We start from the raw sequence: 68,571 nt of genomic DNA, 5'->3' as shown, positions 1-68,571 counted from the left end.
GCCCAGGGCGCGTGCGCGGAGCGGAATCGCCGGCAGGGTCCAGGGCGCGTGCGCGGAGCCGGCGCGCCGCCGGCCCCGAGGGCGCGTGCGCAGAACTGGCGCCGACGCCAGCCGAGGCCCCGACGACCGTCACCGGTGCAGACTACAGTCCCTGCGGGTGCATCACAACATTTGCCAGCTACATAGTCGGCGGGCATTCACCAATTTTCTGAGCCTCTTCTCCTCAGCTGTGGCGTGAAAGGCCCTGGTCCCCGCCACCCCATACAGCCACTGAGAGACCTCGGTGATGGTGCACAGACCACAAAGTGCGCATCCACGACACTTCCGTGTCACTAACAGGCGCTTTGCAGGAGCCTGCCTGTCATGTTACAGTCATTCCAAACTCAGGCAAGCCAGAGCAAGTGCTGAAGACTCAGGGTCTGCAATCAGCCCGATTCACATCCCAGCCCGACTCATCTCTTCACGGTGACCTTGAACTAGTGGCCTAAAGCCGCAGAACCTCAGTTTTCTCATTTAAGGGACTCGGACTGTAAAACAGACCTGAGGACCGGTGAACAGTACCCGGCCTGTGCACGCACTCCACCAGCGTGTCTGCTGCTCATATTATCAATGGGATCGCTAGTACAGGACATCAGGGCCCAGGGAGTAGGAGAGACGGGAACCTCGAAAGTCCTCTGCGCCCTGACACTTCACAAACGGGAAACTGAGTCATGGGGAGCAAGCGCGGCCGGACAGAATCAGAACCCAAAACACCTGGCTCCCAACCACTGTGTAGGCATCCTTATACACTGGTTTGTGAGCTTTTAAAAGCAAATATACTTAACTGTGCCTTTTCTTCCCAAAGCCCATGAGAGTTAAGGAAGGTTGGAAGAACCCAATCTGACTTAACGCAGAAGGCGCAATTTTGTACTCAGCCATCACACTGCTGGGCCTCTTAAGACACGGTAGCTCTGAGCTGTGGCACATGCCTCTAATCACAGTACTTGGAAGGCACGGGAGAATCACAGCTTCAAGACCAGCCTCAGAAACTTAGCGACACTCTGTTTTGTAATAAAATACGGCTAGTAGTCTAGCTCAGAGGTAGAATGTCCCTACCCCAGTACAAAACAAACAAAAAATAGTGGTTTCTGACTCTGACCCCAGGAGATAGATACAGGCAAAAGGCCTCCACACCCACAAGCTCTCTCAAATTTGGCCCTCTGAGATACAGATTTCTGTGGCTTTACAGTGGGCATCCAGCTCAATAGTACTCAAATAGCCTTGGCCTGAGGAGAAGCCCAGTGACAGAGGGTTTACCTAGCTTATACAAAGCCCTGGTTCCGTCTCTAGCACCCCTAACCCTTCTCCCCAAAAACATCAGCTATCCTTGCAGGGAGAGGTCCTAGAGCAGTAGCTCGTAATTCTTGGCCAGCACTTACCCCACGGACTGGGTTGGGTTTATGACGGTCCCATGTGGTCTGCAGAGGCCTCCTGTCTCCGCGGTTTGACTCCACCTTCACTCTGTGCCCTGCCCCACAGGACTCGTAATGTAAGGGCAATGCTGGACAATACATTTGCCGCGAGCCAGTTGCAGATACTCACTTAATTAAAGTTAAATACGATTTTAAGTTCAGTCCCTGAACTACTGGGTAAAGTTCATTCCCTCAGTCTCAGTAGCCAGCCTACATTTCAAGTGCTCAGACGCCACATGTAGCCAGAGGCTTCTGTATTGTCCAGCACCGTTCAAGAAAATTCCATTATTATAAAACATTCCGTAGGAACTTTCTGTTAGAGAAGAATCTAAAGCCAGCTGTGGCAGCACATGCCTGTAATCCCAGTGGGTCTGGAGGCTGAGGCAGGAGGACTTGAAGTTTGAGGCAAGCCTAGAGAACTTAGAAAGACCCCGTGTCAGAGTAAAATAAACTGGGCTCCGATTTAGCTCAGTGGTAGAGCACTCCCTGAGTTCAATCCTAGTACCAAAAGTAAAAAATAAAGAATAACCCAAATTAATTTCGCCCACTTGGCTGGTGTCCCTTTCATCGCTCTCATTCCTTATTGTTTATTTGTTTTTGTTTTATTGTCTGGAATGCTGGGGATTGGATCCAGGGTCTGGTGCGTGCGAGCCCAGCTCTCTACCACTACGCTGCATGCCGTTCCTACCTTCATTTCAGGTCTAGAGGTTTCCTGTTTGTGAAGTTCCTCATCTCCAATTCAGGTCTCGAACACGACTCTCTCCCCAGAGGAAGCATCCTGGGGCTTCCTCAGTCCCCTGGGCCACGGCAGTACTGGTCACGTCGACCCACTGCGTACTTTGTCTTCTGTCACAGGCCTTACCCGCTGGGCATTCTACCTCCACGCTACACTCCCAGCCCCTTTGGTTCATTCTGAAATAGGGTCTTGCTAAGTTGCTGAGGCCAGCCTCGAACCTGCAGTCCTCCCGCCTCAGCCTCTCAAGTACTCAGATTACAGGCTTCTACGACACGCCTGACAGAGATTTCAAAGGGAGAAGAGGCCAGAGACGAGGCTGAGGAATTCCCTTGTTTTGTTTTGTTTTACTTTATTCCTTGGAATGCTTCTCTAACCAGCTTGTATGCCAAGCTCTGCACTGCTGGAGCCTTCTGCTAATTCCTCAGAAGGAAAACTGCAGTAGCCAGGCTCCACCATGGCCAATGATGACCTGGGCTCTCCGGATGCTGTCTCTGTAGAATGAGCTCCTCCCATGCTGAATCAAACAACGTCCAATGGGAACGGTGGAGGGGATGGATAACTACACCTCCGCGGCTCTGGGAGTCCTGCCTTGGACTTCAAGGTTGCTTGATAGTGTCTTGATGGAGAAACAAGCCACCACATCCTAAGCAGAAATGACAGCCCTATGGGGAGGCCCCGATGCCCTGGAAGTGGGTCCTCCACTCAGGACCGCCTTCCAACGACTACAGCCCCAAGTGACCCCAGGGTCATCGTCTCAAGAGAGAGAGATACAAAGCTGAGACAGACCACGAGGCACTTCCCAATTCCTGATCCAAAGAAGCCATGAAAGAGGACAGATGTTCACAATGGTCCAAAGCCTCTAAATTTTAGGATAATTTTCTATACAGCAATAGAAAAACTAAAGCAGCAAGTAAAAAAAAAAATCAAATAGTCCCAACTAATATAGAATAAGTTATTTCTATGTGTCTGGAACTATTCTAAGCATTTTACAAAAATTTATCACTTAATCCTCGCGCAGGGCATGGTGGCACACATCTGTAATCCCTATAATCACTTAATCCTCATGTGGGGCATCTGTAATCCCTAAAGAGATTGAAGCAGGAGGATCCCAGGTTCAAGGCCAACCTCAGCAACTTTGAAATGCCTGCAGCAACTTAGTAATGCCCACAGCAACTTAGAGACTATTTCAAAATAAAAACTAAAATAGGACTGGGGGCATAGCCTGAAGGTAGAATGTCTCTGGGTTCAATCCTTAGTACCCCTCAAAAAATAAAGAGATGGAATAATTTGCCCAAGGTCATAACTGCATAGGTGAGTGACTGACTTATGATTCAAACCCAGGGTGGCTTGTGAGACCCCAAACACTTTGTCATCCTCACGAAGCTAGTAAAATGCCAGGAGAGACAAGATGGACCTGCAGCCTCTGACGCAAGGCAGGAGGAAGAGTGATCGGGTGTGCGGAAGCCGGCAAAGTCTCTCCGAGGCAGGAGTGGAGGCTGCTTTCTATTTTTCTTTCTCTTTTGCTGATTTATTTTTGAGACAGCATCTCTCTGTGTTTCTCAGGCTGGGCTCTAACTCTTGATCCTCTGGCCTCAGCTTCCCCAGTGGCTGGGGTGACAGGCACACACCACTGCACCAGGATGCACAGTGCTTTTTAGAAAGGGCTTCACTTACAGACTGCAAGAGATAGACGTCCATGGAGAAGAGCCCTGCAAGCAAAGGAATGGTGCTGGCAAGGTAAGCAAGCAGTCTGTGTGAGGCTCCTGGGTGCTAGGGAGAAGACAGTGGAGCTCCTGGCCTGGTGGAGGGAACCCAACTTTGTTTTGAGCGTGCAGGAAGACTGGGAAACTGCAGACCCCTCGCTCTGGGTGTGCACCACAGGAAAAGGTCTGAACTTCAAGAAGAGACTGCGTAGGTGGCAGGAGATGGAGACAGAAAGAAATGGAAGAGAGGAAGCCGCCAGGACTATGTCAGGGAACATGGGGGAGGATCTTTTTATAATCCCAGGGAAAATTACCGGAGTTCCGCCAGCCTTCTGAGATGGGGCTGTGGAAAGGGACAAGAGATGGAGGAGAAATCTACATAAAACAGCATCCAGTGGGAGAGCGGAGGGCAGGCTGGATGAAAATAACACTATTTCTGCTCAGCAAAGACACGACCTACTAAATGAGACATCCTATTTGCAAACTATACTCTCATAAGGGTTAATATTCAGAGTTTATAAGGAACTCAAAAAATTGAATAGCAAAGAAACAACCCAATTTTTTTCTTTTCTTTTTTTTTTTTTTTTTTTTTTTTTTTTGGCTACACTCCCAGGAAAACAGCGTCTCTTAAGCCAGCGAGGCTGGCTTTGAATCTGCGCAATCCTCCTGTCTCCACCTCCCAAGCCTGGGGATTACAAGCCTGCGCCACCACGCCTGGCAAAACAACCCAATTTTAAAATGGGTGATATACCTGAATAGATATTTCTTTTCCTCTTTTCTTTTTTTTTTTTTTTTTTTTTTTGTGCTGGAGATTAAATGCAAGGGCATTCTGCCTCTGATCTACACCCCCTATCCTATTTTATCATTTTTCTTACCTGTGCTCCTCCTGCCCCAGCCTCTCAAGTACTGAGATTACAAGTGTGCATTACCACATCCGGCTTAAATAGACATTTCTTTAAAAAGATATACGAATGGCCAAGGAGTATATGAAAAATTGCTCAACATCAGTAACCATCAGTGAAATGCGATTCAAAACCACCATGAGATATGACCTCATTCCAGTCAGAATGGCATTTATCAAAAAGATGCATAACATAGCCACATATGCTTGTAAATCCTAGTATGTGAGAGGCTGAGACAGGAAGATGGCAGATTTGAAGACAGCCTCATCAACCTAGTGAGACCATTTGTTTTTTATTATTATTTTGTTGTTGTTGTTGTTTTGTTTTTGTGGTACTGGGGATAGAACCCAGGGACATTTTACCTCCAAGCTGCAACCCCAGCCTAACTTTTATTTTTATTTTATTTTTTATCATTATTATTATTATTTTATTTATTTATTTGGTGGTACTGGGGTTCCTGGAAACCGGCCAAGAAAGGAAAACAATCTAAGTTTCCATCACTCAATGAATGGATAAAGAACATAGCGTGCGGCTGGGCGTGGTGGCGCATGCTTGTAATCCCCAAGCTTGGGAGGCGGAGACAGGAGGATCGCGCTGGTTCCAGCCTCAGCCTCGCTGGCTTAAGAGAGCCTGTTTCCAAATAAAAAAATATAAAATAGGTCTGGGAGTGTAGCCTGGAGGTAGAAGGGTTTCCAGGAACCCCAGTACCACCAAAAAAAAAAAAAAAAAAAAAAAAGGAAGAACACGCGGTTCACATACACAATGGAATGCTATTCAGCCATTAAGACAAACAATTCTGCTACTTGTGACTACATGGATGAAATTGGATATTGTTATGTTAATGCCCATTAGTTTAATTTTATTTCTGAGGGCCCCGCCAAGTTGCTGAGGCTGGCCTTAAAAACTGAGATCTTGTCTCAGCCTCCCCAGTAGTAGGATTACTGGTGTGTGCCACCACGCCTGGCTCAACTACCAAGTTTTGAACATTTAATATACCATAGCTAGTAGCAATCCTTTTATTTCTACTTTAATCCTATGTGCTTGCAACCATCTCTAATAGCAATAATTTAGGTGAAGAATTCAGTTCCTAATAAGACATTTAGATTTGCTTTGTCACTTGACCCAAAGAAGAAATTCTAAAAAAAAAAAAAAAAAGGAAAAAGTCATAGCTTTGAAAAAAATCCCTTAATGCTCAGTAAGGCGTTCCCAGGAGTTTCATTACTCATGTCACATATATGACATACGCCCTATACGAGTTTATAAAATGCATTCTAAATTTTTTTGTTTTTGTCTTTGTGGTGCTGAGGATTAAATCCAGGGGCACTGTACCTTTGAGCTACACCTCTAGCCCTATTTTATTTTTTTTATTAGAAACAGGGCCTTGCTAAGTTGCTGAGGCTGGCTTCAAACCTGCAATCCTCCTGTCTCAGCCTCTCAAGTACTGGAATTATAAGTGGGACTAACACATTTTGTTTGTTTGTTTTTAGTAGTGGTACCAGGAATTTAACCCAGGGGCATTCTATCTGAAATACACTCACAGTCCTATTTTTTATTATTTATTTACTTACTTACTTACTTATTTGGGTGGTACTAGGGTTCCTGGAAACCCTTCTACCTCTGGGCTACACTCCCAGACCTATTTTTATACTTGTTTTTATTTGGTAACAGGGTCTCTTAAGCCAGCACAGCTGGCTTCAAACCTGCGCAATCCTCCTGTCTCTGCCTCTCAAGAGCGGGGATTACAAGCGTGCGCCACCACGCCCGGCCCTATTTTATTTTTATTTTGAAACAAGGTCTCATTAAGTTGCAGAGGACCTCACTAAGTCGCTTACGCTGCCTGCCTCTAACCTGTGATCCTCCTATTTCAGCCTTCCAAGTATTGAGATTACAAATATGCCACCACCCTTGGCTTTACGTTCTTGATTTTGACTATCATTTCTGGTGAGGGCTTTATTCTCAACGAGAAGGAAAAGATATCTTTTAGCTGTTTTAAAACAAACACCAGGTTGACAGTTTTCTTGGAGACCCAAGTTGGCAATACCACTTTTCACCTGGACATGAAGACAATGTATTTCGCCAAAGATGGAATGATTCTATCGAGATGACATAAAAATTTTATGGCTGGAATCCTAGAAGGATGGGTGGTTTCCAATAAAATATTCAAGAAAAAAAGCATTGTTCAAATGATACATTTCCTTTCCTTTGGCATCATTTGAGCCTTTGGATCCAGAGCTGTTCGGGGACTTTGCACTTCTGGGCGCCAATGCCTTCCCTGTCTTTCTTTTTGCCTGTACTAATTGAGCTGTGTTTGCTGTCACTTACAATCTGAAGCGTTTTAACTACTACAGAAATTGGTACCAGAAGTAGGGTGGCTTCCAGGCAGCCCAAATTCCACAGACATCTACCACAGAGCCATAAAAAAACCGATTATAGAAAGAGGGCAGTTAAGCCAAAAGGAACTTAATCGTCACCTGAATCAACCATGGATAAGTAAATAAATCTCCAAAAAGTTAAGCATCTCAATTTCCTTCCTTCCTTTCTTTGTGTTCTCTCTCTCTCTCCCCCTCTCTTTCTCTTCCCCTCCCTCCCTCTCTAGAATCTTACTAAGTTGCCCAGGCTGGCCTCAAACTTGTGATCCTCCTGCCTCATCAGCCTCTCAAGAACTGAAATTACAGGACTATATCACTATGCTGGGCTACACTATAATTTCTCTAAAATGAGACCTCAGAGGATGGATTATCATAGCTAGCAACATTACAGGAAAGTAGTTTTGAAGATACTCAAACTCAGAATATGTTGAAAACAGTAACTCTGTTAAATATATCATTTATTTATTCATTCAATATTTTGAATATCAAAATACCATTTATATATTCATTCAAAATATTATTTATTTATTCATTCAAAAATTTTTAAGCTTGAGGAATGTGATAAGTCATTGACACATAAAGCAAAGAACAAGTGGGCAAGAACTGTTTCCTTAAGGCACTAAGGGTATGTTGGAAAAGGCAGTCAAGAAACTCAAGGCAGCCGGGCGCAGTGGCGCACGCTTGTAATCCCAGCGCTTGGGAGGCTGCGACAGGAGGATCACTGTAATCCCAGCGCTTGGGAGGCTGCGACAGGAGGATCACGCAGTCTCGGGGCCAGCCTCAGCTACTGAGTGAGGCTCTCAGCAACTTAGACCCTGTTTCCAAATTAAAAAAAAAAAAAAAAAAAAAAAAAAAATATATATATATATATATATATATATATATATATATATATATATATGTAATAGGTCTGGGAATGTAGCCCAGAGTTAGAAAGCCCCTGGGTTCCAATCCCCAGTACCACACACAAAAAAAGAAAGAAACTCACAAGTTCACAAAAATATAGAGCTACTGTTTCAACAAACTTTGCAAAGAGAAAGTACAGGGTGATGGCTACAAGTGAATCCAAGAAAAGGACCTGAAGTGACGTTAACATTTAAACTTGAAGGATAACAAACATTTCTGGGGCAAAAGAAAGTAGGAAGCAAGGTAGAAGAATCCACACATGTGAAAAGCCCCAGCAGTAGGAAAGAGCGTGTGTGTGTGTGTGTGTGTGTGTGTGTGTGTGTGTGTGTGTTAGTTACTGGGAATCGAACCCAAGAACTTTACCACTAAGCTACACCCCCAGCCCTGTTTATTATTTTTTAACTTGTGACAGAGTTTTGCTGAGCTACCTAGGCTGGCTGCGAGCTTACGATTAACCCGTGCACCTCAGGCTGCAGAGGAGCCGGACCACAGGGGTGCAGCGCCGTACCCAGAAGAGTGTGGCTTCCAGACAGAGCAGAAAAGCCACATCGGCATAAATAGAAATTGGTGGAGTGGAAGCGAGAGCAACACGAGATGAGACCAGGGAGATGAGACTGCACAGACTGCTCCGAGACACTCGGAATGCAGCTTGGACACTGCTCTAAGAGGAAAGGGAACCACGGGGAAGTGGGTGTGGTTTGGGTAAGTGGGAACAAATTCAGCGATGAGGGACGGGTGCAGTCCAGAGCTGACCGGGATGGAAGGAGTAATGTTTTCAGTGGCGGCTGCAGGCAAAGCCAACAGAGGACGCTGAGGCCTTTGGTGTTCAGGAGGCAGGGGCAATCTGTTCTCTTTCTACACTAGTTTGAACTGTATTTGTTCCCACTTGCCATTCAAAGGCTTTAATGACAACAAAAATTGGTACCAGGAGTGGGTGGGCCAGGGGTGATGGTTAGTGAGGAAGAGGATAAAAATCAGGGACAAGGAAGAAAGACAGTGCTCAGGCCTGGGGCCAGGGCAGGGTGCACCTGTTGGAGACACTTCCGGAGTTAAGGATGACAAGAAGGAGAAGGACAGGAGCAGAATGAGCCCGTGATGAAGAGGGAGTGGAGTGGCTGTGCTGCTAAAAGACTTGGTAAGGCAGCAAACAGAAACAGGACTGCACTGGGCATGGGCAAACTATGGAGGCCAGAGGTTCTGAAGCTTTCCCATGTCCGCTCCTCTAAAAAGAGGAGCCAGGCGTGGTGGCGCACGCTTGTAATCCCAGGAGTTGGGAGGCTGAGACAGGAGGCTCTCAGGTTCATGGCCAGCCTCAGCTACTTAGTGAGACCCTGTTTCAAAAGAAAGAATAAAAAAATAGGGTGGGGATGTAGCTCAGAGGTAGAATGCCCCTGGGTTCTATCCCCAGTACAACAATGACAACAAAGACAAGACAAAACTTTTACATGTAGACTCCTTGGCAAGAAAATACCTGAAACCATGGTACACTAGGAAGGCTGCCACTCCTTCATTCTGAGATATACACACGCGCGCGCGCGCGCGCGCGCGCGCGCGTGTGTGTGTGTGTGTGTGTGTGTGTGTATTTAAAATATACATATATATTTCTTAATAGAACTGGGGATCCAGCCCAGGGACACTTTACCTCTGAGCTATACTCACAGCCCCTATTTTTTTTTTTTACTTAGGGCCTCACTAAGTTGCTGAGGCTGGCCCCAAATCTGCAATCCTCCTTTCTCAGCTCCTAAGTACTAGGAACACTGGCATCTGCCACCACACCTAGGTCAATCTGATATTCTTTAAAACTCCATTAGGAATTTGTTTATTGGAAACAGGCCATATGAATAAGGAATCTTATTTTTGGTGGTACTGGGGTTCCTGGAAACCCGTCTACCTCCAGGCTACACTCCCAGACCTATTTTATATTTTTATTTGGAAACAGGGTCTCTTAAGCCAGCAAGACTGGCCCCGAACCTGAGCGATCCTCCTGTCTCCGCCTCCCAAGCACGGAGATTACAAGCGTGCGCCACCACGCCCGGCGAATAAGGAATTTTTAAACATTCGGAATTTCACGTTTTACTTAAATTTACCCAGATCCTTACTATTTCTACAACAATATAAACAAAGAAAAAACCTTTTTTTTTTTTTTAAAGGGAATCTCACTATGTTGCCCAGGCTGGACTCAATCTCATGATCCTCCTGCCTCAGCCTCCAGGGTAGCTGGGATTACAGGCTCATGTCTCCGCACCTGGCTGAAGAAAGTAAAATAAAGATTTTTTTAAAAAGTAGACTGGGCTATGTACTAAATACTTCTGTACTAGTTGGACAGGTATTACCATTTAACAGTATACATTTCTCAGCTTGAAATTTTACAAAGGAAAAGATACGCAGTTTCAAAATAATACCAAAAGACATATATTTAAAGCTTTTAATTACAAAAAAGGTAAAAATAGGAGATGGCACTTAAAAAGATAAGACAGTAATTATATCATAATACTTGTATTCCTTTTTATTTGCTGTAATCATTCCTTTTCTTTGGAGTATTCTTTTTTATGTTCATTTCTTCACAAACAAAAATCACCCACACGAGGAGTTTCCGACATAAGAAATGCACTCCGGATCTCCCTGGGAGCCGTAAGCCACAGGCACACGCGTGCTTGCAGAGATGACGCCGACATGTAAACTCTCGGGGCAGAAATCGCACCTGGCTCTTGCTTGTTCGTGCACACGGCCAAACAAACACAGGCGCTCCATCCTGAAGACTCAGGATAATACTTCCAGTTTTAATCTGCGAAAAACAAAAACTAGAAACAAGTTCTCTGTCTCTTGGCCAGAGAAATCTCCTCAGTTACAAATACCAGCAATACAATCATGAAATGACTGGACCTAAGGTTTAACTATAATTCTTCAATTCACAGGCATGATAGGCATGGCTCCTCCGTTAAAAGGCATAGGGTATGTGTGGGCTGTGCTGCGTTTGTTTGTTTGTTTGTTTGTTTGTTTGTTTGTTTGTTGCTGGAGATTAAATCCAGAGGCATTCTACCTCTAAGCTATCCTCCCAGCCTCATTTTTTATTTATTTTGAAACAGGGTCTCACTAAGTCACAAGGGGGATCACTAAGCTGCCAAAGTTGGCCTCAAACCTATGATCCTCCTGTCTTCAGCCTCCCAAGTACCAAGACATGCACCAACACAGCTGGCTTATGGCTCCCATATTTTAAAGTGTTGTCTTTTCTTTGTGTTTTCCTTCTGTCTGGGGATCGAACCCAGGGGCATTCTACTTCCAAGTTGCCCCCACCAGCCCTATTTTTTTTTTTATTATTTTGAAATAGAATCTCACTAAGTTGTGGAAGGCCTCAAAGAAGTTGTTGAGGCTGACTGTGAATCTGCGATCCTCCAGTCTTAGCCTTCTAAGTGCTGGGATTACAAGCATGTGCCGCCACACCCAGCTAAAAGTGTTATCTCTCAAAGGCGTTTCCTGGAATTACCAAAGGGAGAGGAAATGCTCCTAATGGTACTACCCTAGCTATAGAACATATTTAGTTCTTGAAGGCAGAGGGAATTGGAAGTGCAAATTGTCCCCACATTCTCCACTGAACTTACCTAAATTTTCAGGATATGGCACACGAATCCATGATGGACAATCACACCAGGTTCTAAGGTGTCAACTGTTTGTAATTAATCATTCTAGAATTTCTAGAGTTCTATCATTGACCTTTGCTGACTGCGACGTTTGTGTATTCAGTAGTCACCAACAGTTGAGAGTTATGCATAAACCTGGCTTTAATAAAAGAAAAGGCTTTGCTGTAGTCAAAGTCCTCACAGAAGATTCAGAGTTTCTGGACTGGCCAAGGGAGGGACCTACCTTTGAGGTCTCGGAGCCACCTAGACCTCACCTCAAATCCGAATAACTTTTGTGGGTTTACTGGCCATTCTGAACAGACAGAAGGAAAACTGAAAAGGAAATTAGAGATTTATGTTCACATGCTGGCTCTTTCACTAAAATCCGATTTGGGGATCTGTAAAATATATTTTCCTGCCAGATCCGTGGTGGTGCATGCCTGTAATCCCAGCACTTGGGAAGCTGATACAGGAGAATAGCAGCTCTGAGGCTCTTAGAACCTTAGTGAGGTCCTCTTTTAAAAATAAAATAGGGCTGTGGGTGCAGCTCAGAGATAGAACACCCCTGTGTTCAATCCCCAGTAACAACACACACACACACACACACACACACACACACACACACACACACACACACACTTTCCTTCAACCAAAGACAAGTCAAAAATTGTTGCATATTTTATGATTTTATGTGCTCATACCACAGGTGGAAGGTCTAACAGAAAAGAGATAATATCACTTCTGACGTGACTCATGTCACTTCTGGTGGTGAAATGAGGAAGCGAAACATGACAGCAACTATTAAGAGTTTCAAGCCGGGCATGGTGGCGCACGCCTGTCACCCCAGGACATGGGAGGCTGAGACATGAGGATTGCCAGTTCACCGCCAGCCTCAACGATCCAGCAAGACTCTCTGCAACCTAGTGAGACTGCGTTTCTAAATAAAAAATAAAATAGGGATGGGGGTGTGGCTCAGAGGTACAGTGCCCCTGTGTTCAACCCGCAGTACTACAAAAAATAAGAGTTTTCACATCATAATGGTAGTTTCCTTAACAAAAACAACAAACCACAGGGCACCCAACTGATCAAAAGAAGAGCTGGGGTCATTACCCTGACACTTTAGATTTAAGTTTGTGACTGCCATAAGTAGACCACAAACCAATACTGATTGATATCTATACTTTTCTTTGTAGTGCTGAGATTTTCATATTTTTTCAGGGTAAGATTTCTGATAAAATAGCACCTGTGATATCCTACTGGATTCTGATGCCATATTTGCATTAACAAAATAATATTTTTTACATTTTTATGATTTCAGATTCCTTTCTATATATGAAGAAAAGTATTCAATATTTTTATTTCTGAAACTTTTTTTGGTAAACTATAATGTACCTTTCACAGACCAGTGTGCTAAAGAAAAGCGATTCTATTGAGTATGTTCATTTCTTTCTGTTACAATTTCCTTATTTACCTCATAGAGATGATATAGGCCCCTTCTAAGTTCACCAGGGTGTTAGAAACATCAAAGGGGTCATTTATGCAAAAAGCCATTTGTGATAAATACAGTAATATGCAAAATACTCCGGTACTAATACTAACAGTATGAGCAACTAGGAATTAAGTCAAATCCCTTTGGGGAATAGAATATAGAACTTTTTCTACTGTGACAAGGTGATAAGACTTGCAAATTTTCTTGGCTGATAGCTGGGTCACCCTAGAGGGGAAACACACACACACACACACACACAAACACACACACACACACACACACACACACACACACTTACACATTTTAAATAGGCTGGTAGGGAGTTAAATTTTCTTGCCAACAGAATTAACTGAAATTTTCACTTTGAGCATTTTAAACGTGAAGCCGGCCTTTGGTTGTCGCTCTCTGCCAAGAGTTCAGAGATGGCCGTACCTGCCAGGATGGCTGAAGAGATCAAATGTGAGTAAACAAACACAAAGGGCTTTTTTTTTTGCTAAGGACACAATTACTGAATTTCCTTCTAGAAAATTCTATTGCATAGAAATTTCTTATGATTTAGTCTTCTACAAATCTAAACAATTTTCTTCAGAAATACCCTCCGATAAATGCTTCATCTTTTAATACTGCCAAGTTAGCTGAAATCTAATGTTTCACCTATTTACTTACTGTAAGTAAAGTGCTGTAAACATAGACATCTTGTCTAACTTCTTAGTCTCCTACATAAAAACCTCAGCACAGGGTCCCACCATTATTACCAGGGCTGTTTTAAATGTGTGATAGCCAGGCAGTGGTGGTACTATAACCCCAGTACTTGGGAGGCTGAAATAGTAGAACTGCAAGTTTGAGGCCAGCCTCAGCAACTTAGCAAGACCCTCCGCGATTTAGCGAAAACCTACTGGGAAAAAATAAAATAAAAAAGGCTGGGCGTAGAATGCTCAGAGGTAGAATGCCCTTGGGTTCACTCTCTAGTACAACACCCCAAACACAATAATATCAACAAAACACATACACACACACTTTTATGATGGAAAATGCTGAAGTAGGACACAAGAAAAAAAAAAAAGGCTGGAAGAAAATATATTAAAATGGTAAGAATTTTTTCTGTTTGATAGAATTATGACTAATCTAATCTTGATTTTGGCCAATTGATCTAAATTCTCTACAAGTCTGTTTGCCTCACAACAAGTATGCATTACACTTTTTCTGTGATACAGGGAATTGAACCCAGGGCGTTCTACCTTTGCGCCTCCCCCCAGGCCCATCTTATTTTTTTGTTTTGAAACCAGGTCTTGCTAGATTGCTGAGTGTCCCTACACTTGAACCTGCAGTTCTCCTGTCTCAGATTTTCCAAGTACTAGGATTGCAAGCATGTGCCACCACAGCTGGCTTATGTGTTACTTTTATAATATAGGTACGAAGAGCCGGGCCTGATGGCACACGCTTGTAATCCCAGCATTTGGGAGGCTGAGACAGGAGCCTACAAGGACAGTTTTGGACAGTCAAGGACAGTCTCAGCCTACATAGCGAGGCCCTTTGCAACTCAGTGAGACCCTGTTTCAAAATAAAGAAAAAGAAATAGGACTGGGGGTACAGCTTGGAGGTAGAATGCCCCTGAGTTCCAACCCCAGTACTGCCAAAAAGAAAAAAAAAAAAAAAAAATAATAATAATAATAATAATAATAATAATAATATAGGTACGAAGAAGCTGATTTCAGAGAGTCTCTAGATTTTTAGATAAATATAACCCCCAAATGCCACCTAAATGGTCTTAAACAACACAAGTGGGAAAGCTGCAAGAGTTCATTTTCACATCTAGTTCAACTTGCTGAAACAATTTAAAATTAATAATACAGCTTGGTTTTGTTTTTTAAACAAAGATAAACAGGATATCAGAAGAAAGCAAGAAAACCATATTCCCTTTTAGGGGCAACTAATTTAGCAAAATGTGACGAGGCTTTTTAAACTCCACAGTCATGGAGCACGATTAAATATTCACATAAAAAAGAAAAGCCCAGGCATTCTGGGCTTGATGGCACACACTCGTAATCCCAGTACATGGGAGGCGGAGACAGGAGGATCGCAGGTATGCGGCCAGCCTCAGCTACTTAGTGAGGCCCTCCGCAACTTAATGAGACCGTTTCAAAATGAAGATTAAAATAAAGGGCTAGGGGTGTAGCAAAAGAGCCAGGCAGCGTTGAGAGCCCTATGTCTTTGGTCACACGCACTCGAGCCCCTTGCCAGAGGAGGTGTTCAGTGCACGAGGTTGGGGCCACACGCACTCGAGCCCCTTGCCAGAGGAGGTGTTCAGTGCACGAGGTTGGGGCCCACGTGGATGATGACGTGCTTCTCATAAGCCCTCCGCATCGTCTTCTCAATCTGCTTCAGGAAAACCTGTGGGATTCGTCCACATAATGTGTGCACAGTCTCCAAGAACTTCAGCTGGAGCGGGTAGTACATGGATTGAAAGAGATTGTCTTGAAAGGGAAACTAAAGGATGAGTAAAAGAGAAACAGAGACAAAGCTTATTTTAGTTACTGAGATGCCATCTAAAATGCACGTCGCTTTTACTAAGAATGGACCTATAAACACACAGGCAAGGGTTTGCAAATTCATGGAGAAAGGATTTCCAGGAATCTAAATTTCAATCTGGCCCTAGCTCTGCAACCTCAGCACGTGGTACAGCGAGACCTTGTATCATAATACAAATAAAATAGGGTTCGGAGGGCAGGGAGAATGCCCCTCCCAGCGTTTGTTTATTTAGTTATTTTTAATTTTTTGTGTGTGTGGTACAAGGAGTGGAACCCAGAGGCTTTCTACCTCCAGGCTATACTCCCAGACCCATTTTATATTTTATTTGGAAACAGGATCTCACTAAGTTTCTGAGAGCCTCACTAAGTAGCTGAGGCTGGCTTTGAAGCTGTGCAATCCTCCTGTCTCAGCCTCCCAAGCGCGGGAATTACAAGGGTGCGCCACCACGCCCGGCCCCTCCCTGGGTTTAACTCCCAGTGGTGCAAAAACAAAAAACAACACAATCCCCAACTTCTATTAATGTTTTAGCACAACTGCTGTTGGGTTGTCCCCTAGAGGTTTAAAGACCATCATCCGCTGAGCGTGGGGGCACATGCTTAAAATCCCAGGACTTAGGAGGCTGAGACAGGAGAACCACAGGTTTGAAGCCAGCCTCAGCTACTTAGTGAGGTCCTCCTTGACTTAGTGAGTGAGACCCCAATTCAACATAAAGAATAAAAAATAGGGCTGGGGGTGTAGCTTGGAGGTGAAATGTCCCTGGGTTCCATCGTCAGCTCTGGGAAAAAAAAAAAATAGTAGAAGACCATCATCTTGAATCACTGGAGTCCTCTCAACCTTTTATGAAGTAGATTACATAATTATCCTCATTTTACAGAAAAGGAAACTAAGGCCCAGTAAGGTGAGAAGACAATATCAGCTGGGTATGGCAGCGCATGCCTGTAATAATAGTCCTTGGGAGGCTGAAACAGGAGAATTACAGGTTCAAGGCCAGCCTCAGCATTTAGTGAGACCCTGTTTCAAAATAAGAAATAAAATGGAGCTGTGGGGTACCTTGGAGGTAGAATGACCCTGGGTTCAATCAAAAGAAAAGAAACACACAAATCAGCCGTGCAGGGTGGTGCACATGTGTAATCCCAGTACTCGGGAGGCTGAGATAGGGGATGCCCATGTTCACAGCCAGCCTCGGCTACTTAATGAGGCCCTTAGCAACATAGTGAGACCCTGTTTCAAAACAAAGAATAAAAACTTTGGGCTAGGGGGTGTAGCTCAGAGGTAGAATGCCCCTAAGTTCAATCCCTAGTACAGCAAGAAAAAAAGAAGAAAGGAAGGAAGGAAGGAAGGAGACTAATCACCTGAAATTTGAACCCAGGTCCGTCCAGGCCCAGAGCTAGGCTCTGACCGCACACCCTGGTATGAGTATTCTGAAGGTGAGAGACATCTCTCTTATGATGTAATCTGTCTTTATTCATGCACGTTTCCATTTGGGAGTAATGACTATCCCGGTTGGAACGTCTAAATGAAAACTGTCTTTTGAGGCCCAGCGGAGGAACATCACCAAGTGACAAGGAAGACTCACTCATGAAACCCAGTTTTCCGGCCTCTTTCAGATCATCCAGAAAATAAACAAGATGAGCTGTAACTCAAGAACCACAGTTGCTCAGTTCTAAACCAGAGCTGACAGATGGCCGAAGGAAGCAGAGAAAGGCGCAGACACACACAGAGCTGCGGCACACTTATTAACTCCCCTCTTGCTCCTGGGCGTGCAGGAGCAGCTACGTGTGAAAACAGCACTGCATACAGAACAGATTCTCTTTGTCATTTAATCACCGGGCCTTTGAAAACCAAACAGTAGGAGACACACAGAAGAGACGGAGCTGTCCGCTCAGACACCTGCGCGGGAGCAGCCCAGGGCTTCCAGAGCAACCTCTGAGTCTCTCTCTAGCATATGGTAGTTTACACACATGCAAACGTGTGTTGCGGTGTCACACAGGGCTCCTCTACCTCACTCCCGCCAAGGCCTGCTTGGGAAACCCCGTGGGTTCCTTGATCCCCCTGTTGTCTGGTACTAGGGGCTGAATCCAGGGGTATTCTACGTTCAAGCCATCCCCTAATTCATTTTATTGTTTATTTTAAAATGTTGTATTTTTTATTTCTTGCTAAGTTGCTAAGGGCCGTGATATGTTGCGGAGGCCAGCCCTGAACCTGCAATCCACCTGGCTCAGCCTCCCAAGTACTGGGATTACAACTGTGTGCCACCACATTTGGCTATCGTAATTTTATTGTATTATCTTTACCCTAACCTATTCCCCACTACTACAGCTAATAGCATAGGTGCTCTCTTTCTGATATGAAAGTTCCTCTCAAGGTGGATTTATTTAAATAAAAAATAAGAAAAATGCTGGGCGTGATGGCACACACTTGTAATCCCAGCCCTTAGGAGGCTAAGACGGGAGAATCCCAGGTCCATGGCCAGCCTCAACTACTTCGTGAGGCTCTCCGCAACTTAGTGAGACCCTGTTTTGAAATAAAGAATAAAAAATATGGCTGGAGGTAGAGCTCAAGGGTAGAATGCCCCTGGGTTCAATCCCCAGTACCACAAAAAGAAAAAGAAAAAAGAAAGATGAGAAACTTATGCAGAAATATTAAGTCAAGAGTGGATGTGGCACACGCCTATAATCCTAATACTTGGGAGACCGAGACAGGAGGATCACAGGCTCGAAGCCAGCCTCAGCAACTACTTATCAAGACCCTCACCAACCTAGCCAGGCCCTGTTTCAAAGCAAAAGTTTTTTAAAAAAAGTGCTGGGGTGTAGCTCAGAGGTAGAATGCCCCTGGGTTAATACCCTGCCCCCATCCATGCACACACCAAGAGTAGATAGCGCTGTGGTATCAGGGGCCAGGTGGGCACGTGGCGTGGCGTGGCTGAGGCTGAGGAGCCTGGTGTAACTGGGGCTCTGGGAAGGGCAGAGCTCCTGCGCCACTCCTTGCCGGTCAGCACCGGCCGTAGAGCCTGGAAAGCCACTTACATCCCGCATGGCTTCGTAGAGCGCCCTGAAGGTGGGCTGCTTGTCGTCGTGGTAGACGCCGCGGTTCCCGTGCAGCACCGACACACCCTCGCGCTCAGCCTCCTTGCAGTTGCTGCCGTACATGCAGTGATCGGGCCGGTAGTTCCACTGGCAGGGGAACACGTACAGACACTCTGTGGACAAGACGAGAGGGGTCCGCAGTCACCGACAGCTCTCACTGCACGCCCGTCCACTATGCGCGGCAGGTGCTAACAACGCGCAGTCCCACCGAATCTGTCAAAACTTGAAGATTAAGAAATCCAGGTGCGTCTAGCAGTGGTGATGAAGATTTCATACAAAAAAAGGCAGGCAGCGGGTTCTACGACAAGAAGGCAAACGACGCCGGGGGTGGTGGCGCCACCTATAATCCTAGGACTTGAGAGGCTGACACGGGAGGATCGCAGGTTCAAGACCAGACTGGCAACTTAGTGAAACCCTGTTTCAAAATAAAAAATAAAATGAGGCGAGGGGTGTAGCTCTGAGGTAGAATGCCACTGCATCCAATCTCCAATAGGCCAAAAAAAAGAAGGCGAGCAAGGGCCCCATAACATCCTAGGTTCAAATCCTCCTCCTTCACTCAAATACAGTGAAATCTACGTCAGTCACCTCAGGTCCTGGAGCTTCAGTTTTCTCACTGTAAAATGGGAATGACAGGACCTCTCTCTGATTATGATTATTCGACTTTTTTTGTGGTACTGAGGATGGAACCCAGGGGCATTCTACCTCTGAGCGACACCCTCGGCCCTATTTTTTATTCTTTATTTTGACACAGGGTCTCACTGAGTTGCAAAGGGCCTCACTAAGTAGCTGAGGATGGCTTTGAACTCTCACAATCCTCCTGTCTCAACCTCCCAAATGCTGGGGTTACGAGCGTGTGCCACCACGCTCGGTTATGATTATTCAACTTTTAAAATACATGGGCACGGGTGTATTCATTTCGAGTCACCCCTCCATGCCAGTCTGGTATGGAGCTGTATTTCTATTTTCTGTATTTCTATCTTTCTAATAAACTTCTTTAAATCTTCAAAAATAAAATAAAATAAAATAAAATAAAATACATGGTCACTGCTTAGCAGGCTGTCAAGCACAGTCAATAGTGCGAGCAGTTATAATTCATGCTTTGGAAAGGTTTTATTAAATAGAACCACAGAACAGGAGTTTTGATAGGAGCAAGCTTCCTCATCAGATTAAAACAAAACAAAAACAGAGACAGGAGGATCGCGCAGGTTTGAAGCCAGCTGTGCTGGCTTACGAGACCCTGTTTCCAAATAAAAATATAGAAAGTAGGTCTGGGAGTGTAGCCCGGAGGTAGAAGGGCTTCCAGGAACCCCAGTAACCCCCCCACACACACACAAATCTACAACAGGAAAGAGGAAAAATTAAAGGAACAAAGGAAAAAGGCAGCTATATATTATATGCTTCGTGCTATGTGTATACACACATGTGCATAGTATGTGTTTGTAACTTTAGGCAAATGGCTCTTTTCTTTTGTACACCCTAGCCCTTTATTTTGAAATAGGGTCTCGCTAAGTTGCTGAAGCTAGCCTCAAACCTGTGATCCTCCCATCTTAGCCTCTCAAGTATGGGAATTACAGGTGTGTGCCATCACACCTGGCTGATTCTGCACCCATCCCACCCCACCCACATGGCCACTTTTATCAACATTTGGAGGAGGCTATTGCTGGTTGTTACACATGGGAAAAATGCTACTGGCATCTAGGGGAGGCCCTACACACCCTACAAGGGCCAGAGACACCATCCACACCCTCCAGTGAACAGGATGCTCTCCCACTGTAGCTGCAGTGCTGATGTTGAGACATTCAGCTCTAACCCTTTGGACTCAGAAATGTCCCCTTGGTGACCAAGAGTATAACAGCAGTAGGTTCATCACCCTGGCTCCTCCGCGCGATGCCTTGAGGCTGGATCACAGGAGGCTGGGGGAAGGTCTCTGCAGATGTGAAAGCACGACGAGAAGGTGCCTCTTTAAACGCCCCTGCAGGATGTCCCAGAGCAAGAAGTGCAAAAGGTGTAACAGAGGGTGAACACAAGCACTCATTCCCCGCGCTCCCCAGGCCCCGCATCCACAGTGCGGCAGCGCGGCTCCATCTGCGGGGATCTGTGCGCTGGCAAGGGCCATGGCACCCGTGATGAGATGAGAGACGTTTTGTTTGCTCCACTTAAACTCAAGCTTTTGCTAAGGAAGGGATTCTCTTTCTGGGGGGAGAGGGGTACTGTGGGTGGAACCCAGGGGCATCCTACCTCTGAGCTCACCCCAGACCTATTTTATTTTGAAACAGGGTCTTCCTAAGTTGTTGAGGTCCTCACAAGGTTGCTGAAGCTGGCCTCAAACCTGTGCTCCTCCTACCTCAGCCTCCCAAGGACTGGGATGACAGGTGTGTGCTACCACACCTAGCATGTTTTAGAAAAGATAAACCACCTTAGTTTTGCTGGAGCAAAGGTGGTCTCTTCAAAAGGGGAAGACAAAAGAGAAAAAAGTGCCACAGAAATACATTGCTTTGGCCTAAAATAGTCAAGACGTACAAATCCACATCGGGTTCTAAGTAACTAACTTTGGTTTTAGTTTGAGAAACAAAAACTATGTGTTTTGTCCTTTCAAAAGGAGATAGGGAGAGGCTGAGACAGGAGGATCACAAGTTCCAGGCTAGCCTCAGCGGCCTAGCAAGACCCCGAGCAAATTAACAAGACCCTGTTTTATAAAAAAAAAAAAAGGGGGGGGGAGGGCTTGGGGTGTAGCTCGCGGGGGAGGGCTTGGGGCGTAGCTCGCGGGGGAGGGCTTGGGGTGTAGCTCAGAGGTAGACCGTCCAGGGAGTTGCCCATAAAATCAAAGGGGAAGCTGAAGTGGGCAGGCAGGAAGCGCGGCAGCTCCAGGGGTGTGGGTGGGAGGGGTTAGCTGCAGCCTGGAAGAACCAGCCTTGCCTACTCTTGCTCTGGGGCTCCCAAGCTGCCAGGGGACGTCTGACTGGTTTAGCAGGCGTCTGACTGAAGGGATGATGGAGACTCCTCCTGCCTTCCTCACCTACGTGCCTTGGCTCTTCTCGCACGGCCCACGGCTCTCTGCCCTGCCTCCCTCTCTCTTTTATGTGTTGTGGCCTCTTTTTCCTTCACCCCTTCACTCCATTCCCTTAATTCCATGCATTCAGCCAACCAACACTTTGAGCCTGAGTTCACGTAAGGCGCTGAGCCTCACACCCAGAGGCACATTGCTTCCCGTGCCGACCCCGGGACTCCCGCTCTTCTCTCCTGTGCTTCATGCCCGGGCGCTTGGCCCGCCCAGGCTCTCCCTGTGCCTGTGTGGCTCGCCTGCAGTTTCCCAGAAGCGCCCTGAGCCTGCCAACTCCGGAACCCGGCACTCTAGATCGCCAGGTGCAAGCTGGGCGCGGTGACACGCACCTGTCATCCCAGTACTTGGGAGGCTGAGGCAGGAGGATCACAGATTTGAGACCAGTCCCAGCAACTTTGTGATACTCTCTCCTATTAATATATATAAAAAATAAGACAGGGCTAGAAGTGTAGCTCAGAGGTAGAATGCCTGTGGGTTCCATCCCTAGTACCACGCAGACAAAATAATTATAATAATAGTAGGATGCTGGTGCTTCTGGGGTAGGCTTGGGTCGGTGTGCAGTGAGGTGCATGCCCAGGCCAGGGCTCCAGGCACCCCAGGAAGGACGAGGAAGGCCGCACGACCAAGGGACATGCCCGCCGGCCGCCTGCCACCACACCCACTGGTGGGTGGGGCACATCTGTCCATGGTCTGTCAGCTCCTCTGCCTCCTGTGGCAGAATGCGCTGTGAGTCTGACACACTTGACTAGCGCTTTCTCCTCTGTCCGTAACCCACTCTTCTACAAATGGCCCTCAAGTATACCCATGTGGTCAGTCTGCGAGAGCAAAGTACCTCACAGCTGCCCACTTTCTCCCGTGTGGCTGAATGAAGGGAGGTCTGCGTAGCTGGGCTGGCCAGTGTCCATCTGTCTGTCTGCCTCTCTCTCAGGAATATGAATTAGGAAGCGTCAGGAAAAGCAGCTCACTGTTTGTGGACTCCCACGGTCGTGTTGACTCGGGGCTGGCATGGGGTCGGGCCCTGGGCAGAGGCTGCGGCCTGAGAGGGAGCCAGGGGGCCGAGGCTGTGCGGCCACTCGGGCCAGGAAGGAAGTGGCGACGTTCTCAGCAGCTTGCCGCGGGCTGCTCCCGCAGGGCCTGGCTTGGCTGCCCCACCTCCTCTCCCCTAGCAGGCCTCGACGGCCCCGCGAGCTGATGCCTGAGCTCAGTCATCGCGTGTCTTTCAAGAGAGGCCTCTTTGGGCTCTTGTTAGATTTACCCTTCAGCAGACTCTGTTCGGGACTCAAGCTCACCTGTCCGGGTGTGAGCTCAGCCATCCCCCTGGGAGAAGGCGCCCTGGCTGCCTGCCAGGAAGGGCCCGCGGGAGGGGCCACCTGCACGGTCTGGGGGCTTCCGTGTCTCCTCCACTGGGTCTCTACCAGGCTCCGCAATCACACACCCACAGGCACCACTATCTAATTATAACCGGAGTTTCAAAACACTTTTTAGCTAGTGACTTTTAAACACATTTCAAGAAGTGGTGTTAGTGGCTACAGGAAACTGATAATAATAACATTCCAGCCACGTGCTAGGGTTTATGGGTGTTGCTTCATTCATAGCAACCAGCAACCACAACATAAACACGCTTCTCTCCTGGGGTGGCCCAAGTCGTCTTCCTCCCTCCCTTCTAGGGGAAAAGGTGACAGACCCTTTTTTTTACATTTTTAAATATAGTTGGTCTGGGTTGTAGAAGGTGCTCACTAACCATATAAGTGAAGACAAGCCTGACAATGTGAGGGATACTGCTGGGTTTCGGTTCATAGGACAGAAATATTTATCAATAGAAGTCTCTATTTCAGGGGTGTTTTGTTTGTTTGTTTTGTTTGTTTGTTTGTAGTAGTGAGAATTGAACCCAGAGGCATTCTGCCTTCGAGCTATAGCCCTAGCCCTACTTTTTTTATTCTTTATTTTGAACTCACTAAGCTGCAGAGGACCTCACTAAGTAGCTGAAGTTAGCCACAAACCTGCAATCCTCCTGTCTCCGCCTCCCAAGTACTGGGATTCTAAGTGTATACCACCACATCCAACTTATTTCAGGGTTTGTGTGTGTGTGTGTGTGTGTGTGTGTGTGTGTGTGGTACTGGGGGTGGAACCCAGGGGCTTTTCTACCTCCGGGCTATACTCCCAGACCTTTTTTATATTTTATTTGTAATCAGGGTCTCACTAAGTTTCTGACAGCCTCACTCAGCAGCTGAGGCTGCCTTTGAACCTGTGCGATCCTCCTGTCTCATCCTCCCGAGCACTGGGATTACAAGCGTGCGCCACCACGTCTGGCTATCTCAGGGTTTTTTTTTGGTAGTGCTGGGGTTCCTGGAAACCCTTCTACCTCCAGGCTACACTCCCAGACCTATTTTTGTATTTTTTATTTGGAAACAGGGTCTCTTAACCGCGATCCTCCTGTCTCCGCCTCCCAAGCGCGGGGATTACAAGCATGCGCCACCACGCCCGGCCTATCTCAGGGTTTTTAAAGACAAAGGAAAGGCCTGAATAGGAGAAGGATTACTTTTTTTCCACCTTACCTTTTTTTTTTTTTTAAGAAAACATGGTTTTCATTTTCTTTTCTCCCCGCCTCACCGCCCCCAACTGAACAAAACTGAGCTCACATTTCTTTTGCTCTAGATGAAAAAGGGCCCTGGGGCTGAGTCTGTCTCCCAGGCTGCGCTAACCCTGAACAAGCGACTTTCCTCTGAGCACCCTGAGCACCAGCTCCTTTCAATTCAGCAACGATTCCCGTGGCGGAGGGCGCCATGCCTAGTTTTGCCTGGTTCTGCACCTCCTATCAGTTTTGAGTGCACTTCTTGGAAGAATGTGTGGCCGCATCGAAAAGATGTTCTCTAAAAACAGAGTCCAGTGTTAGAGGTTTTAACATTTGGCCTTTTGTGCAGTAGCTGGGGTCCCGCCTCCACCAGCTACCCAGCGGAGCGGACGAAAGGGCAGGCGCAGGGAAACAAGGCCCCTCTGTGCACCACTCAGCCCTCAATAGCAGCCCAGGCCTGGAATGTGCGTTGTGGCGCGAGGTGGGCGGAGACCCACACAGATGGCATTTTCCAGAGAGAACTTACCTGGGTTGAAATAGAAAATGATATTTAACAAGTCCTGGTCTCCCCACGTGATGGCATTCTTGTACTGCTGGTACAGAGGGTACAGCATGTCCTCCCAAGCCAAGCCTGCCGGGGTCATGCTGCTCTGGAAAAGAGAACGTCGTCAGAGCGTCGGAGGCAGCACAGGTGTAGCTCATCCACCCAGACACGGGGAGGAGACTGGGGCTCTGCCTCCCGGGAAGGACGAACACAGAGAGGGGGTATACACATGCACTGCGCCTACGGTTTCTACTCAGGAAACCACGCCTGAGATGGAACCTCCTTCTTAGGTTTACTCTCTTCTCTTCCGCTCTTTCTCTCCTTTCCAAGAACTGAACTCAGAGGCATCCACCATTGAGCTGCCTCTTCGTCCTCTGTATTCCTTATTTTGAGACAGGGTCTTGCTATGAGGCCCAGCCTCCAAAGGGGCCCTCCTGCCTCAGCCGCTGGGATGCAGGCATGCACCACTGCGCCACGATCTTATCTCCGAAGGGAGAACCAAAATAGACAGCACCACTAGGGATCTAACAAACAATATCTCCTATGTCTTAAAATAATCATTTACGCCGGGCGTGGTGGCGCACGCTTGTCATCCCCGCGCTTGGGAGGCAGAGACAGGAGGGTCGCATGGGTTCGAAGCCAGCCTCAGCTACTTAGTGAGGCTCTCAGCAACTTAGTGAGACCCTGTTTCCAAATAAAATATAAAATAGGTCTGGGAGTATAGCCCAGAGGTAGAAAGCCTCTGGGTTCCACCCCCAGTACCACCAAAATAAATAAATAAACTAATTAATTAATCATTTACTATTAAAATAAAAGCAACAGGGGGGTTATACGTGGGGAAAGGCACCAAGCGCTGTTGCACGTATGTGTCACTTTGGCTCTCGCTATGATGTATAAGTACACTGTTCTAATAAAAATATAAAAATAAAGAAAACACAAACAATACATTTATAGGCTAAATATTCAATTTGTAAATAAAGATTAAAAAATAAAGATGTAAAATTATTTCTTCCTCTATTCCCCTCCAAACCCACTCCCAATTTCCTCAGAAGCATCTATAGGGAACATTTCATGATCTCTTAGGTATTGTGGAAATTTTGTGTGTGTGTCTGATAATGAGGATTGAGCACAGAGGCATTTTACCTCTGAGCTGCCCCACCCCCAGCTCTATTTTATTTTCTTATTTTTACTTATTTTTGAAACAGGGTCTCATTGAGTTGGGAAGGGCCTCGCTAAGTAGAAGCTGAGGCTGTCTGTGAACCACAATCCTCACAAATACTGGGAATACAAGTGTGTGCCACCATGCTCGGCATTTATTTATTTATTTATTTATTTATTTAAAACAGGGATTAAGTTGCTGAAGGCCCTTGCTAAAATGCTGAGGCTATCCTCAGCATCCTCCTGAGATTTTCCTATCTCAGTCTCCCAAATTCTGTGATTACAAGTATAAACCACCACACCTGGCTTGCATTTAATTTTTTTTTTTTTTTTTTTTTTGCGGGTCTGGGGACCCAGGGGCATTTGACCTCTGAGCTACACCCCCTGCCATATTTTTTTTTTAATTCTTTAATTTGAAACCGGGTTTCACTGAGTTGCAGAGGGCCTCACTAAGTAGCTGATGATGTCCACGAACTGAGATCCTCCAGTCTCGGCCTCCCAAACACTGGGATTACAAGCGTGCGCCATCATGGGCCCTGCCAAAGACCGCATTTTAAAGCACTCCTTACCTTGAACTGGGCACTTCTTATGCGAGTCAAATTCATTAGCATCACTCCTGAGTTGACACCTGCAGAGCCGTAGAAGGGGTGCCGGGCAAAGCGGCTGTACCAGCCAATCTTTGGGATCTCGTGCTCGGGGGCCATGGCTGCAAGCTGCGTGGAATTAAACTGCCGCAGAAGCTTCCAGATATCATCAACAGGCCTTAGGAAGAGGACGTCAGTGTCCACGTAGAGAAGTGAGTCCACGTCCTTTAAAATCACCTTTGCAAAACAAAATTAGGTAAGAAATAAAGGAAGGGGCCTGATGTGACTGCAAAACTAGAGAGGTGCCACCCTGAGCACCAAGTCCCCCTCCCCTTCGACCCAAGGGACAAGTGTCAGGCCGCCAGGCGTGCTGGTGCACTCGCGTCACTCCAATACTTAGGAGGCTGAGACAGGAGGATCACAAATTTGAGTCCAGCCTCAGGAACTAGGTGAGCCCCTCAGCAACATTCTGTTTCAAAATAAAAAATAGAAAAGGGCTGACATGTCGCTTCAAGGTAAAATGCCCCTGGGTTCCATGCCCGGTACCAGGAAAAAAAACAAAAGTCAGTGCAATTAGTTACTATCAGCATGAACACCCACAGCCCTGTGAAGCACGTCCCTCACCAAAGGGCTTTCTTGTAGTCAAGAGTCAAGCAGAGAATAAATGAAGTTCTGAACCTTTCTAATATCATAATCCACTTATTTCCTTGCCTGGATGCAAATACATAAGGCCTTCTTACTCTTTATTTGAAAAAACAAGGAAAGAGAAAATAATTACTCTGTCTATAACACTACATCTCTGGAGGCTAATTCTGTACAATTACTGCTGGTATTAATTTGAAGAGGATTGCTGACTGTGTTATAATGGGAAGAGGAATATTTACCAAAGAATATAAAAGTAGCCATTCTAATTCCTTTATGGGAGTTACTCAGCACTGGCAGGGAGGCCCTTGTTTTCTTGGAGGAAGGGTGGGCAGGCGGCACGCACAGGCTATCTGGACCCGAGCTGCGGGCTGTATGGGTCTTCCTGCTCCAGCTGCGGCCCCGCCCTGGCAGCCCCCCAGAGACCCTCAGGGCCACCCACGCACGCTGTGTGGGTCCCACTGGAGCCTGCTCAGCGGCAGCAGATGAGCAGGGGCTCACCTGGAGATCACTTTGCTTCCTTTGGGCCTGACATGCACAGTTCAAGTTGGCGGCTGAGAGTGTGGGGTTTGGAATCTCCCCGCCTACGTGTGGACTCCATTTCTGCCGCTCACGGGGAGACCTGGGTCGAGATGCTGAAGCCTTGCAGGCCTCGCCTTCCGCATGTCATGAAGATCAATAGCCCAGGCCTCAGTGCTGCTGGCACGATAGCACGAGATCATGACTGTGAAGCCCTGGCACGCACACGGCAAGGACCCCCGACTGCCACGTGTCAGGACTCTGACACAGGCCTCACCCCATGAGGGCTGGCGACATTCTCCGCAGGAGCACCAGAATGAGGCGCACTCCCTGGTGCTTTGGTGGAGGAGGCAGAAAGAGGCCCAGCAGCTACGCGGTGAAGATGGGGTGCGTGGAAGCACAGGGTGGGCCTCTAGGCCAGGACCGAGTAAAAGCAAGGGGACTCCCAGGAGAACAGCACGAGGGGTAAAGATGCAACACATGCAAAGGTCCTGTAACCCAGAAAGAGCAGGTGCACAGGCTGGAGGCAAGAGAAGGCAGAGCCGGGAGAGACTGAACTGTGCAGGTAGGCAGAGCTCATCAGGAACCACGAGGACCGGTCCAGACTCGATGCCGAGGCCAAGGGCAAGACGTTCAGCTCTAGAGATAGAGGCAGCCAGGCCGTCCTCGCTCCCCCTACACGTGTCGCCGCCCCACAGGCTCCACCTCAAGAGAGCCAAGCCTGTAGCTCCTCTCTACTCGGCGCCCTGACTCCGAGGTGCCCCAGAATTGGTAAAGCCCCATTCACAGACGCCCGTGTGTCCCCACGGCAACCACTCCAACCCAGTCCTCAGCGTGGCAGCCACAGGGATGTGGATTTCCGTTGCGATTTCTTCTTCGACTGCTAGCTTTTCCAAGTGTGAATTACTTAATGGTGGGACTTTCCGGGTGTCTTGTCCGTCCCCGCTGCAACCCTCTTGCGGCCCGGGAGCATGCTCCCTGTGATTTCAATGCTTCTGGATGCACGGAGACTTGTTTTATGGCCCAGCATATGGTTGGCCTATGTCAGGGAACGTTCCCTATATGTAGGAAACACATGTTTATTCTGCAGTCGTTGGGTGGAGTGTTGGATAAATTCCGTAGCTGTCCACGAGGCCACTTGTTTGGTAGCGTTGTCTGAAGTGGTTTTCTGTCTTTTGTTTATTAGAATCAGGTGAGCTCTGTGGGGCTCTGTCTCTAGGCACACACACACACACACACACACACACACACACACACACAAAGGGAGAGACGTACATGGTGACGGCAAAATCCGCTCGCACACAGACATGGCTGGGGAGCCCCTGCTTGTCTCCATGCTTCTCTCTCCTTATCCTTGAGTCCAGAGAGGAGGTCCTGAGAGCTCCTGTGGCTTATGTTGCTGAGGCTGGCCTCCAGCCTGCAATCCTACCGTCTCAGCCTCCCGAGTTCTAGGAATAGAGGTGTGTGCCACCGTGTCCAGCTACTCAACAGATAGCCAGGTCTCTGAGACCACCACTCCCGCTCCTCACTGCCTGTTATGGTTTGGGTAAATGGCCCCCAAAGGCCCATGGGAGTGCTTAGTGAAGCAATCTGTTTATTTGGCCGAGAAACAGAAGGGAAGGAAGGGGGCGGGGCCCGACTGTCCCCTGGGCACGTTCACAGTGACCCAAGGACCTCCTACCAGGCCCCTACTGATGATTCCACAGCCAGGCACGGCGGCACATGCCTGGAATCCCAAGACTTGGAAGGTTGAGATACAAAGAGCACAGCTTTGAAGCTAGCCTTAGCCACTTAGGGAGACCCTATTTCAAAACAAAAAATAAAATAGGGCTGGGGGTATAGCTGTGAAGCAGAACACCTGTGGGCTCAATCTCCTGTACAAAATAAATTAATGAAAGAAAGAAAAAGACAGACGGACATAAATAAATATTGAGAACTGTCCTCTGGGCTACATGAACACAGACACTTATGGTTGATATCAATGGGTTCATACTACACATACTTTCCAATCGTCTACTTGGAGCCAATTCCTCTTCATTTTGGATATGCAGAGAACAGAGACGCTCTACTCCATGCTGGACGTGCTCAAGCATCCTTCTTGATATTGTCAAAATAGTCTAAGCAGCCGAGTTTGGTGCCATACCCTTGGAATCCCAGTACTTGGAAGGATAATAAAGGCGGATCGCGGGTTGAAGGCCAGTTTCAGCAACCTAGCAAAACCCTCAACAACTTTGCGAGACAGTGTTTCAAAATAAAAAATAAAATAGATTAGGCGTTTTAGGTCAGATGTAGAATGCCACTGAGAACCAAAAAATCCCTAATACCAAAAATAAAAGTTTAGCCAGGCGTGGTGGCGCGTGCTTGTAATCCCCGTGCTTGGAAGGCTGCGACAGGAGGATTGCACAGGTTCAAAGCCAGCCTTAGCTACTTAGTGAGGCTCTCAGCAATTTAGGGAGACCCTGTTCCCAAATAGAATATAAAATAGGCCTGGGAGTATAGTCCGGAGGTAGAAAAGCCCCTGGGTTCCACCCCTAGTACCACCAAAAAAAGAAAAGAAAAAATAAATAAAAGTTTAAGCAGAGGAGATCATGGAAACTGCAAGTCTTGTTCCTACGTAACTCTTTCAGTTTTTCTTAAGTATATACATACATTGGAAATCTGTACAAAAATAAATATGCATTCTTGATAGTGTTCCATCATTTTAACTATTTTTTTTTTTTTTTGGCAGTACTGGGGATGGAACCCAGGGGCATTCTACCTCTGAGCGACAACCTCAGTCCTATTTTTTTTATTATTATTGTTTATTTTGAAACAGGGTCTCACTGAGTTGCAAAGGTCCTCACTAAGTTGCTGAGGCTGGCTTTGAACCTGCGCAATCCTCCTGTCTCAGCCTCCCAAATGCTGGGATTACTAGCACGAGCCACCACGCCTGGTTCATTTTAACTCTTGATTTGAGATTTAAGGTTATTCATTTCATTATATTATTAGCGTGAAAAGTGATGGTACAGGAGAAAAATTAGTCTAACCAGTTTGTATTTGTGCATTTATTGTGCCCCCTTGTGGAATTATATATAACTCACAAATTCATTTTTGTAACACTCTGGCCAGGAACCAGGTGTGCCCCTGCCTTGGTGGTCTGCACATGTTCCACTCTACTTTCCTGAGACTGGGCTTGGTCTTTGATTTCCCGTCTCAGTCTGGGTGCGTGGAGATGTTCTCCAAGGGCCCAGGGTAGCCAAAGCTATCTGGTTTCTCTGGCATGTCCTGAGATAATGGCCTCCTCAGAGCTTCCGTCCCCCTCCAAGCTCCCTTTGGGCCTGCCTCCTCTCTTATCGGGTGCCACACTCCCAGCCAGGATCATGACCTATCTTTCCCTGTGGGCTTTGTAAGCATCCTGTTGGCCATGGCCACTGCCGATTAAAGCAGGGTAGACCTGCTTTGATGTCTTAGATGGTGCCCCTCAAGGATGTTCTCTGCTAGAGAATTGCTGAAAACAGAAACATCAGGTCACAAGGACTGAAGCTCTTCACTCAAGTTGGACTGACTTTCAAACAAGATTGTCCCTTTCTTTTATATTTAAGAATCAAACCCAACTAATGGTTAGCCAGGCACAGTGGTACATGACTGCAATCCTAGTACTTGGAAGGCTGAGAGAAGGATCACAGGTTGGAGGCCAAAGGGCAATAATTTAGCTCGAATCTGTTTAAAAAAAAAAAAAAGCCGGGCATGGTTGCACATGACTGTAATCACAGTACTTGGGAGGCTGAGACAGGAAGATTGCAGGCTCAAGCCTTAAAAAGCCAGGTATGGTGGCACATGCTTGTAATTCCAGTACATGGGAGGCTGAGACAGGAAGACTACGGTTCAAGGACAGCCTCAGCTACTTAGTGAGGCATTCTGCAATTTAGTGAGACCTTGTTTCAAAATAAAGAATAAAAAATAGGGCTGAGGGTATAGCTTGGAGGTAGAATGCCTCTGAGTTCCATCCCTAGTACCTCAAAAAAAAAAAAAAAAAAAAAAAAAAGACCAGCCTTGTCAACTTAGCAAGGCCCTGAGGAACTTAGCGAGACACTATTTTAAGATTAAAAAAAAATAAATAAATAAAATTGGGCTGGGGGTGTAGCCCAGAGGTAGAACATCCCTGAGTTCAATCACCAGTACCACTAATTAATTAATTAATTAATTAGGTAGACAGGGCTGGGGGTATAGCTCAATGGTAGAACACCGCTGGGTTCAATCCCCAGTAACATACACACACACAGACACACACACACACAGACACACACACACACACACACACACACACACAGACACACACACACACAATCTGATAAGCCTCCCTTTCCTAGTAGCCTACAGCTAACTCATTAGAACATTTCTGGGAAGTAAAGATTCTTCAAAACACTGGAACTTGCCAGGCATGGCGACCCACACACTTGTAATCCCTGTGCTTGGGAGGCTGAGACAGGAGGATGGCTCAGGTTTGAAGCCAGCCTCAGCTATTTAGTGAGGCTCTCAGCAACTAAGTGAGACCCTGTTTCCAAATAAAGTATAAAATCAGTCTGGGAGTGTAGCCCAGAGGTAGAAAAAGCACCTGGGTTCCACCCCCAGTACCACACACACACACACACACAAAAATAACCCAGGTGTGTTCTATCTCAGAGCTATAACTCCAGTCCTATTTTATTTTTTTATTTTAAAACAGGGTCTTGCAGACAGGCATGGTGGCTCATGCTTGTAGTAATCCCAGCATTGGGGAGGCTGAGACAGGAGGACTGTGGTTCCTAGAAAGCCTTAGCTACTTAAGGAGTCCCTCTGTAACTTAGTGAGACACTGTTTCCAAATAAAGTATAAAATAGGTCTGGGAGTACAGCCCAAAGGTATAAAAACTCCTGAGTTCTACCCTCAGTACCAAAAAAAAAAAAAAAAAAAAAAAAAAAAAAAAACCCCACTGGAACTGGTTACAGGATCTTTTAGCAGAACATGAATGAAAAAAGGAAAGATCGTGTGTTATTATCCTCAATGTGATATACAAAATACAGGTATTAAATATTTTTATTTGTCCTAGTGCATCTTAAAAAATATTAAAGAATGAGATAAGTTTCTCGAAAACATGGAGTCAGAAGGCTCCCATGATAAATGTACCAGTAAGACTACAAGTGATCTGTCCTGTCTCTCTTGACAATAGATCTCTCTCACTCCTTCCATGAAGGTGGCAAGTAACAGCAGGGGGAAAATATCAGATATTATTACAATCTTGGTGCTTATTAAAACCTGGCGAGGGGAACCTTTCTCCCTGGATAAAGCCTGAACACTAGCTCAGCCACCTCACATGACCACATTCGATGCCACCTGCCAGTAAGGAGCCTGCAACTCAGCGATCCCTGTGATACTCTACATAACTCTGGGCTCCCCGGAGGACCTCAATTATTGAGGAGAGAAACCCTTGCAATTACACAGGCACAGTGTGTGTGTGTAGGAAAAGTACAGATATATTACAAAAGTTCGCTCTCTCCAACTAATTGGGGGAAAGGCAATATGAATTCACACAACTCAATTATTCTTGAGAAGTGAAAATTTCCTGGCCTTTACTGAGGGAAGAGTCTTCCGGGATCAATTATAACGAACACATTTCATTTATCGGCAACTGGCATGTTGTTATGTAGTTTTAAATCCTTTGAGCTTCTGAATTACCTGAAAAGAAATCCTCCTCTTTAGAGGGCTTGCTCCAGCCGCCTGCTGGGGCGTTTGCAGTAAGACTGGCCCCATTCCTAGGACTGTTAGCCACAGAAGTAGAAGATCAAATATACACTGGTTTCTAGGACCTGCTTTGGTGGAATCTGAATTCTCTTAGTTATACTTGAGAATCGGATAGGCCTAAGACGCAAAGACCAGAGCTCTGATGTAATTCACATGGTAAAATCTTGGTTGAAGCCATATTTGGTGGTACACGCTTGTAATCCTAGTACCTGGGAGGCTGAGATAGGAGAATTGAAGGTTCAAGGCCAGCCTTTCAACTTTGGCCAGTCTCAGCAAGACCCTGTTTCAAAATAAAAATAAAATAGGGCTGGAGGTGAAGCTCAGAAGAAGAATGCCCTTGGGTTCAATCTCTATTACCACAAAACAACCAAACAACCAAACAAACTTGGTTGAGAAAGGTCTGTCCTGCAGGCTTGGGGAGATGAAAACTCCTCAGAAAATGGGTAAAATAATGGTTCTGAGCCAACTGGCCACGTGCTGGAAATGTCTGCATTTTGAGATCTCCATTCCCTAGGTGCTGCCTCAGCGGTGCACACAATTTGTTTGGTTTTTTGTTTGTTTGGTGCTACTGGGGTTCCTGGAAACCCTTCTATCTCCAGGCTACACTCCCAGACCTATTTTTATATTTTTATTTGGAAACAGGGTCTCTTAAGCCAGCGCGGCTGGCTTCAAACCAGCGCGATCCTCCTGTCTCCGCCTCCCAAGCGTGGGGATGACAAGCGTGCGCCACCGTGCCCGGCACAATTTGTTTTTTTTTTTTGTTTGTTTTTTGTTTTTTTTGGGGTCTGGGGATGGAACCCACGGGCATTTGACCTCCTAGCTACACACCCAGCCCTATTTTTTATTCTTTATTTTGAAACCAGGTCTCACTGAGTTGCGGAGGGCCTCACTAAGTAGCTGAGGCTGTCCGCGAACCGCCATCCTCTGGTCTCAGCCTCCCGAATGCTGGGATGACAAGCGTGCGCCACCACGCCCGGCTCTACAATTTGGTTTTATAGTGATAGATTTCAGGGGAAAAATGGCCCAGACTTAAATTTAAAGTACCTTGAAGATCAGTACATCTCAGCAGTGCCCCCAAACGCCATGTTCATAATCTGCGGCCACAGCACGGGCCCAGGAGAAGGTAAATGTCCCGTCAACCGCAATCTCTCTTTATTATTTCTAAGGAAAGCTGGTTTCCATTATCAGAGCAGATAAGGAATGCCAGCAGCCATTTGTCATTCAAAATGGAACGCTTGCATAGCTGGGAATGAAGGAAAACCATCCTGTTGTGGGGTTGTTTTCTTAATGGTGGTAATGGAATCGCAATTCAAGGTCGGGGAAAATTCAAACGTAGTTTCACTGGGTTGCTAATCTTTTGGATGGTGGGAAGACAGTTCCCAATATTAACTTACTAATTTGCCTTCCTAATGTTTCCTTTTTTCCCCCTTTTATTTCTGGGGATTGAACCCGGTGGCGCCCTATCTCCAAGTTACCCCCCAGCCTGTTTTTATTTTGAAACAGGGTCTCACTATGTTGCTGAGGGTCGTGCTAAGTTACTGAGGCTGGCCTTGAACCTGTGATCCTCCTGTCTCAGCCTCCCAAGTGCTAAGATTCCAGGAGAGCAGCACTGCGCCCAACCGGAACCACGGCTCCACACATGTAGGAGACTCAGCCCTGATCCCACTTCTAATGACTTGGTCAGGGCTGCTGGATGTGTGTCCAGGGAGCAGCACGGCCACCTGAGGGCACCTCGTCTCCATCGCAGAGCCTGAGCACAGCGCCCAGGTTTCCTGAAGGCTGCGATTTGAAATTCAAAGCTGCCCTCCCCCCTCAAGGACAGTCTCGGTTTTGATACATCTTCACTGATTTTTCTATTTCAGATTTTTTAAAAGCCAACAAAAACATACAATTGAAAAATGCAAAGCTGAAGCTGGGCGTGTGTGTAATCCCAGTACTTGGGAGGCTAAGAGCAGGAGGATCGCAAGTTTGAGGCCATTCTCAGTAATTTAAGGAGACCCTCAGTAGCTTAGTGGCATCCTGTTTCAAAATTAAAAATAGAGCTGGGCGTGGTGGCACCTGCTGGTAATCCCAGCATTCAGGAGGCTGAGACCAGAGGATCGCAGTTCGCGGACAGCCTCAGCTACTTAGTGAAGCTCTCTGCAACACAGTGAGACCCAGTTTCTAAATAAAGGATAAAAGAATAGGTCAGGGGGTGTAGCTCAGAGGTTGAATGCCCCTGGGTTCCATCCCCAGACCTGCAAAAAAAAAATTAAAAATTAAAAATAGAAGCCAGGCATGGTGGCGCACGCTTGTCATCCCCACGCTTGGGAGGCGGAGACAGGAGGATCATGCAGGTTCAAAGCCAGCCTCACTGGCTTAAGAGACCCTGTCTCCAAATAAAATATAAAATAGGTCTGGGAGTGTAGCCCAGAGGTAGAAGGGCTTCCAGGAACCCCAGTACCACCAAAAAATATATATAGAGAGAGAGAGCCAGGCATGGTGGCACACATTTGTAATCCCAGCACTTAGGAGGCAGAGACAGGCGGATTGCAGGTTCAAGGCCGGTCTCAGCAATTTATGGGGGCCCTCAACAACTTAGTGAGACCCTGATTTAAAATAAAAATAAGGCTAGGGGTATAGCTTCGAGGTAGAATGCCCCTGGGTTCAATTCCCAGTATTGCGCGCGTGCGCATGCACACGTGAGCGCGTGCGCACAGACACACACACACACACACCACCACCACCACCACCACCACCACCACCAGAAAAATAAAAAGGGGTGGGGTATAGCTCAGCAGTAGAACACCTTTGGATTAAATTCTCAGTACCACAAAAATACATATATTTTTAAAAATTCAAAACTGAAAGGCTGAACCAGAACTCTGGGCCCTTTTTGAAATATACTTTAGTGTGGCTACATCTAGCAGTAGCTACTGTTGTAAGGGTCACAGTCATGGAAACTAACATTTATCGAGAGCTCTGTACCTCGCGTGTGGAGAGCGCTGAGGCCTGGAGAAGCTGGGGCACGTGCTCAGGCTCATAAAGCCAGCAACAGTGCGGCCATGGTAAGAATATCGACATGCGCAGGTGCCCCGGGACCCCCAGTCTTGGGGAAAGACACCTTTGGAACACAGGGACACTCTCTCCACGCACCGAGGCCTACGCAGCAGCAACCACAGCATCTGGGCAAGACGCGCTCCTTGCTTCAGTGCAACAGTCCTAAACGCGTCTCAGCCAACTTTGCCACGTTGCCACAAGCCAATCTTTCCCAAGCTGCAACGTAGTAAAAACAGGTGTTCCTACCGGAAGAAAGAGTCTCTGGGCAGCACAGGGCTTGAATAATTTCTTCCATTCCTGAGGGTTTCCAACGGAAAATGTGATGGGGTAGATCCTGTGCTCAAACTTCTTTGTGTATGAGTCAGGCCACTGTCGCAACTGAAAGACACGCAAGGTGAGGGAAGGCGATCAGACACCAAGACACCTGCAAAACACCCAGAGGGCTCTGGGTGGGCACGCTGAAAGGGCCACTACCCGTGTTCGCTAAGTGAAAGGCCATCTCCTCCCACCAGCAATAGGGACAGAGAGAAAAGCACTTCTTCAGCCGGCAGGGGAATTGAGAAGCGATCCATGAGCGCTGCCGCAGGGACTGGGGATTTGCACAAGCTGCCGAGGGCCATTGGGAAACCCACCACCGCAAATCCCCAAAGACGCGGGTACGGCTTTTTCCGTGCTGTGTGTACTGAGGAAATGTGGGGATAGTGTATGCGGCCAATTATAAGGAACTGGGAAAATAAGTTATGACAGGATTGTACAAGGGGATAAATGTAGTTCGAGAAGATGTATATGCACTGACATGGAAAAATGATTAGGATGTATAGTTAGGTTTTAGGAAAACAAAGCTATTTATAATATATGGCCAATAAGGAAAAATATATGCACATATATTTTATATGTAGAGAAAAGTCTGAACAGGCATGCATCCAGTTATTACAAGTGGGCGCCTTTAGAGGAGGTGGTCGTGGTTCAGCTAAGTTTATATTTCTGTATGCTTTACAACGTTTATTGTAAGTTTCTTTCTTTCTTTCTGTTTCTTTTTTTCTTTTTCTTCTTGTGCTGGGGATTGAACCCAGGGGCATTCTAACTCCAAGCTACATTCCCCGTTCTGATTTTATTTTGTATTTGGCTTGGCTCCTCCAGTCCCTCTCCTGTATGGCATCCCAGAAACTCTGGAAGCCAAATGTGCCAGCAGGTGCAGCTACACACGTGAACAGTTCAGTCTACCTCCATCCCCAGCCGTGTAGGGCAGACTGTCCTGGGGACAACTGCAGTGCGCAGAGCCCGAGTCCTGTGGACCTCACCTATCCTGAAAACACATCTGTTGTCTCTTCTGTCCATCCTGCACCCCAGGTTTCAAAAGGCCAAAACACTCACCTAAGAGCACACAGCAAGTAAACAGTGGCTCTGCATTTTGACTTGGAGTCTTCAACCTACTAGTTCAGGAGGTAGTATGGTAGAATAGTTAAGTCCATGGAGTTTGGAACCAGTAAACTGACCCGGAAAGCAAATCACTAGAACTCTGTAAGCCTGGACTATCTGGTCTGTAAAATGGGACGCTATGGCTTGGACATGGTTTGAGTTTGTCCCTCAAGCGTTCACCTGTTGGGAGCATGGGCCTTAGCTTGGCAAGATACACCCCCAACCCTGTATTTTTTGAAACAGGGTCCTACTGAGAGCCTCACTAAGTTGCTGAGGCTGGCCTCAAACCTGCGATCCTCTTGTCTCCACTTCCCAAGTATTGGGATTACAGGTATGCACCACCAAGCCTGACTCTGAGTTAGTTCTTGAAAAGGCTTAGTTTATGATAGAGCAAGCCTGGCCCACTCCAGCCTCTCCTGGATTCTTGTCTGGTGATGTGATCTATTCCTCCTTCCTGCACATGCCCTCGAACGGTGGTGTCGTCTGCCCTGAGGTCCTCACCAGAGCCAGGGTTGTGCTGGAGCCATGCCCTCGCACGTCCAGAACAGTGAGCTAAATAAACCTCTTTTCTTTATATACTTACCCAGCCTCAGGTATTTCATTACAGTAATAGAAAGCTAACTGGAATAGAGGACATGATGGTTACCTTCTGAAAGAGGATATTCAGCGGATTCAATAAGAAATACTAAGCCCTCCACATAGGCTAACCACTATCCTCATCATTTCCCTTATGCTGCAGCTCTGGAGCGGTCAACTCTGAGTCCCAGCCTTCCGTTCTCCTCCCCCTGACTCAGGACCTTGACAAGGCACTCCTCCAATCAGTTCCAAAGCCCCATGACTATTGGTTCCTCTGACTTCTCTTGGTGACGATGCCATGGTGATTTGTTTCTTTCGCTTTCTATTAGCCTTTCTCTGCCAAGCATGCTGTTTTCAGTATTTCTCATTAGTGTGGTTGTGGCCAGCCTGGTGACAGGACATAACACTGTTGACTCAAGTCCTTAGAAACAAAACAAAACAAAACAAAACAGGGCTCTTTCTGACAGCACTCAACCACTCACCACACAAGAAAACTGTCAAGGAAATCAAAGCGTGGACCGCCACGGCACACCTGTACTCTTCTGGGGAGGCCTTTCTAAAGCTCTCGTGCTCACTGCTCAGAACTCTGAAAGGAAAGCGTCAAATACATGGGAACCCAGCAGACCATGTTATCACCAAAAGGGAGGATGCTGGAGACTGAGTGGGAACAAGGCCAGCGATATGGTTCCACAGAACCGTATCATATGGATACATACGTTTATATGTGACATATAACACACATACATTAGAGATACACGTGTATAGATGCATGTGTTTGTCCATGTGTATATACATGCAGGTATGCATATGCATGTATGTGTAAAAGTATGTATAATTAGTTGTGTGTGTCCATATATGCAACCACACTAACATATACACACACCCTTAGATGAAAACAACGTGGAAAAACCACTCCAGATCCTTAACTCTGATCATTTCTTGTGTGAAACTGAAGGGTAGTGAGAACTTCTGTCTTTGAACTTATCAACTATATTATTCAAATTTATTTCAGTGCACACATGGTAGTTGTTAGTAAAATACATATATATAAACCAGGCATGGTAGCACATGCCTGTCGTCCCGGTACTTGGGAGGCTGAGACCTCAGCAACTTAGTGAGACCTTGTTTCAAAACAAACCGAAACAGGGCTGGGGCTGTAGCTCAGAGGTAAAATGCCTCTGGGCTCAATCCTCAGTGACACACACAATTAGCTTGCTTGTGTATATGTGCACAATAAGCTAATGGACCCCCAGCTGAGGACAGCACCAGCACCCCACAAGGATGGCGCCATGCCCAGTGCTTTGTGTGCGTGGCCTTGCTCTCCTCCTAGTGCCCATATAAAGTGGGCGCCTCAGCCCTCAACCTCACAAGGTGAGTGCGGCTCGAGGCCGCACACCCAGGCAGGCAGTACGGTGCATCTGACCAGAGGTGCGGTTCCCGTAACGGAGCCTGTCTGCCCTGGGTAAGCACCGTGCTGTGCGTTCTCAAATTCACCTGCTTGTCAAACTCCGGCTGCAGAGCATCCTCAGCGAAGATGTGGAACTGAATCTTCCTGTGGCTGAAGAGCACGGCCGACTTGAGCATGACCAGCGCCTCCTCCAGCCGACTGCCACAGGCCACCACTGCCAGGTGGATCCAGAGCTCAGGCGGCAGCACAGCACGGAAACCCCGGGGCGCTCCGGGCCTCCTGCAGGGAGGGGAACGGGTTAGAGCTGCAGTGACGCTCACAAACAAAAAGGAAAAAGCTAGCGAGTGGTTGGAACATTTCAAAACACGAACAGGCACAATCTGTTATGTTTTATAAAGTGATAAGCATTTTGACGATTCTTCCTGCCTCGAGAAAAATACCATTTATTCCCATATTTATCCTGGCAACGGCGGGATGAGTCACTGTCTGGACTGGGATAGGTGTCTGGAACTCTTTCTGCCAGCACTCAGCTGTCTAGTGCCTGCTGGCTGCCTACTGGCCTGTGTTTGGAAATAGTCCTGCTAAACTTCGACAGCTGACACAGGGCTGTGGGGCTCCCACTTGCGCGGCCCATGGAAATTGGATTTCAACGCAACTTGAACGAGAGGAGGGTGGGATGTGGCTTTCCCATGTGAAACGGGCAACGCGATCTTCCCATCATCTGGAGGCTTTTAGGTTGCTGTGGAATGCATGACCATTGAGCCGAAGGGATCAGGCGAGAGCAGGAGGTGAGCAAAGAAAACAACACATGTGCCTCCCACCCCATGACATCTGGGGTGTCTCCGAGGAACAGGTGTTAATCCCAACGGTCTCGCCAGAGTCTCGTGAGGTGGTGGCCGTGACACTCGGCTTCCAGTATGCAATTTGTATTAATAGCAACAGCAGAAGTGGGGTGGGTTAACCTGCAAGCGATGGAGGTATCAGATACTGAGTCAACAGCTGGGAACAGAATGGGGTCCAAGAGTCTGGGATCATCATCCAGCTATTTCCTAGTAATAAAAGATTCGTTCCAGACAAGGAGGAGCAGTCAAGCCTCAAAGACACCACTGAGAGACATTTGCAGGCGAGTTGGAAGAAGTTGGCCTGGAAAAGATGCCCTGAGACAGATGAAACTCATTTACTTGCACAAAAGACTTGGAGACCAGGGGGACTTGGATGTCAAACGCTACCTTCCTTCCAAACCCTGGTGCTCAGTCCACACACGGCTGCATTACCCAGTGCTCGGGTGCATAATGGCAGTCTCCCTCCAGACTCCCTTCACTAGAAGGAAAGTTGGAAACGTGTTGGCACGCTTTGGAAAGCTCTCCAAGCTGGTGTGATTACTTAGGAGCACAGACGCGCAGCAGGGCTCCCAGCACAGCCAGGGCCAGACGCGGGGAGTTATCTGGGCTGCACATACTGGGGGTCACAGGCAAATGCGCCATCTTCCCCCACTTCCTGATGTGGCTCTGTCTTCTCTCCCCTGCACCACCGTGCCGGCCCTCCTGCTGGTCCTCTGGCCTCTGGTCTAATCGGCAACCCTCACCCTATGAGTTCTCCTCAAAGGTGCCAGACTGGTGTGTTCCAAAATACAAATCATGCCGTTTCCTGAAGTAGAATTGTGCGAGGGCTCGCCACTGCCTTCCAGACCGAGTCCCGGCTGCTGCTGGAGGCCTCTCTTGCCATGCCCTCGAGGGCTCTGTCACAGTCACAGCCGCACTCCCGTGCCATTCTCCATGTGGTTTCTAGCCCACACCTGTTGGCTCCAGGACTCGACACACACACACATATTCATTCATTCTCGTTTCCCTCTCTCCTTTTCTTCTTAGCTGCAGCCCATGAAATTAATCAACAGACCTTGACTAAGAAACAATCACATGCCAGGCACTGTTCTAGAAAAAGACAAAGATGCCCGCCCATCCCTGTTGAAAGTACACGCTACAGAGGGCAAGGGAAAGACAAAAGCGGTGGCCAGGAGGGACAGCGATGAAGCAACCTACGCAGAGAAAAAGTGACAGGCGTTCCGAATGACCCTGCTGAGCAGGGCGGGGCCCAGGGTGGCCTGCAGGCTGGTGCCAGGCCTCCCTTACAAGCGCAGCTCTGCTGAGGACTTGGAGGAGGTGAGCCCGGCTTCTCTGGGGAGGGGTCCAGGCAGAAGAACTGGGCAGAGCTAGCACACCCCATCGGGACGAGCCCAGAAGCCAGGAGCCGGGCTTCTGGGCTCATCCCGATGTGATCCCCCGGCCTCACCATCCGTGACGAGGCCCGGTGTTTGCAAGGGAGAGAAGGGGACGTTAAAGCCCAAATGACAGCCAATTAAAAGAACACAATTAAGACACTGGTCAAAACACGCCACAAAGAAGATTCAGAGCAAGCACTGGCTTCAGATTTTGCCCAATGTTCAGGAACAGGACTGTGATGCAGAGGTACTAAGCAAGTGGGGCTGGGGTGTATCTCAGTGGCAGAGCGCCGGCCTAGCATGTGAGCACCCGGACCCTGGGTTCCACCCCACCACCGCAGAAATGAAACAGAAGTAAAGGTACCACCGATGAATTCAACTACCTGGCTATCTTACACAGGAACACAGTCCCTGTGTTCCCATCATCGAATAACTCTACCTAGCTTTACTCACTAAGCTTCTACCTTAGTCCTGGGGACACGAAGCCAAACAATAAAGAGATTCAGCTTCATGTCCAGATGGGCAAAAATGGCACGCCCAAAGCCTGAGCACGCTGAGCTGCCAGTGGCACTTCAGCGCAGGCCCCGCGGGACAGGGAAGGATGTTCCGGACACCTTGGAGAGTCCTGTCCAGGTGAGGAGGTGTGAGGAAAGACACACTGCTCCACCCCCCACACCTGACCTACAGAAACGCTTGCACGTCTGCACAAGTCCCATGCAAGAACATTCACGGCAGCCTGTTTACAAAAATGAAATTTGGGATAAACGTTGTTCGTGCAAAGGAGAATTATGAATATACTTGACTGTTTAAAGAGAATACTAGGCAGCAGCAAGAATGAATAAATCAGAATGCCACATACCAACATAAGGGCAATAATATTTTATTTGGAAACAGGGTCTCACTGAGTTGCTGAGAGCCTCACTAAGTAGCTGAGGCTGGCTTCGAACCTGTGCAATCCTCCTGTCTCAGCCTCCCAAGCACTGGGATTACAAGCATGCACCACCATGCCCGACGGATAATATCTTTTTGACAAAGCTTTAAAAATAGTAAAAAAAAAAAACAAGTCAAATGTTTCAAAATAAAAATCAGGTTGAGGGTGTAGCTTGAAGGTAGAATGCCCCTGGGTTCCATCCTCAGCACCACAGAAATAAAAAAGAAAAAGAAAGAAAGAAACAAAGAAAGCGATAAAAACAACACAAAAAGTAAAAGATGAATTTAGTAGTGGTGGTGCATGCCTTATGGGAGGCTGAGATAGAGGATCACATGTTCAAAGCCAGCCTCAGCAACTTAGCAAGATTCTCAGTAATCTAGGGAGATCCTGTTTCAAATAAAAAATAAAAATGGCTGGGTTGTAGCTTCAGGGTCGAATGCCCCTGGGTTCAGTCCCTAGTACCAAAAAAAAAAAAAAAAAAAAAAGAAACACCAAAATGTGTGCATGAAAACCAAAACCCATCATTTGCTGGATGGTAGCTATTTCTGAGGACTATAATTTTATAAACTATGTGTTTTGTGTCCCCCAAACTATTAAACAATATCTTTTCACCCAGTGAAAACAGCCTGTGTGCCAGGCGTGTACCCCAGTGGAGACGCTGAACCCAGCGGGCGAGAGGCCTGGGTTCACTCCCCAGCAGGCTCACATGCGCTGGTGTGCACACGCACACATGCACAGACACTACAGTGCCTGCAGCCCCGCCTGCCTCACTGTATGAAAGTGAGGGCCAGGCGATGGTATCCGGTGACAGGTCTGAAGAAAGAAAAGGATGCCTCCACCGGTGCCAGGCCGCGCGTCAGTGCTGGGCTCCATGGGGTCCCTGCTCACGTTACAGCACAATATCGGGCCGCGGGAACACGTGGCGGAGCCTCTCACCAGCTGCTCCTCTCCTGTGCCACTCGAGACCCCAAGGGTCCCCGAGCCCAGCCCAACACTGGGCCTGCCGGGCCCCTGGAGCCCTGCGTTTGGTCAGGGAATGGGTGGTGGCTACGCTCCCATGGGCACTTTGTAAGAGGGGCCTGGGGTGGCGTCTGCGGCCAGGGTTTCCACAGCCTGGCTAAGGCTGATGCCAGTGATGGCCATCTGGGCCACCATGATGCAGAGGCTGGGTGGGAACAGACTTAGCACAGACAGCAGGCCAGGCCAGGCCGGGGGAGGGCAGGCCAGGCCAGGCCAGGCCTCCGGTGACCGCGCCAGCCTGGCTTGCTCAGGGCAGTTACAGAGCCAGGAGAGTCCCTTCTACCTAAGCCAGCTTGAAACAGAATGACAAGTAATTAAGGTCCCACCATAGAGCCTAGGAGTATGTTCCTAATCTATGTGTGTGTGTGTGTGTCACTGGGAATTGGACACAGGGGATTCTACCTCCGACTACAGTCCCAGCTCTGTTTGACTTTTTCATTTTGAAGCAGAGTTTCCGAGTTGCTAAGGGTAGCCTCAAACCTGAGCTCCTCCTGCCCTGGGACAAATTCTCTTATAGCTGCCTTAATGTGTATATATAATTTTACATACTACTTTTTTTTTTTTTTTTTTTGGTGGTACTGGGGATGGAACCCAGAGGCTTTCTACCTCCGGGCTATACTCCCAGACCTACTTTATACTTTATTTGGAAGCAGAATCTCACTAAATTGCTGAGAGCCTCACTCAGTAGCTGAGGCTGGCTTTGAACCTGTGCAACCCTCCTGTCTCCGCCTCCCAAGCCCGGGGATTACAAGCGTGCGCCACCACGCCCGGCTGCATACTACTTTCTGATTCTTCATTTTCATTACTTGTAAGTCTTCCCAGGTATCATTTTTATTGGCGATCTAGTTTTCCATCCAAGACACCATAGCTTACAAGCATTTCTCCTCTAGTGGGTGTTTCTGATTACTCTCCATTATTTAAAAAAATATAAGCTGGGCATGATGGCGCACACTTGTAAACTCAGCATTTGGGAGGCTGAGACAGGGGGATCAAGGTTCACAGACAGCCTCAGTTTCTTAGTGATGTCCTTTGCAGTTCAGTGAGACCCTGTTTTAAAATAAAGAATAAAAACAGGGCTGAGGGTTCAGCTCAGAGTTAGAATACCCCAGGGTTCCATCTGCAGTACTGCTGGGGTCCAGCCCTAGCAAGAGTCGAGCCCCACAGTGTGGCGCCACCACACATGTACATGTGTGTACATGTGGCACAGTACCACAAAAAAATTTAAAAAATATATATGTATATATATTTCATTAAACATCTATAGGCTAATAGATTTTTTTCTTGTTTTGTATTATTTACTTAGATTACATTCATAGAAAAGAAGTGCTAACTGGGCGTGGTGCCCCACACTTGTAATCCCCGTGCTTGGGAGGTGGATATATATATATATGTGTGTGTGTGTGTGTGTGTGTGTGTGTGTGTGTGTGTGTGTGTGTGTGTATACACACACATATATATGTATATATATACATAATAGGTCTGGGAATGTAGCCCGGAGGTAGAAGGGTTTCCAGGAACCCCAGTACCACAAAAAAAAAAAAAAAAAGAATTGCTGGCTTAATATCTATTATGAAAGTAGCAATTTTGATAGTTTCTCACATTTGCTCAAGTACTTTCCAAAAAAACAGTAGTCCATGAGGAAAACTTTTTTTTTTTGAAAACTTTTTAAAAACTGTAGCAAACACCACCCCAGCCTCCTCTGAGATCCTGCACAATGAATTCACAAAACTGACTGCTAAAACAAGATGTCACGGTTTGCGTCAAGCACAGCGCCTCCTCGTCCATTCCACGGATCCGAAGGAGCGACGGGCAGATACTGCACCAGTCACACCACGTCACCGTGAGAAGCACCGTCAGCTGGATGCTAATCCATCTTCACAGCTGAACTCAGTGCGTGGCTACGGCAGGAAGCAGTGCCAACTTAGCTAGGCGTGGCGGTGCGCACCTGTCATCCCAGTACTTGAGAGGCTGAGACGGAAAAATTGCAGGTTCGAGGTCAGTCTCAGCAACTTAGCAAGACCCTCATCAACCTAGTGAGACCCAATTTCAAAACAAAACAAACAAACAAAAAATAGGGCTGGGGATATAGCTCGGGGGTATGAATGCCCCTGGGTTCAATCTCAGTACAGGGAAGAGGAAGAAAGGAAGGAAGGAAGGAAGGAAGGAAGGAAGGAAAGGAAGAAAAAGAAAGGTAAGTTATAACATGTATAAACCTGGAAATCAGGAACATATGAGCCCAATGAAAATGCGAAAGACCACAAATTTCATGAAATCCTGTATAAAGCAGCTTACTGGTCATCAGGAACCAGCAAGGGAGTGACTGCTGATGGCTATGGGGTTTCTAACTAGATCTTGCAAAAAAGAAAAAAAAGATAAAGTAGACAACAGAAGCACCACCACATCCCAACAGCTGCGGCTCCCCGCGGGTGGGCTAGGCAGGACCCCAGCCCTCGGTGCACTCCCCCGGACAACGGGCCCGGGAAGCACAGGGGTGCAGAGCGGGCTGCGCCGGGAAGAGGCTCCTGCGCTTCCCTGCCACGCAGCCTGCGACAAGTGTCTCCTTAATCACTTCAAAGTCTCCAGAGTACGGCTTAATTAAACTTCAATTTCTGGACTGTATAAATGAGATCCAGCATTTATGTGCAGTGCTATTTACTTTGTAGTCTATTACAGCAAAACACACTGAATTATTAAAGCCAGTAATCGGCTCTTCGCCGGCCCTCTTTTCTGCCTCCACCGGCCACCTCTCTTATCAGGACTGCTCCCTCACTGACAAGCTAAATTAATCAGGTAAGCCAGATACTGCGATGTGGGCAGCGGCCAAGCCGGGTGGAAAATCACGCTGCTTTAAAATGCAGCCCCAAACTCTACTGCTGGCAACTAGATTTTTTTAGGGAAGGAAATTCAGAAACATCGGGGACAGAGCCAGGCATGGTGGCACACACCTGTGGTCCCAGGACTTGGGAGGCTGAGACAGGAGGACGGCAGGTTCATGGCCAGCCTCAGCAACACCAGGACACTGCAACTCAGGAAGACTAGGTTTCAAATAAACAACTGAATAGCACTGGGGGTGTAGCTCAGGGTAGAATGCCTTTTGGTTCAATCACTCACACTCACACACACACACACACACGAATATCTGGGGGAAATGGTGATGATAAATTAGACGAAGGTGAGTATGCTCACTTAGAGGAAAAATAAATTAGCAGAGCCACCCTCTCTCATGGAGTATTTGCAAGATGAAACCATTAGCTTTATTTTTATTTTTTTGGTGGTACTGGGGTTCCTGGAAACCCTTCTACCTCTGGGCTACACTCCCAGAACTATTTTATATTATGTTTATTTGGAAACAGGGTCTCTTAAGCCAGCTAGGCTGACTTCAAACCTGCAAGGTCCTCCTTTCTCCGCCTCCCAAGTGGGGGGGATTACAAGCAAGCGCCACCACACCCGGCAGCCATTAGCTTTTTTTTTTTTTTTTTTTTTTAATTGGTGGTACTGGGGGTGGAACCCAGGGGCTTTTCTACCTCCGGGCTATTCTCCCAAACCTATTTTATACTTTGTTTTGAAACAGGGTTTCACTAAGTTGCTGAGAGCCTCACTAAGTAGCTGAGGCTGGCTTTGAACTTGCGCGATCCTCCTGTCTCAGCCTCCCAGGCGCAGGAATTACAAGCGTGGGCCAGGCGCAGGGATTACAAGCGTGTGCCACCACGCCCAGCTAGCCATTAGCTATTTTGACATGAAAGAGGCCAGAGTGGCAGGTATGGAATGGAAGTACCCCAATATAGCCCCAAACAGGAGGTCTGAGGACGGGCAATTATATCACCTCAAGCATTGGCACTGAGACGCCCTACCAAAGTTCCCCGCACACCACGGTTTGTAGAAGGCTCGGATAAATTCACCTAACATCTCCCCATGGAAGCTGCGATTTGGCCCTCTCCCTTGGAACCCAGACTTGACACAAAGGACTTTGCTAACAGTTAAATCACTTTTAATGATTCGTGGTTTGGAGTTGAATCAAGTATCATTAATCTTGCAAGACAGACAGAAAAGCTGGCATTTGCCTTGAAGTCACAGTATAACATAAATGTCAACAGCATGCCAAAAACCTGTCATCTGGGGGCCTAATAACAGTATTTGATGAATGCAGTTAATTATTACTAGTACACACTTAATTTGGTTCGTGATGTCTGGAATGTGGCCATGTTCCTAACAAAGTCTAATGTGTGCAGCAGGTGCCTGACGTCTAAGGTGGTAACTGTCTCTGGGTGCTTGCGGCCTGACTTTGCTTTTAGACACCACTCACACACATGGTTTATGATTAGTGCCACCGCATTCCTCATCTCTTTCTTCTTTTTCTTCCCTTTTTTTTTGGGGGGGGGGTGAGTATTGAGGATTAAACTTAGGGGTATTCTACCTCTGAGCTATACCCCCAGCCCTATTTCTTTTTGGAACTGGGGATTGAACTCTGGGACAGAATGCACTAAACCTTGACCACCATCTCCTTCTCCTCTTCCTCCTCCTCTTCTTCTTCTTTTTGAAACGAGGCCTTGCTACATTGCTGAGAGCTTTACTAGGCCGCTAAAGCTGGCCTCCAACCTGCAATCCTCTTGTCCCAGCCTCCCAAGTACTGGGATTAAAGGTGAGTGATGCCGTGTCTGGTTCCTTCTTCTTCCATGACAAAAATGTATTGTCTTACAGCTCTGGAGCCTAACATCAATGAAGGACAATGCTTTTTCTAAAGGGTTTAGAGAAAGATTGGCCCTCTTTCTAGCTTCAAGTCTCCACCAATTCTTGGGGTTCCTTGGCTTGCAGCTGCCTTACTCTGATCTCTGCCTCCTTCGTGTGGCTTTCTTTTCGGTGTGTCTCTTTGTTCTCTCCTCTTCTTATTTATTTATTTATTTATTTATTTATTTATTGTGGTACTGGGGTGGAGCCCAGGGACTTTCTACCTCCGGGTTATACTCCCAGACCTATTTTATATTTTATTTGGAAACAGGGTCTCACTAAGTTGCTGAGAGCCTCACTTAGTAGCCGTGGCTGGCTTTGAACCTGTGCCATCCTCCTGTCTCACCTCCCAAGCGCGGGGATTACAAGCGTGCGCCACCACGCCCGGCCTTCTCCTCTTCTTAAAAGGACACCAGTCATTACCTTTAGGGGTTACCCTAAGACTGGAGAAACTTCTCCTTGAGACCTTTAACTTATCGCACCTTTCTAAGCAAGACCGTGTGCTGAGGCTGCTCCAGGTGGTGGAAACGTGCTGTCAGTGATGCTGCATTTGAGGCCACACACAAGTGAGGCAGACGCATCTCTGAGAGGATGAAGTCGCTAGCCAGGCCCCTGGGGTCGCAGCCTCCCTGGGCGCCACAGCACACTTCCACCAGCTCCCCACTATCAGTGAGCTCGCTCACGTTTCTGTTCCTTTATCTCCCCTCTGAAGTTCTGCTACAGTGCCCGGAGTAATACGCATTTCACTTTCCCCTCTTATGATTATTCCTGACACATAGGAGATTCTGTTTCTCCATCTTCTTCCTTGCAGATGAAGATGTTATTGCAATCTTAACATATGAACCAGGGCTGCTGGTTTGAAATAAGTGACTGTTGACATATGAAAGAGAAGAATTAGATGAGAGTTTCATATTCTGCAAACAGGCATTTCTATCTCATTTCCTAAGGCAGAGTAGGAAGGAACTACCAACTTAAAGGGAGGAGAAGAAGCCGGGCGTGGTGGCGCACGCTTGTAATCCCAGCATTTGGGAGGCTGAGACCTGGAGGACTGTGGTTCGCAGACAGCCTCAGCTACTTAGTGAGGCCCTCTGCAACTCAGTGAGACCCGGTTTCAAAATAAAGAATAAAAAATAGGGCAGGGGGTGTAGCTTGGAGGTCAAATGCCCCTGGGTTCCATCCCCAGTACCAAAAAAAAAAAAAAAAAAAAAACAGCATCTCTGGCTGATTTCCATCCTCTGGCCAATGAGGGATTTGTAACTCCTGTAAAACTATATACTTTTGGTGATTTTTAAACCATACAAGTAACACATGTATTTATCATAGAAAAAGTTGAAAATAAAGATAAGCAAAAGAGGGGACACTCATAATTCCAACCCCATACCTACTGTCAACCTTTTGATATACTGCTTTCCAGAATTATACCCAGTATACATGAGCATATTTATATAAATATACGCAAATATTTTTAAGACCTGAAATGGGATGACTTTGTTGTTATTGGGGATTGAACGTAGGGGCATTCTACCTCTGAGATACATCCTAGCCCTTTTTATTTTTTATTTTCAAACAAGGTCTCTCTAAGTTGCTGAGGTGGGCCTCAAACCTGTGATCCTCCTGTGTCAGCCTCCCAAGTATGGGGAATACAGGTATGCGCCACCATGCCCAGCAGGGATGATTTTGTTATACCTTGCTTATTCTCCTTAAAAATACGAACAACGTTGAATCTCACAAAAAGAGATCTTATCAAAGAGATATTTCTAAAGGGGTTCTAGAAAGTGATCAGACGGTTCCAACTCCGAGGCTTGCTCCCAGGGATAGATGGTGCTTAGCGATTTTGCTCTTCCAAGCACACAGGCCTGGCTGCACATTCTAGGTCTCCCACTTGGCCACCTTGTCTTGGGCACATGCTTTAACCACCCCCAACCTGTAAACCAAGCACATCGATTCCATTGGCTGGCTGCTTCTGGTCTTGGTGTTTCTTACCAGCACCCATTTTCAGAAAAGAGCACCTCAGTTTTCTTTTGGGAAGACCACTCCTTGCTTCTCCTTCTGGGAGGCTCAGAGGTGCAGAATAACCTTCCCTCAGCTGCTGGCTGCAGGCGGAGGTCCCACCCAGCTGCGGCCATAGAGAACCGGCCAACAGAGGCAGCCCTACAACTTCTAATGTGTGAGATTTTCCCCTGAGGGGTTAGGAGAGGAAGAGGACGCAAGCCTGGACCTGCCGGAAGCTGCCTGCCAAGGACTGGCACTCCAGGTGTACCTGGCTCTGTGCTGCTGCCCTGACCCACCCATTCTCCCACCGCCTGGTACTCACGTTCCCCCCACGCGGCCGGGCTCTCCCCACAGGACTAAGTCCCCGTCCCATATCTTCTAGCCTCAGCCACTAGCAACAGCTGCTCCTTATGCTATTTCCTACCGTCTCTGAGCCTGACGTTTCTGGGGTGGGGGTGCTGGGGATTGATCCCTCTGAGCCATATCCCTCTGCCTATTTATTTATGCGTTTGGTATTGGAAACTTGGGGGCATTCTACCTCTGAGCTACAATACACTCCCAATTTTATTTTATTTTTTATTTTGAAACAGGGTCTCACTGTGTTGTCAAGGCTGGCCTTGAACTTGCAATCGCTGTCTCAGCCTCCCAAGGACTGGCATTCCAAGTACGCACCACCAGACCTGGCTTGAACATTAAATAAGAGATAACTTAGTAATACAGGTGCTGTATCAATTCAGTCAACAAGAATTATTGAGTGCCTACTATGAGATCACTCCGTTGTAGGTGCCAGTGATTAAGGAGACACAGAGTATACAGAAAGGGGAGGGAAAATAAGGCATAACCTCCATATAAGGACGAGTGCTATACAATCAAAGCACCGAATGACGAAAGGAAGCAGAGGGAGGGGAGTGCTGAGCCCCATCTAGAGCAGAGGGAGCGGGCATGCACGGACGGCCACCAGAGTGGGGAGGCCGAGTGGGGGGCGATGGAGGTGGTCAGAGGACCGGATGGGGCTGAGATCAGGCCACGCTGAGAAACACGTTTTATCCTCAGCCTGATGGAAGTCAGTCATTGGTGGGCTTTACCCAGCACAGTGACCGCGCTACTGCGCTGGTCCACTGTGTAAGATTATTCCACAACTGTATGGACAATGGACCACAGGGCATTAGAGCGGGACCACACAGACCAGAGAGTAGGCTACCTCAGTGGTCCATTGCAGCCACCAGCGATGGCGGCTGGCAGCTCAGTAGCAACCATGAGTGGTAGCCGCCATGAGACTGGGTACGTTCTGAGATGGAACCAGCAGGGCTTGCTAAGTGGAAGGGTCTGGGGGTGACAGAGGGGCCCCCAACCCATTGACAATAATGAGTTGAGAACAGAATCAAGACTCACAGCCATGCATCGCCAAAAGGTCTCAAGATCCAGAGACCTTGCCTGCCTGCTGATTATAAGCGGCCTGAGACTCAGCTACTAGCGTAGCTGTTCTGGTGTGTTTACCGAGACCTTTATTCAGGCCCAGACCTTCCCTCTGAGATGACTTAGCTCAGAGATCAAAGGGGGCCTTGGGAAATGGCTTCTCCCCACTGGGGCGGCCGGGCTGCTGCCAAGTGCAACGTGTGTCTGCGTCATCCGGCCTCCCCTCAAAGCCTGGGAGGGCAGGCTCTCCACTCTCCACCTACAGCAGTGTCTGGCAGAGCACACGTGCAGCGAACACTTGCTGGGCCGCTGTGGGAAGCGCTGGGGGCACCACAGGGCCCCGAGGGAGCCTCAGCCCCCCAGGAACCCAGTGGAAACGACAACACCCAGCCACAAGGAAGTTCAGCAGTGGACCGAGGTTGAGCAATCAGCCAGCCAGTAAATGAGCATCCGTGATTTTGCAAGAGATGGCACAAAGAGCTATGGGACAATCACGGCTGAAATTTTGCTGCAAAACGTGATGATCTCATCGTGGATCACCAGATGTCAGAGCTGGGGGAGCAGAGGACGCTTCTGGGTGGATCTGCTCATTTAACAAGGGCAGAATATAAGGTGGAGTGGTTGGGACCAGTCCACGGGTTATGTGTTGGTCTCTGTGCCGTATTCTTTGTTATACTGGGCTGACTCCTGGTCATGTTACATTTCCTTTTCCTACATAGGTTAAAAGAAGAAGTTTTTAGAAGCCAGGTAGAAAGATAGACTGTAAAGTCTAAAATCTATTCCCAAGTAAAACTGTCTTTTTGGAATTCATTTCCGAGCCAGGCGTGGTGGCGCACGCTTGTAATCCCAGAGCGTGGGAGGCTGAGACAGGAGGATCGCACAGGTTCAAAGCCAGCCTCAGCAACTTGGTGAGACCCTGTTTCTAAATAAAAATATAAAAAAATAGGTCTGGGAGTATAGCCCAGAGGTAGAAAAGCCCCAGTGTTCCACCCCCAGTACCACCAAAAAAAAAAAAAAAGAATTCAGTTCCATCAGCCGGGTGTGGTGCACACCTATAGTCCCAGTACTCACAGGGTGGAGACAGGAGAATTGCAGGTTCAAGGCCAGCCTCAGGCACTCAGCAAGGACGCCCCCCCCCAAAAAAAAGACTTAGTAAGACCTTGTTTCAAAATGGAAAATAAAATTGGGCTAGGGATATAGCTCAGAGGTAGAATGCCCATTATACCACACACACACACACACACACAATTCAGTTCATCAAAAACAAATTATCTCTTGATAAACTTTTCCTCTTATTCACGCACCGACAATGAAGCAGCCATCGTGGTCCCCTTTCTGACATGGTTGCCAGTAAGCTTAGAGCTAAATTAAGAACTTAATCTCCTAATAATTGTGGCCTCCGTTTTTGACAAACTTATTTGACCCTCTTGTGTGTGTTTTTTTTTTAAATAACTATTTCAATGGCCTTATTGTATATGTCTTTTACTGTACGTCATCTCAAATTCTTTTTGGAAGCCGGCCAGGTAGAAATCACCAATAAACCAGAACAGAAGGAAGATCCCATTTCTCCTGTGGCCAGGATTGCTGCTTCCAGCATGGTGTCCGTTTTCAAACACCACCCTTGACCTCGAAGCTCAGCCCTTACCTCCAGGCTTTGTATTTTTATAGAGAAGGAGCCACCGCAGTGGGGTAGAATGCACACAAATAAATAGTTATAAAATTGCAGGGTCGGTCTGCTAGCTCGGCAAGTCCTTGGAAACTTGGAAATGAAAACAAGATGTGGAGGAGAGCGCTGAGTTTCCTGCTTCAACGTGGCAGCACTGCACTTCCCGCGGGGCGGGGCGGGGCAGCCCAGCCAAGGCGGGTGGTCAGCAGGTGGTGGCTGCGTCCTCCCCACCCCAGCTTCCTGCTCACGACAGCCGCGACAGCCACGAGCCTGACCCTCCCCAGGCCAGAGAAACGAGCTCACGAGCCTGACCCTCCCCGGGCCAGAGAAACGAGCTCACGTGGACTCCATGTCTTCTGGATTCCAGCCACGCAGAGATTAAAGCCCTCATTTCTGAAACCATGAGGCTTTCTCTTCCCTCCCTAAATGAAATTCCTCCTAAACCACAAAAATTTAACCCAGGCAAAATTAGGAAAGCAAGAGAGGAGTCCGTGCAGAGAGCTCTCTCCTCCCTTCAGGATGCCCTGCTGCCATTTCTGTCAAGGTAGCAAAAGAAACAATGAGCGTGTCCCCCAGAACACTGACTGCTTATGCCGGGGAGCCTGAAGCTTCCTGGGGCTTTTTGTTTTTTTACCTTTTCCCCAGTTTGTAAATTTTGTTCTTTATTCCTCTGGTATTGGGCCCGATTTCTATGATCATCTAAGAGATATGTTGGAAAGAAAAATGACTTTCAGGTACTGCCAGTGGTGGAAACAAGCCTTCTCTAAAGCAGCCATTTGGATTCTGCTCATGACCTCCTCCCACTCGGCACCAATTTGTCCAGATACAGACAAGGAGAGGTTGCCTCAGCGTCCCCAGCACCTTGAAGAATGAGAGAGGACCAAAACCCTCTGGTGTTTCTTCAATAAAATCCGGAATTCCAGGCAAGACTGCGGTCGACTCCAGCAGAGCAGGCCAGGGCTCACCCGATGCCGATGTCGCCGACTGCCTGCATCTTTATCCAACCTACTAACCATCCTCCAGGAGCCTCCAACAAAGTGCTAATCCTAGCCAACGCTCCCCTCCTCTGTAAAGTGGGGGTGACGCTGGTGCTTAGGGCACAGAGCAGGTTCCCAGCTCTGGTGTCTTTGTATCAAAACCAAAACAGACTACTGATTCACTCCTGGTCCCTGTTCTGTAGGGTGGGGCAGGGCCCGAGCATCTGCATTCTGAACAAGGGGGTTCACTAGCAGAAGGTTTGAGAGGGGTTGGGGTACAGCTCAGTGGTGGAGCACTTGCTAGTATGAGGCCCCGGGCTCCATCCCCAGCAATGCCAAACAAAATCAACCAGCACCACCACAACCACAATAATAATGTTTGAAACACTATCAAAGGATTATGGTATGGGTTCCATGTTTATATATAACTGTTCTTACATTCTGATGTTAGCTATGTTAAGTGGGGTCAGTTCTTTTTTTGTTTTTTTTGGGTGGTATTGGGGATGGAACCCAGGGGCCTTCTACCTCCGGGCTGTACTCCCAGACCCATTTTATATTTTATTTTGAAACAGGGTCTCTTAAGCCAGCTAAGGCTGGCTTCAAACCTATGCGATCCTCCTGTCTCAGCCTCCCAAGTCGGGGGATTACAAGCGTGCGCCACCAAGCCTGGCTGGGGTCAGTTCTTATTATTGTCTTATATGCTATGCTATCCTTTCAGATTAGAAATCACAGCAAGCCAGGTGTGGTGGTGCACACCTGTAATCCCAGTACCTTGAGGCAGGACAGGAGGATCTCAGGTTGGAGGCCAGCTTCAGCAACATAGCGAGACTCTCGGCAATCTAGCAAGCCCCTGTTCCAAAACAAAAAAATAAAAATCAAAAAGGCTAGGGATGTAGTTTGGAAGTAGAAAGTCCCTGGGTTCACTCCCTAGTAACATACACACAGACACACACACACACACACACACACACACACACACACGCGCGCGCACACAAACCATAGTAATCTGGCTAAATCCTAATATAATCTATTATAAGAAACCTCCTATACAGGAGAGAAAATCCTACTAAGTTCCTAATAGAAATAGCACTATGTTGGTTTTTGGTACTAGAGGGAGATTGAACCCAGAGGCCTATGTCAGAGCTACACTCTCTACCTTTTCTATTTTTTGTTTCGAAACAGTGTCTCACTAAGTTGCTGAGGGCCTCACTAAACTGTTGAGACTGGCCTTGAACCAGTGACCCTCCTGTCTCAGCCTCCCAAGACCTATGATTACAGGCATGCACGATGTGCCTGGTTAAAGTATCCCTATTGTAAAGAACTTGTACTTAAAAGCTATTCAATAGATCATTATGGGTTTCCCCCAAAAAAACTTGGGCTGCATCTGTTCAGTATTAGGAGGCAGAGAAACAAAAGCTGACACAGCTACTTTCTAAGGTTTCGTGTCTCTTCTCTTCGTTACAGTAAAAGTGCCAAACAGACTTAGTCATTATGGTCAAAAGGAATTCTTCAACTGTTTCAAGTAATGAAGGAACCCAGCGAATGCGGAGGTACCAACCGGACAGGGCGATGGCTAAACTCTCCACAAGGAATGAAGCCAACACGACCTGCCCGCCAGGCGCTCTAGGGCCAGGAGCGTGCGCTCCGGCTCGCGCAGGAGGGGGAAGGTCGAGAGGATGTCTACAGTAAGAGGTTTTCCTTGCCGGGCCTCTTGCCTGCACTTCAGCAGGATAGAGACTGGGCGCGGGCGCCCAGCCTGCCTCTCCCGTGCCAAGCACCACTCCTTCCAAGAAGAAAACCTGGGAATACGCGTGGGTCCAATGCCTGTCCGTTCCAAGCACCAGGGCGAAGGCGAGGCAGCCAGTCATTGGTAAACATCTAACTTTTCCAACTCAATCAGACCTAAGTTTGCAGGATAAACTCTCCAGTGAAACAAGAGACTGAGATAAAGCATTCCTGCTTCGTGATGGCTTTTGAAAAATTAAACAAAGAGCTCGTGTTTGCAAGAATGAAAAAAAGACCCTTGCCGGGACAGTTAAGCCGCGCAGTCCACCGCCCTCTCGCCCCTCTTCCCAGTGCAGTCCACTGCCCTCTCGCCCCTCTTCCCAGAGGCACTGCACAGGGCGCGGTGCTGCGGGCGGGCGGCGGGCAGGTAGCGGGGAGGGCGCGGGCCCCCACCTCAACCAGCCTGGCGGGGCCGGCGCGGGGGCGTGCGGGCCGCACCACTCACCTGGCCAGCTTCTCGGGGCGGCCGGCTCGGGCTTGGGGGCGCGGGGGCCGGCGCCTCGGGGCGCGCGGGAGGGTCCCGGGCAGGGCGTGGGGCTCGGGTCCGGGCGGGCGCGGGGGGCGTCGCTGCGGGGCGGCGGCGGGGCGCGCGGGGGGCTCGGCGCGGCGGGCGCGCAGGGACAGCAGCGCCAGCAGCAGCGCGGCCAGCGCCAGCAGCAGCAGCGCCGCCGCCTTGCAGCGCAGCCTCATGGTGCATCGCGGCGCCTCGGCCGCCCGCAGGGGACTGGGGTCCGGGCGGCCGCGGTGCAGGAGGAGGAGGAGGAGAAGGAGGAGGAGGAGGAGGAGGAGGAGGAGGAGGAGGAGGAGGAGGAGGAGGAGGAGGAGGAGGAGGAGGAGGAGGAGGAGGAGGAGGAGGAGGGAGGGGACGAGGGGAGGCGCGAGGCTCGGAGGAGCGGCCTACCGTACTGTGTGGAGTAGCTGCCCGCTGGCCGGTGTGGGACGGGGTAGCGCAGACTCAAGGCCGCCATCCATCCATCCAATCACCCGTCGCTCATCGTTTACCTGCCCAGGCCGTCCCTAGTCCACCCTTCCTCCGTTGAGCCCATCCATCCACGCACGCACACCTGGAAGCACACATCCACATCCACTCGGCGGGGCTCCTCGGTCCCAAATGCCCAGTGCAGGGCTCCGCACTTGTGGCCAGATACAGACCTGTTGGCCCAAATCACCACAGGCTAAGCCGGTCGCGGCGGCGCACACTTGTCATCCCAGCATTCGGGAGGCTGAGACAGGAAGGCAGATGTGGACAGCCTCAGCTGCTTAGTGAGGCCCTCCGCAACTCAGTGAGACCAGGTTCAAAATAAAGAATAAAAATAGGGCGGCGGGGGGGGGGGGGGGCCGGGGGGTATAGCTTGGAGGTAGGATGTCCCTGGGTTCCATCCCCAGTACCGGGAAAAAAAAAAAAATCACCATAGTCTCAAGTCGTCTAAAGAAATGAAAGAATGCATTTCAGCCTCTACATTTATTATTTATTTATTTATTTATTTATTTATTTGTGTGTGTGTGTGTGTGTGTGTGTGTGTGTGTGTGTGTGTGTGTAACCCAGAGGCTTTCTACCTCCGGGCTATACTCCCAGACCTATTTTATGTTTTATTTGGAAACAGGGTGTCACTAAGTTGCTGAGACCCTCACTAAGTAGCTGATCCTCCTGTCTCAGCCTTCCAAGCCCAGCCAACCTCTACATTTAAAATTGGACACTTAGCCAGGCGTGGTCGTGGTAGCGCACACTTGTAATCCCAGCATTCAGGAGGCTGAGACCCGAGGATCGTGGTTTGCGGACAGCCTCATCTACTTAGTGAGGCCCTTTACAACTCAGTGAGACCCTGTTTCAAAATAAAGAATAATAAATAGGGCAGGGGGTATAGCTCAGAGGTCGAATGCCCCTGGGTTCCATCCTCAGTACCACAAAAAGAAAAAGAGTTTAAAATTGGACACTGCTGGCCGGGCGTGGCGGTGCACGCTTGTAATCCCCGTGCTTGGGAGGCAGAGACAGGAGGATCGCGCAGGTTCGAAGCCAGCTGTACACGCTGGCTTAGGAGACCCTGTTTCCAAATTTAAAAAATGTAAAAATAGGTCTGGGAGTGTAGCCCGGAGGTAGAAGGGCTTCCAGGAATCCCAGTACCACAAAAAAATAAAAATAAAATAAAAATAAAAAATTGGACACTGCTGCTACTAGCTTGTTGATTGTGAGACTCTGAGCACACTGCAGAACTTTTATCTTTTTTTTTCCAGGGATAGAACCCAGGGGTGAACGTTCTACCTATGAGACACACCCCCATCCCTATTTTATTTTTTTTATTTTGAAACAGGTTTTGCTAACTGGCTGGGCATCCTCAATAAATTTCTGGGGATGGGCTCGAACCTGCAGTCTTGTCTCAGTCTCTCAACATACTGGGATTACAGGCGTGCGCCACCATGCCCAGATGTAGAACTGCCTTAAACCTTAATTTCCTTACATACAAAATGGGGATGACTGTGCTGGTTGCCCAGGGAGCATACTGTGGACATCAAATAAATAACACATTCAAAGCAACTAGCACTGCGCCTGCCTATACAATTAGTGACCCTAAAAGCTTCATGATAATTAGTACAACAAAACCTTTATTATATGTACATAAGTGCAAATTTGATTTTCTTCCGTGCATAGATTTGTGATAAGAGCAGTAACTTCCCAACACGATGTAAGAATGTATCCTCTGAAGACCCCAATAGCCACAAGGACCAGCTCAAGGGGCATTCCCCAGTCACAAATCTGAAACTAACGCATCCTCTGATAAATCCCCAGGACCTGACAGCCAGCATCCTATTAACTGTCTGCAGTGCCATCACAGGACAGGGAGCACTAGTTACCACAAGGTCCCCGAGTTTCTACCGGATTCCACAGGGTCTCAGTAGGTTGCAGAGAGTCTTGCTACGTAGCTAAGGCTGGCTGCAAACCGGCGGTCCTCCTGTCTCAGCCTCCCAGGCACTGAGATTTCACGTGTCCACCACCACGCCTGGCTTAGCACCTTCTCTTGAGTCCAGGCCAAAGCCAAGTTGTGAAGTCACTGCTTTGATTGGTTTAAAGAACAAAACAACAACAACCCTACAACCTCTCACTGTCATGGAAAGTAAGTTGCAGACTCCTAGATCCATGGCGTATTCAGCGTCCTTCCCTGGATGGCCAGTGAGTGGGAGAAGAGGTTCGGGCTATGTCTGTGTCAGAATATTTTAAAGTGTACAGAAGAGAATACCTAACTAACTCCCATTGACTTTGATATAGTTTTTCTAACTTGAATGTATGTACTAGTTATATGAGGATCTTTACTAAAATTAAGATGAAAATAGTTATTCCTTGAGAATATGGATATTTTTTCCCCTTTTTTTGTGGTATTGGAGAGTAAACCCAGGGGCATTCTATCTCTGAGCTACAACTCCAGTCCTTTTTATTTTTTGTTTGGAAACAGGTTCTTGGTAGTTTGCTGAGATTCTTCCTGTGTTGCTGAGGCTGTGTAAACTTGCAATCCTCCGTCCCAGCCTCCCAAGTACTGAGAGAGAGAGTATGAATTTCATTTCCTTTTTTTTCTTTTTAACCCAGGAGCATTCTACGTCTGGGTTATACCCCCAGTTCCATAAACTGCAGAGGGCCTAAGTTGGTGAGGCTGTCCTCAAACTCACAATCCTCCTGTCTTCGCCTCCCAAGCACTGGGATTACAGGCACGCAACACCACGCCCAGCTGAGAATCTGAATTTCTTTTTTTTTTTTTTTTTTTTTTTTTTTTTTTTTTAATTAATTTATTTTTTAAATTGGTGCATTGTAGTCATATATCAATCACATTGGAGTACAAGACTTGAGAGGATATACAAGCACACATCATCCAATTAGCCCTCCTCCAGCCCCCGTCCCATTCCCTCCCCCTCCCTCCATCCCACACTTCTTTGGTGATTTACTTTGATACATTTGTTTATGTACCTCCTGCATTTTAAAGAGGCTCCGTCCTCCAGTATTACATACCCTCTGATTGATCACATTAGTTGCTTCACTATAGGGCCCTTTCTATAGCTCAACCTCTTCCTGTTGCCCTTTTCCTCCTAGTTATTGCTGATTAAGAGAAGCGTCTGATTTATATTTTCTGCGATATTTCTCTGTGCATGCTGCGTTGCAAGTACCAATCCCACTCTTGATGGTCCCAGTAGTGGCCTGGCTACTCAGTGGACTGATCCAGACCTCGCTGGCTCACGCAGCAGCCTTGCCTCATGGGAGGACCCAGTTCTGGTCTCGCTGGCCCCTGAACTGGTCAAACCCCTAAGCTGGCTTTGGTCCCGACCTTGGAGGCCGCAGGAGTGAACTTGCCTAACGCCAGGCTCCGATGCTGGCCATTGGCCCCTGCACCGGTCTAACCCCTTGGCAGGATTCCAATCCCGGTCTCGGAGGCCCCAGCACTGGTAATGCCTCAAGGCAGGCTCCGATGCCGGCCTCACTGGCCCCAGCACCGGCCTAACCCCTTGACAGGCTCTTATCCTGGCCTCAGAGGCCCCAGTACCGGCCTTGCCTCATGGCAGGCTCCGATGCCGGCCTCACTGGCCCCAGCACCGGCCTAACCCCTCGGCAGGCTCTTATCCTGGCCTCGGAGGCCCCAGTACCGGCCTTGCCTCACGGCAGGCTCTTATCCTGGCCTCGGAGGCCCCAGTACCGGCCTTGCCTCACGGCAGGCTCCGATGCCGGCCTCGCTGGCCCCAGCACCGGCCTAACCCCTCGGCATGCTCCGATCCCGGCCACGGAGGCCCCAGGACTGGTCATGCCTCACGGCAGGCTCCGCTGCCGGCCTCGTTGGCCCCAGCACCGGCCTAACCTCTCGGCAAGCTCTTATCCTGGCCTCGGAGGCCCCAGTACCGGCCTTGCCTCAAGGCAGGCTCCGATGCCGGCCTCGCTGGCCCCAGCACCGGCCTAACCCCTCAGCAGGCTCTTATCCTGGCCTCGGAGGCACCAGTACCGGCCTTGCCTCACGGCAGGCTCCGATGCCGGCCTCGCTGGCCCCAGCACCGTCCTAAACCCTCGGCAGGCTCTTGTCCTGGTCTCGGAGGCCCCAGTACCGGCCTTGCCTCACGGCAGGCTCCGATGCCGGCCTCGCTGGCCCCAGCAGCGGCCTAACCCCTCGGCAGGCTCCGATCCCGGCCTCGGAGGCCCCAGCACTGGTCATGCCTCAAGGCAGGCTCCGATGCCGGCCTCGCTGGCCCCAGCACCGGCCTAACCCCTTGGCAGGCTCTTATCCTGGCCTCGGAGGCCCCAGTACTGGCCTTGCCTCACGGCAGGCTCCGATGCCGGCCTCGCTGGCCCCAGCACCGGCCTAACCCCTCGGCATGCTCCGATCCCGGCCTCGGAGGCCCCAGCACTGGTCATGCCTCACGGGAGGCTCCGCTGCCGGCCTCGTTGGCTCCAGCACCGGCCTAACCCCTCGGCAAGCTCTTATCCTGGCCTCGGAGGCCCCAGTACCGGCCTTGCCTCACGGCAGGCTCCGATGCCGGCCTCGCTGGCCCCAGCACCGGCCTAACCCCTCGGCAAGCTCTTATCCTGGCCTCGGAGGCCCCAGTACTGGCCTTGCCTCACGGCAGGCTCCGATGCCGGCCTCGCTGGCCCCAGCAGCGGCCTAACCCCTCGGCAGGCTCCGATCCCAGCCTCGGAGGCCCCAGCACTGGTCATGCCTCGAGGCAGGCTCCGATGCCGGCCTCGCTGGCCCCAGCACCGGCCTAGCCCCTTGGCAGGCTCTTATCCTGGCCTCGGAGGCCCCAGTACCGGCCTTGCCTCACGGCAGGCTCCGATGCCGGCCTTGCTGGCCCCAGCAGCGGCCTAACCCCTCGGCAGGCTCCGATCCCAGCCTCGGAGGCCCCAGCACTGGTCATGCCTCGAGGCAGGCTCCGATGCCGGCCTCGCTGGCCCCAGCACCGGCCTAGCCCCTTGGCAGGCTCTTATCCTGGCCTCGGAGGCCCCAGTACCGGCCTTGCCTCACGGCAGGCTCCGATGCCGGCCTCGCTGGCCCCAGCACCGGCCTAACCCCTCAGCAGGCTCCGATCCCGGCCTCGGAGGCCCCAGCACTGGTCATGCCTCACGGCAGGCTCTGCTGCCGGCCTCGTTGGCCCCAGCACCGGCCTAACCCCTCGGCAAGCTCTTATCCTGGCCTCGGAGGCCCCAGTACCGGCCTTGCCTCACGGCAGGCTCTGATGCCGGCCTCGCTGGCCCCAGCACCGGCCTAACCCCTCGGCAGGCTCATATCCTGGCCTCGAGGCCCCAGTACCGGCCTTGCCTCAAGGCAGGCTCCGATGCCGGCCTCGCTGGCCCCAGCACCGGCCTAACCCCTCAGCAGGCTCTTATCCTGGCCTCGGAGGCCCCAGTACCGGCCTTGCCTCACGGCAGGCTCCGATGCCGGCCTCACTGGCCCCAGCAGCGGCCTAACCCCTCGGCAGGCTCCGATCCCGGCCTCAGAGGCCCCAGTACCGGCCTTGCCTCAAGGCAGGCTCCGATGCCGGCCTCGCTGGCCCCAGCAGCGGCCTAACCCCTCGGCAGGCTCCGATCCCGGCCTCGGAGGCCCCAGCACTGGTCATGCCTCACGGCAGGCTCCGATGCCGGCCTCGCTGGCCCCAGCACCGGCCTAACCCCTCAACAGGCTCTTGTCCTGGCCTCGGAGGCCCCAGTACCGGCCTTGCCTCAAGGCAGGCTCCGATGCCGGCCTCGCTGGCCCCAGCACCGGCCTAACCCCTCAGAAGGCTCTTATCCTGGCCTCGGAGGCCCCAGTACCGGCCTTGCCTCACGGCAGGCTCCGATGCCGGCCTCGCTGGCCCCAGCACCGGCCTAACCCCTCAGCAGGCTCCGATCCCGGCCTCGGAGGCCCCAGCACTGGTCATGCCTCACGGCAGGCTCTGCTGCCGGCCTCGTTGGCCCCAGCACCGGCCTAACCCCTCGGCAAGCTCTTATCCTGGCCTCGGAGGCCCCAGTACCGGCCTTGCCTCACGGCAGGCTCTGATGCCGGCCTCGCTGGCCCCAGCACCGGCCTAACCCCTCGGCAGGCTCATATCCTGGCCTCGAGGCCCCAGTACCGGCCTTGCCTCAAGGCAGGCTCCAGTGCCGGCCTCGCTGGCCCCAGCACCGGCCTAACCCCTCAGCAGGCTCTTATCCTGGCCTCGGAGGCCCCAGTACCGGCCTTGCCTCACGGCAGGCTCCGATGCCGGCCTCACTGGCCCCAGCAGCGGCCTAACCCCTCGGCAGGCTCCGATCCCGGCCTCAGAGGCCCCAGTACCGGCCTTGCCTCAAGGCAGGCTCCGATGCCGGCCTCGCTGGCCCCAGCAGCGGCCTAACCCCTCGGCAGGCTCCGATCCCGGCCTCGGAGGCCCCAGCACTGGTCATGCCTCAAGGCAGGCTCCGATGCCGGCCTCGCTGGCCCCAGCACCGGCCTAACCCCTCGGCAGGCTCTTGTCCTGGCCTCGGAGGCCCCAGTACCGGCCCTGCCTCAAGGCAGGCTCCGATGCCGGCCTCGCTGGCCCCAGCACCGGCCTAACCCCTCAGAAGGCTCTTATCCTGGCCTCGGAGGCCCCAGCACCGGCCTAACCCCTCGGCAGGCTCTTATCCTGGCCTCGGAGGCCCAAGTACCGGCCTTGCCTCATGGCAGGCTCTGATGCCAGCCTCACTGGCCCCAGCACCGGCCTAACCCCTCAGCAGGCTCCGGTCCCATCCTCGGGGGCCCCAACACTGGCCTTGCCTCACGGCAGGCTCCGATGCCGGCCTCGCTGACCCCAGCACCGGCCTAACCCCTCAGCGAGTTCCGGACCCGACCTCGGAGGCCCTAGCACAAGCCTTGCATCATGGCAGGCTCCAATGCCGGCCTCGCTGGCCCCAGCATCGGTCTAACCCCTCTGCAGGTTCCAATCCCGGCCACGGAGGCCTCAGTAGTGGCCCTGCCTCACAGCAAGCTCTGATGTCGGCCACTGGCCCCGGCGCCCGCCTAACCCCTCAGCAGGTTCCGATCACTGTCTCTGTGGTTAGTATTTCAAAGGTTCCAGTTGTAATGTATCAGATCTCTGCCTCCCCCGAATATTGGCCACTGGCATTGCCACTGCCTCCACCGTTTCAAATCCTTCCCAGGCTCTTTTTCCACTCTGAATGTTGTCCAGTGTTCCTAAGCATGCGTGATGGTAGCATTCGACATTTGGTGTAATTTCTCCAAAAAAATAAAGTTGGTAAGATCCGGTTTCTGCTTCTCCTGAATACAAGTCTCTACCACCATCGCGAAGAACTCTTTCAACACCGCATTTCTCCTTGGTCTCCGCTAAACTCTCTCCTTATATGTGATGTCTGAGATTCTTAACAATATAGAGAAATAGCAGTCCTCTTTCACGGCGAATTTTTCCATAAGTTCCAGTGCATTTAGATAAGTTTTGTATGCATCTCCAGTGTCCTGGCATCCATAACGGCTTTCTTACCACCTCTCCGATATTTTTCTTTATCTTTTTCTGTTCTGGGCCCGGTTTCTCCAGGGGTCTGGCGTGCTACTCGCAGTTCCGCCGGGACCCAGAGTCCCGTGATCCAGGCCCCAGCTGGCGTGCCCTGTACTCGACCCCCGCCCAGAACCCAGCGTCTTACTGGGCCTTGTTTCTCCAGGGGTCTGGCGTGCTACTTGCAGTTCGGCCTGGGGCCCAGAGTCCCGCGACCCGGGCCCCATCTGGCGTGCCCAGCCCGCGACCCCTGCCCAGAACCCAGCGTCTTACTGGGTCTGGTTTCTCCAGGGGTCTGGCGTGCTACGCGCAGTTCGGCCCGGGGCCCAGGGTCCCGCGACCCTGGCCCCGGCTTTTGTGCGCCGCGCGCGACCCCTGCCCAGAACCCAGCGTCTTACTGGGCCTGGTTTCTCCAGGGATCTGGCGTGCTACTCGCAGTTCTGCCTGGGGCCCAGAGTCCCGCGACCCGGGCCCCATCTGGCGTGCCCAGCCCGCGACCCCCGCCCAGAACCCAGCGTCTTACTTGGCCTGGTTTCTCCAGGGGTCTGGCGTGCTATGCGCAGTTCGGTCTGGGGCCCAGAGTCCCGCGACCCGGGCCCCATCTGGCGTGCCCAGCCCGCGACCCCCGCCCAGAACCCAGCGTCTTACTGGGTCTGGTTTCTCCAGGGGTCTGGCGTGCTACGCGCAGTTCGGCAGGGGCCCAGAGTCCCGCGACCCGGGCCCCATCTGGCGTGCCCAGCCCGCGACCCCCGCCCAGAACCCAGCGTCTTACTGGGTCCGGTTTCTCCAGGGGTCTGGCGTGCTACGCGCAGTTCGGCAGGGGTCCAGAGTCCCGCGACCCGGGCCCCATTAGGCGTGCCCCGCCCGCGACCCCCGCCCAGAACCCAGCGTCTTACTGGGCCTGGTTTCTCCAGGGGTCTGGCGTGCTACGCGCAGTTCGGCCCGGGGCCCAGGGTCCCGCGACCCAGGCCCCGGCTTTTGTGCGCCGCGCGCGACCCCTGCCCAGAACCCAGCGACTTACTGGGCCTGGTTTCTCCAGGGATCTGGCGTGCTACTCGCAGTTCTGCCTGGGGCCCAGAGTCCCGCGACCCGGGCCCCATCTGGCGTGCCCAGCCCGCGACCCCAGCCCAGAACCCAGCGTCTTACTTGGCCTGGTTTCTCCAGGGGTCTGGCGTGCTATGCGCAGTTCGGTCTGGGGCCCAGAGTCCCGCGACCCGGGCCCCATCTGAGAATCTGAATTTCTAATGTGCTTAGATGCTGCTGCTGCTGCTGCTGCTGGTCCAACATTTTAAGCAAGACTAGAAACAAGACATTTTAACTTACACAGTAAGAAGTCCAGAGAAGATGGAGGACAAGGGGTGGAGAAAATCTTCTCACTGCACATCAACTGTGGGCGTCCTTGTGTTTGTCTTTTGGAGAAAACACAAATGTTTTTCTGTCGGGTACATCCCTAGGAGAGAAACAGCTGTGTCACAAAGCGGCGTATGCTGCCTTTCGGTGGATGCCGGTCAAACACTCCCCCAAAGGACTGTATCAACTTAGACACACCCATCAGCAGTGAACAAGCACGCTGGTTGCGAAACATCCTTTCCAACACTTGGTGCCACTTTTTTTCTTTTTAACTATTCTGGTGGGCATGTGAGACATTTTGTTGTGGGTTTAATTTGCATTTCCTTGATGATTAATGAAGGTGGGCATCAGTTTTTGGTGGTGGTGATGTAATAGGGATTGAACCCAGGGGCATCCTACCTCCAAGCTATACCCCCAGCCCTATTTTATTTTTTTATTTGGAAACAGGGTCTTGATAAATTACTGAAAGCCTCACTAAGTTGCTGAGGCTGGCCTCAGAGCTGTAATCCTCTCTTCTCAGCCTCCCAAGTGCTAGGATTACTAGCATGCACTACGGCACTCTGCTTGTTTTATTTTTAACATGAAGGAGGAGGAGGAGAAAAGACTTCACAACTAAAAAAACTTACAGAACTTGGCTTTTAACACTGTCAATTCTGTACAGATGTGTGTGTGTGTGTGTGTGTGTGTGTGTGTGTGTGTGTGGTATTGTAAATGGCACCTAGAGGCATACTACCTCTGAGCTACACGCCCAGCCCTGTCTTATTTTTTTAATTTTTGAAACAGCATCTCACTAAGTGGCTGAGGCTGACTTCAAACCTGTGATCCTCCTCTCTCAGCCTCCCAAGTACTGGGATTACAGGTGGGTGCCACCACGCCCAATGCCATGGTATTTTTTATTCCAGGGGAGAAAGTCTATCTAGCGTTTATCACAGAAGAGTGACCTGTTTGCCTATCCAATGTGGGTTCCTGAAGGAAACAAACTATGGCTCAACCCTGAGTACTAATGTCTCCCACCAGCCAGCTGTATAATCTTGTCGAGTCATTTCATGCCTCTAGCATGGTTTCCTTATCTGTAAAAGAAAAGTGAGTTGTGCTGGGTGGATTTTGTAGTCTGGTTGGGCCGTATAGTTATTTTTTTTGGCATTCACCACCCTCACAATTTGCACTAGACTCCTCCCAACCTTGTTGCTCCGGTTTCCTGCACGCCAGCGAGGGGACCTAGAGTCGCCCCCTCGTCTATATTTTTTCCTCCTCAAAGCCTTTGTTTAATCCCAGACTTTCTTATCAGAAATGAGGTTTTCCTAATTGTTCCAAACCTCAAGCAGTTCTCCATCTCTGGCTCTCTCTGAAAAAAGAATTTTTTTTTTTTTTAATGCAGGTCTGGGACTGGAACCCAGGGGCATTCGACCTCCGAGCTACACCCCCTTCCCTAATTTTTATTCTTTATTTTGAAACCGGGTTTCACTGAGTTGCAGAGGGCCTCACTAAGTAGCTGAGGCTGTCCTCGAACTGCGATCTTCTGGTCTCAGCCTCCCGAATGCTGGGATTACAAGCGTGCACCACCACGCCCGGCTCTCTGAAATTAATTTGTACAGTCTGTGCTGTTTTTAACTGCTGTTTCATTTATCAATTGCCACATTATAAGCCTTCCTGAAACCTACTGACTTAAAACTCCCCAGATCTTCAGCCCCTGGTGTCTGCTGGGCTTGAAGGTCCAGTGTCTTCCCCTTGCATGTGATGGCCCTGGGCTGGGATGCGCCTTGGCCACTCATGGAGACAGCCACACAGCCTCTCCATGTGGCCGGCTGGCTCCCCCACAGCACGGTGCTCTCGGGGCCGCTGGATCTCTTACACAGTGCCTGCTTCCCTCAGAGTCCACAGCGGAAGCTGCAAGACCTTTCTCCTTGACCTGGGAGTCAGAGGGCATGTGGCGTTGCTTCTGCTGTGCACCACCAAGT

At 49.3% G+C, this 68,571-nt stretch overlaps 1 protein-coding gene across 1 annotated transcript; it reads right to left on the bottom strand.

Annotated features, from left to right (window-relative positions):
* Positions 1–15,477: 15,477 nt before the first annotated feature.
* GXYLT2 (glucoside xylosyltransferase 2) lies at positions 15,478–57,490 on the bottom strand (the record flags this gene model as incomplete). Its single annotated transcript, XM_080718105.1, has 7 exons — positions 15,478–15,660; positions 18,729–18,901; positions 24,948–25,071; positions 26,693–26,944; positions 36,914–37,045; positions 40,157–40,349; positions 57,246–57,490. 7 exons carry the CDS (start codon positions 57,488–57,490, stop codon positions 15,478–15,480), a joined length of 1,302 nt encoding a protein of 433 aa, XP_080574231.1.
* Positions 57,491–68,571: the final 11,081 nt, after the last annotated feature.

The sequence above is a fragment of the Muscardinus avellanarius genome, assembly GCF_963383645.1.
Source record: "Muscardinus avellanarius genome assembly, chromosome: 22".
Classification (NCBI taxonomy): Eukaryota; Metazoa; Chordata; class Mammalia; order Rodentia; family Gliridae; genus Muscardinus; species Muscardinus avellanarius.
Note: the sequence above shows the minus strand (reverse complement) of the source record. Positions and strands in the feature narration are given on the sequence as shown.